General features: G+C 38.3%; 1 protein-coding gene across 3 annotated transcripts; it reads left to right on the forward strand.

The window, feature by feature from the left end:
- Positions 1–15297: 15297 nt before the first annotated feature.
- smarca2 (SWI/SNF related BAF chromatin remodeling complex subunit ATPase 2) lies at positions 15298–59218 on the forward strand. 3 transcript variants are annotated; one of them, XM_083905336.1, is made up of 34 exons: positions 15298–15400; positions 19273–19536; positions 19811–19940; positions 20168–20557; positions 21476–21577; positions 22608–22860; positions 24419–24545; positions 25504–25677; positions 26288–26461; positions 26758–26928; positions 28086–28136; positions 30121–30251; positions 31121–31178; positions 31437–31534; positions 33181–33328; positions 35145–35308; positions 36238–36304; positions 36442–36552; positions 38270–38512; positions 39557–39670; positions 40018–40122; positions 41845–41931; positions 42303–42349; positions 42838–43004; positions 44616–44779; positions 45834–46061; positions 46380–46457; positions 47300–47518; positions 48825–49048; positions 50643–50748; positions 50922–51023; positions 52890–53016; positions 54235–54368; positions 56477–59218. In XM_083905336.1, exons 2-34 carry the CDS (start codon positions 19303–19305, stop codon positions 56504–56506), a joined length of 4758 nt encoding a protein of 1585 aa, XP_083761462.1. In that variant the 5' UTR covers positions 15298–15400; positions 19273–19302; the 3' UTR covers positions 56507–59218. The 3 variants fall into 3 exon arrangements, 2 of the variants coding, with proteins under 2 accessions (XP_083761462.1, XP_083761461.1); XM_083905335.1 differs by lacking the exons at positions 15298–15400; positions 19273–19536 and having other exon boundaries at positions 19815–19940; XR_014593071.1 differs by lacking the exons at positions 15298–15400; positions 19273–19536; positions 52890–53016; positions 54235–54368; positions 56477–59218 and having other exon boundaries at positions 19815–19940; positions 50648–50748; positions 50922–50970.
- Positions 59219–72089: the final 12871 nt, after the last annotated feature.

The following is a 72089-nucleotide window of genomic DNA, read 5'->3' on the forward strand; positions in this document are numbered from 1 at the left end:
GCACTACCAGTACAGTTCTAAGATGTGCTTGAAAATAGAAAATACAAAGACAGTAGAGACTTTTTTTCAAGTTTATCTCATTGATTTGTTGTCTTTGCTTCATAATCTGAAATAATTAGCAGAGCTGACCAATATGACAATCATTTCACATTTCTGATGGACCACATTTACCATGTGACATGTGTTTGTGCTTGCCAACAGAAATCCAAATGTTTTATCCGCGCAATCTCCCTGTGGCTTATACACATCCAACATGTACATACAGTAGATGATCTTCAAAATTACTTTTCCTTTGTTTGTTTTTCTCATGTGGTCCAGTGAAATCTATAAAACCTCGCTACGCCTCAGATATGAAGGCATTTCTATGGCATTTCATTGCAGGGATTACAAAGTCAACTCTGAAGATTGTGTTACAGGACACTGCAATTATGCACATCTTTCACGCCACAGGCTGCAGCCACGCAAATATTGACTTGGTGCCTCCAAAGGACTTGAAGATTCCATGAGAACAGAAACGGTGAGGTTGCTCCCTTGCACTAATCTGCAAGTAATTCATCCGGACAATATCTGTCACTGTCAAATAAAGGCATTTCATAAATCCATAATATCGCTGATGCCACACAGATCCACATTCAGCTGCGTGACTGATGCGTTGTTTGTGCAGCAAAGTACACTAAACCCTGCTCGCCCCGTGAAACAACAAGAAATACATTCAACATCACTGTTGACATGACAGCTTATTCTTTTGGCAGGCGGAATGAAAAGGGCCTGTTACATGCCTCTCTGACACTTTTCATTATCACCTGCACAAAAGCAACAGTGAAAGGAGGGGGTGGGGTGGGGGAAGGGGTCCGTGGGGCGAGGGCCGGGGGGGCAGAGCTGACAGTATCCCCACGCTCATTCATCATAGCCAAAGGTATCTGCATCACGCATTAGAGTCAATAAAACCTGGTGAAATTGGAGCTGATTTCTTGCTAAATTCCGCCATTAGTCACAGGCCCATATTTCAGGATTAGCCAATCCTAAAAGGGTAATTGCTCCTCAATGGGGGACACTTAAGGCTGTCTGAAGCCCTGTGCACTCTACTTTTTAAGAGTGTTTGTTTGGGTAAAAGTCTCTCCCCCCCCTTTAGTTTGTGGCCCTTTGAGGTTTTTGAGTGATCTTTCTTCTGAACACAAAAGACGGATATCAGAGAGTCACCGCGCGGATAGGTTACTGTATGTTTTAAAAAGTCTAATGGTTACATCCTAAATGTATTCAACTGTCGCATGTACGCTTGCACTTTTTGTTCCCCCGGCAGCGTTGAGCGTGGCGTGATCACGTTTCTTCGCCGAGGTGAGTCTCGCAGAAGACAATATGACGCCGCAGAGCCACTTAAGAGCCCCGCTGATATTTGATAGAAGCCTTAATCGTTATTTTGGGGCAAAGTGGGACAACGGCGCCTGCATTAGTGTGGACTGATACGGATCCTTTTTTTTTTCTTTCGCAATTAAAAGTCCAATATGTGCCATGCATGTTAAATCGTTTGGGGACATTTTCAGCAGAGGGCTTTACCTGCTAAAGAACCTTCTGAGAAATGAGCTATCATTTGCAACTCTATCCTGTTTGATTTCTCTCCACAGTGACAGGGAGTAGTTCCCATTGAGCCCCGTGAAACAAGTAAACCATAACATTTGGACATTCAAACCAAAATATCCCATTGAGAACAGGCTTCCACAGGCTCACAGTGGACGTTGAACTCCTGCTGAACTGGTTGTTAATGATTATAACCCTGATATATGCGGGTATATATGGTAAATGAGGGCACACTTAGGAAACCACAGGGGCCTTGTTATGCTTTCGCTATTTTCTTACAGCTTAAGGAGGTCCACCTGTTCCCCGTTAAGTCACACCATGTCACTGTTCACTTGGATTATTTTAAAAATAAAATGTAAAAACGCTGAATCTGTGCTGTCAGTGGTTGCTTTTAGTCAAAATTCCAATTGTGAAATTAAAAAAAGACACTATACTGTGGATTAAAGACTCCACGCAGACACTCAATGTACAGGATTTGTTCAATTATTCAACAAACTGCAAGTTTTACCACATTCATTGATTTTCGGTGAATGCGTGTGAAGATCTGGTGATAAAAAGACAGCGACTCCGTACAGAAAGTCAAACAGCCTCAGTGCTTTGACTGGGAGGAGGAACGGTACATAACCATGTTGTTGCAGCAAGTCAAAAGCTTTCATCGTGTCTGAAAGGAGAAAATATGAAAACTAAAAACACCGTATTCACGCTCACTTAGAGCTGTATTGAGCATCTGGTCCACACTTCCTTGCGCTGCAGCCTGTTTGAGCGTGTTCACATCAGATTGCCCTCTGTTTAACATTCTGCTAAACTGTGTGTTAAGATTCAAAGGTGCTACTTGAACAAAGATTCATTTATTGATAGACATAAATGACTATGATTTGTCATCAGAGCTTAAGGGAACATGTTAAACTGAAATACTGGCTTGACTATATTCACAAAATTAATTCGTGGGACACAAACTCAAAGAGCTCTAAGAAACCAAGCAGAAGTGTTGCCAGCAGAGTTAGCATAGAGCAGCTTCTCGCCCTAAAAAGCCTCAGGACCTCTCTCTCAGGGTGTGCAGTGGTGATGTGTTAAAATAGAGAAACATATGAGAGTGAAGCGGAAGCTGACAAGACCACAGCAGAATGCCAGTGTGGATACTTTAGCCAAGGATAACCTAAAAAGATCTAGACAAGACGAAAAACTAAAAAAAAAAATAGACGCATTTAAATATAGACAGCTGAAAAAGGAGAGGAAGTTGATGACAGACATCTACAGATTATTTGGAAGCAAAGTGGAGCGTCAGTCAACGCTCTCTCTATCATTCCCTTTGTTGGTGGATATTTAATCTCGTTGTCTCCTCTCATTATTGTGATAATTCTACACTAAAACAGTCACACTTTCACTGGCATGCAAAAAGTAACCCTATAGATTCAGTGTTTTCAAGCGTAACCCCAGGTAATAAGTGCAGCGTGCATGTTATTTCCCACGATTTGTCACATCTTGCATCCGACTTGAACCCTGCACATGCAATGCGACATGCAATGCTAAAGGTCACCGTTGTTTCACATACATCACCTTTAACTTACAGTTTTCTGTACTGACGTGAGCTTGTCAGTGCAGATATGTTTTTTTCTTGTCAATGAAAACAATGAAAACAATGAAACGCGACAATGTGTTACTTTTGCAGACATATACTGTAGCTGCAGCTGTAGCAAACGCCTGGCGGACAATTTTTTACGTAACACAGGTGCAGATGTGGAGTTGAAATAGGTTCTGCTCTCATATAAGTCAGTGACACAACGTAATGATTTGAAAGTTGTTAATTTGAATTTTCCAAAGAAGTTCTATAGTGTTATTTTAAACCAAAGCCTAGTAATCTATTATAAACCTTGTTAAATAAAAACCAACCTCCACTCTCAAAAGCTGTCTGAAGTTAAATATCACACTCAGTTTATCCACTATCAGAGCCACGTATCTTAAGTCTACACAATCTAGTTTACTTCCAAAAGACTCGCGTCCCAGATTCAGATGATGCCACGTTGGTGATGTGCTTGCACTGAAGGCATGACAGTTTTGCTCTGTCGGCTGCTAAATTATGGTGAGAATCAACTATTTTAAAGTTACCATTTCCACCGAATTCCACAAATCTAACACCGTTCAGGGCAAAGTATACACAGACACAGTTGGATATATTGCATTTGAAAAAAAATGACACCAGGCTATGGATTAGCAAATATTTTAATTGTTGTGCATAAATCCTGTGACGCGTGAGTTTCTGGGAGAGTTGCCCATTCCTGCCTGACGTGTCAGCGCCCAAGGATAAACACAAATGATACAAAAACCCGTCCAGGTGTGACATTCATGACGGAAATGAATCGCATGTGTTTGGTGTTCAAATGGACGTGGACAGTGTTCACGCATTTCAGTTTCCTCCCATCTACAGGCTTCTACTGATCACGTCGTTTTTTTTCCCCTTCCCTCACTGCTTTGACTGCAGAGTAAATTCCTCGTGATGACTGCAGTGGGTCTGCTATGCTCTGGCCCGGTGCCAACTCTGTCTACATTTCACTGATGGACTCACACAGCAATTTGCCTGAACAAACTTATCCCAGCTGTACGACTAAACCTCTGGAAAACGCATCACTGTGACAGTGTCGGCCATGTTTGGATGACATTTTCAGAGAGGCGCCTTCCTGTGACCAGCACTATTTTGAGTCCGGATAGAGAAAGAGAATTTAAAGCGATCAGCGCACCGTTCAAAGATATCATTGGGTTCATGTGCAAAGCCTTTTCTTTTCAGACGAGAAACACTGAGTTCAGCGGAAACATGTCAGGAGATGAATAGCAGGGTAATACAGGCTTTGAATGTATTACAAATGACACCATCATAAATAACTTCCCCGTAAGATGAAACAGACGGCTCTGCTTTGAAAGTTTCTGGAGAATTTGACATTACGGTCCTCTGGATATATAGTTAAAAATAATAAAAAAAAGAAATGTCCAGCTCTGTTGGACAGTCCATAACCTTCTGGCATTGCAGGATGTAAGGCAGAGAGATCAGAACAATTCCGGCTTAGCTCATAAATACTACTTCATTGAGTATTTATCGTCTATATTGAAAAATAATTCTGACTTTGTGTTTGGCAGCGAAATACAGGATCAGAGGGTTCAAATGTTTGGTCTTATTTACTTCGTGGTTAATTAATAATTAATAAAGCGTGTGACAATGAGGCAGACTGACAGCAGGAGCAGCCAGAGTGGAAACTGACTTCCACAATGATTTTCTTGGAAATAAATTGAGGAATTTTGATGCCAAGTCTTGTAATACGAGACTGCATCCTGATATATAAATAGGACAGGCATTTTTTATTGTATTGCTATTATTACTTCATGTAAAAGACATTATTAGATTAATTACTTTGAATTCTCATTCATATAATTCCCACTTTAGTTAACATGGGTCTCTGCATTTATAATATAAACGAAACACGTGAATTCATACATTTTAAATATTGATTTTTACATAGATTAAACATTTAGGATAAATTAAATTGTTGTTGTAGTCATTGTCGTCTATTGTTATATTTAAATTAATATGTAAATGATCTACTGTCACACTGCACTTTGAGAAACACAAAAGATTGTTTTTCTTTGTTGTTGTTTTGTTGTTGGATAAATGTCATGGTAGTTGTAATACTACTGCATTGTGATATAAATATAGAACAGGCATTTTTTTTTTGCCTTTATTGGGAGAGCGAGCATAGTTAGTGAGTTATATAGTACATACATTATGTTTTTTTATATTGTGCAAAGCTGCTATGCCAAAAAATTTTCATTAGTACTAATTTTTTTTTTTACAAAAAAAACCCATTGTACATCCCTTTCCATAACCTTTTTCCATTGTTGTTGTTGTCGTCTGGTCTCAGGGAGCTTATAAAAAAACAAGTAGTTTGACTGTGACCCAGTGCTGAACATCTGCCACTCTTCTCAGATTATCCTGTGAATGTTCTCTCTGTTAATACGCTGTTAATACCATAATAAAACATGAGCCTGACAAATATGACAAGGCCAGTGTGTTTGTGTGCAACAAGTCATCACAAGATTCCTGTGCAGGGTGAAAAAGTTACACATACACACACAAACCTGTGCTGCAAACGGGGGGTGGTGGTGGTGGTGGTGGGGGACGACGCTCTGAATGTGTGGCAGAGGCCTTTCTCTGCAGCCGGGAGAATAGCGAGGGGATTTGCATTGTGAAAGACCTGAGAGGAGAGTAGGTGGGGCACTTTGACAAGGTTTTTGTAAGCAGAGGAATCCCCTATTAATTGCAATGCAGGGCGGCTGCCATCGCTGTCAGTGGGCTTTCGTCTGCAGTGCCAGGTGAAATACCACAGACTTGAATTCAACAAATACTTATCTCCTGTATTGTTCTTTCAAAGTGAGTGCTGAGTCTCCAGAGAAAAGATGAAGGCTGATGTATCTGAGTGCAGCGCCTGATCCCCGTTTGTCAAAAACATGTCTGTCGTTACCTTGGTAATGGGTTAAGGCCCAAAAACCTGTCAAGTGGTACAGGGCTGACAAAACATACATCATCGTCTACTTACACACTTTTAACTCCGCTGAATGGTGTGTCTTACAGCAAGTGATAACCTGTACAAATACCAAATGCCAACTCAAGGTAAGTGTGTGTTGGTTCACTTCTTTAATCCATTTCCAACAATGAACAATAAAAACAAGAAAATACATGAAATTAAAATGAGATCATTTTTTTTTGTTGAAAAGGGAAAGAAAATCTGGCAACCATAATTATTAACAATTATAAGGCAGTGGCTGCAAAGTGAATGTAATTTTAGATTGTGAGTTTTTTTCTTTATATTTGTTCAGTATAATTGATATATTTCTCACTTTAGTTAACGTAGATTATTTGCATTTATAGTATGAATGAATGTCGTGGAACAAACTGCTGTAAATTCATACATTTTAAAAAGAACTAATTTAAATTTATATTTATTAAACCAAATTACTTTTAAGATTATTAAAACCCTTTAACACCAAGCGTATTGCGGACGATACTTTGCATTACCGTAATTATGCAGCGATTTGTGGAAAATTTGCAACGCTTTCTGAAAGCTGAGAAGTTGCACGTCAACACCAACATGTGGTAATTACGGTAATTTAATTTGCGCTGCTGCAGGAAGCCAGCGAATCAGCGTATTTGCCACCAGAAAGGAGAGAGTTGGAAAATGTAAGTAGTTTAAATGTTTTGGCCTGGACATTGAGACAAAAACTCAAACAAATGTTATTTTGAATATGTTTTATATTGTTCAAATTTAAAATTTAACACGCACAATCTGGTGTGTTTATGTACTACAGTGTTTTTTTGCTGTTGTTTTTTTTTTTAAATAAAACTTTTGTTTTTCTTAATTTTAAATTGTTAATATAAATTGTTAACATGCTGTACATTGTAAATAACTGCCAGATATTGAAAGTTCTTCCTGAAAAAAGTACTTACTCTGGGCCTTTTATGGTTAAAATAAGCACAAAACAAAGACAGACATGTTGAGGCTTAGGTGTTAACAGGTTAAAGTTGTAATGTTTTGTATTGATATTTTTTAAATCAATATGTAAATAAAGCCTCTGTGTTTGTGACACTGTGAGGAACGCAAAGGATAAACAAACAAATAGTTGTTGGAGAAATGTCACGGGAGGCAGAAGAAGTAGTGCTAAAGTGAGCCAGAAGGCAACGACACATCAATAAGGGTCTTTGGCTTTTGACATGTATTTCCAAACCACTTACTTAGGTCAAGAGAGCATGAAAACATTTTGACCTCACAAGTTACACGTGAACAGAAACAGCTGCATGTCCACATTCTAAAGTTATCTATTTGAATAGATACTATACTTTTATTATGAAATTCCTCAGTAAGGGGTCAGCGATTGCGAGAGTTAGAGATTTAAAAAAATATAGAAAATAAATCCAATGTCCATTGTTTGGACTCCATAAAAAAAAAAAAAAAGAAATTGCGAGTGGAAACAAGTAATCAGCCTGAGCATGCCAAGCATACCATAGTATACCATTCATCAGCTTCTTGTGTCATCTGTCTGCACCAATTCAAAGAGGAACTGCTAAACAAAACCCATTCACACGTTATCTTCTTCTTCAGCACTGAATGTTCGTGCAGCAGCACACACAGACAGACATGTTGTGCACTTTCTTTACACCTTGCCACCAGTAATCTTGCACCTTTGGATGTGGTGAAGATGAAGTGGTCTTTAACAGCTCACAGATGCTCACCGTGCGCTGATGGTGGGCAGGTACTAACTCCTCCCTCCCTCCCTCCCTCCCTCCCCACAACCCCATGCTCACCCTAAACCTCTCGGCCCTCAGCGATTCACTGTGACAAGTTCAAAACACATGCTGGCCCTGCACGTTCAGCTTCACCCCTGCTACAAGTTGAAAGAGCTGGAAACTACGTTTGAGTAAAAGGAGCCAAACTAACCATGCTGCCCCATTTCATCTAATCCCAAACAGAGGACACAACTCAATTACATACATCATTAAGACCTTTTCTGTAGTCAAAGTAAAATGTTAAATGTTTTACTGAGAGTGATATTTCTTTAACATGTCAATCAAAAACATTCAGGGTGTGCGATAATGCCGGCAGCTGCAATATACATTTTAGAGAGAAAGACTTTATATAGTTAAAGGGCTACTTGACCCAAAGATATTTTATTTATTGTTAATTTCCAGTGATAAACGTGTTATTTGATCATCAGAAAGTGGATGTTGTCCTGTTCCCACAACAACAGACGGAATTGGGATTAAGAAAATAAAAATAACACTGACAAAACTTGATGTCAAAGAAAAACATGGCTCTGTGTTTCTGTAAATTATAACACATTTTATGAGTAAAATAATTAAAAAAAATAAATAAAACTGGGTCAAATTTAATCCAACTCTGTAATAGAATGTGAATTAAACAAACAGTCCTTTTTACACTTTTTTATATATCTTTTTATATCATTGCCTATGGTTAAACGTGCAATTGCATTGTGGTACAACATACAAGTGATTGTTAGTGTTTATGAACAGTGTTGTTGTCAAATGACAAAGTGCTTTGGAGGCAAAATTAAAAAAAAGTGGCATAAGGAGAAAATAAGGTGTTGTTGCTGCAGAAAACATAATACAAAGAGATCTGATTTTTGGTGCCTTCTGAATCGTGAAAATTACCTCAGTTTAGCATCATTGCTGGGTCTGAATCTGACACTCTGGTTTGCTGACTGTCATTAAGATGTGCTTGATTTATATCTTATATTATATATATATATGTATATATATATATACATATATATATATTTACATATGTAAGATATTATTGATTGCATGTTAACAAATAAAAATTAAACATGTTATCAGTTAGCCTTCCATAATACAATGGTTAAATATAATTGAAATATGTACAATGGAACAAATGATGTACATTTGTCAGCAAATGGGAGAAATGGGCGACACTTGCATGTACACATGCAAGAAAAATTTAAATTATTATTATTATTAAATATTATTATTTTGAGTTGAAAATCTTAATAGAAAAGTGTTGTTAAAAAAAAAATCCTACTATGTGCATCAAATGTTCATAAAGCGAGATCAGGTTTTCAGGTAAAGCATGGTAAAGATGGCCATTACAAATCTGCGATCCAACAAAAATACATTCAAAAACCTTTATTTTATGCTAATGAAGTCCCTCACTGTTGCCTTCGCTGTAATTCCAGTCTGTCAAGGTACTAAAGAATGCGCGCAAAAATGCTTCCTCACTATCTGCTGATACTAACAATATCTGTGCTAATCTGTCAGCGGCAATCATCAGACGGAGTCATCGCTGATCATCGTGCTGCTGCTGCTGCTCTGTAGTCCAGTCCCAGCCGACAGATGTCAGGCAGGTTGTAATATTATGTAGAGCGTGCTTTAACAATGAATGGCAGAACACCTGCAAGAAAGGCAACTACAAAGAGGCTTCTTCTGACAGCGTTTCCTCTATTCTCAGTGTCCCACATGACCCCGGCACCATCTTGGAAAAAGATCTCAGCGCCGCTGCTCTGGACCAGACACTGGTCCCTCGAGAGCGGTCAAAAGCAGCACTCTCAAAATTGAGCATTGGCAGGCAAAAATTGAGGATGGAGTAATGGAGGAGGGTTCACTGCACCTGCCCATAAATCTTGTCGAAGTTTTCCTTTCATGGGAAGTACTTGAAGAGAGAAATAACAAACACTGGTCAGAGGGCCAGGGGATAAAGCACAGAGAGAGAGAGAGAAAGAGAAAGAGCAGCCAGCTGGTCAAGAATGATGTTGAGGAAATCATTTACTGAGACGACACAACAGCTGGAGCCAAACTGGACACCTCAGTGATACTTAAGACAGAACCCCGTTTTTCTTTTTTTTTTCACCAACATTTTTCCAGTCTTTGTGTGAATTGTTCCTGTAATAAAAAACCCAATAACTTCTGCGGATGAAGAGCAAACGCACCTCAAACACCAATAAGTGGAGAATCAACAGAAACAGCAACAATTGTTATTATCACTTCAACGGTGAAACATAGACAGTGAAAACACAAATGATAAATGACCAAAAAAAGTGAAAATGAACAATAGGAAGTGCCCTAAAAATAAAAACGAAAGAACGGGGGAGAGTTAGACTGACTCATGGATGCTCACAGCATTTCCTCAAATTATATAGATTATTTATTTATTTATTTATTTAGATGAGAGGGGAAAAGTAATTCAAGGATGAAAGCAAATGTTCTTCCAGCTGCTTACTGTGAAACTGTAACACACCAGACATGGCCTCTGATATTCTAACACCGCCTCACTTTCACTGTTCAAACAATCGCTCCATCATCTGCCGTAGAAAAAACAATAAGTTCACCACAATATAGTTTAAGCATTGGTTATTCAAATGGGGCTTTTCACATGACACAGAGCTAAAACAAACAGCTCACTGCCAAATGTGGCTCATGTAAAACTAATTATAACACATCTTTTGTTTGCTCACACCTGTGGATAAAAACACAATGTGTGTGTGTATGTGTGTATATCTTACCTTATAGTACCTTTTCTGCCATAGGACTAAGGGTCCTCATGCAGACCAAAACCTGGTCCAAATGAGGAAGAATCCCATTTTTCAGGAACTGGTTAAGTTTAGAGCTAATATTAAAATTGTGGTGAGAATAAGTTTGTGGTCAGGCATTAATTGGACATGGTTAAGGTTGGGATGATGCATTGTTTAGGATCCAGAGGGTTAGGGTTAGGATAGCTGTGCAAACCTGTGTGTGTGTGTGTGTGTGTGTGTGTGTGTGTGTGTGTGTGTGTGTGTGTGTGTGTGTGTGTGTGTGTGTGTGTGTGTGTGTGTGTGTGTGTGTGTGTGTGTGTGTGTGTGTGTGTGTGTGTGTGTGTGTGTGTGTGTGTGTATGCGTGCGTGTGTATAATTTCGACATTTTGTATCTGCGTCCCTAAACTCTGTCTAAAATGACAAATTAAGGGTTTTTACATACATTTGTGAGGTTTTCATTCTTTGACAAAACTGTACTTGGGAAAAAAATAAGGACTGTATCTCATGTCCTGTATATATATATATATATATATATATATATATGTATAGACATTTGTTTTACAGGTATATGAAAGAATATTAAATATTTAATTAACCTATGGTACAAAACAATTTTGATACAATGTTTTGATTATTGAGGAGGACATTCAATTGTTTCAAAGTAACTCTTATTTTATTCTGTTTTGCCTTGTTGTTCTCTACATAATTTGGGCTTGGGACCGGCACAAGGAGTACACTGGATGTGCCCCCTCTGAGGCTTTAGAGCAGGGGTTTCAAACTGGCGGCCCGGGGGCCACATGCGGCCCCCCAATCGATTACATGCGGCCCCCCCCCCCACTTAATATCATGTTATAACGAAAACATGGCCCACGACCTCACCGTCTTTTAAACACAGTGTGTAGCTGAGGCACAGCTGCCAGTGAGGTGATAGAATATAATATATGTTTGCTAGCAATGTTTTTATAACAGTAATAATAAGACATTTGGTCATAATTATCCCATTATCAAATATATCATATACAACATTCACTTACATATATAAATACACTTGTTGGGGCCCGAATCACGAATGGCAGTGGCCGAAACAGCTCCTGGTGCAAATTTTAATTACAATTGTCCACACTATTATACATGTAATTTAAAATAAATGTCTGTTTTTGATATTAATACATTCATTTTTTATCATAGATAGTATTATTAAGTAAATGTGTGATATCATGATGCAATATTGTGAACATTTTTGTTTTTTCCCCCCACTTTTTTGTTCTCTAGGCCGGCCCCCTCTTGACCACAATAGATGCACATTTGTGTTTGAGACCCCTGCTTTAGAGTGTCCAATTAACAGTGAGCGGTGGGGATTGAGCACCTTGCTCAGGGATTCCCCACAGCCCTTGACCTGGCGGGGACTCAAACCATTAATAAAACATTAATTAAGGAAATTTCGCTGAGATCAATGTCTCTTTTTTTTTAACAACGGTCTGAGAACAAATGATGTTCAGTTCAATAAAAACAAGAAAAGCCAGACACACAGATATGGTGTTACAAAAATGTATGTGTTTATTGTCCTTCAGAGGAATGTGAGTCTCTATCCTCAGATGGTGCTTGCGATCAGTTTGTATGACTGTAACTCATTTACTTTGTATTGTTAAAATAATAATAAAAAATTGACAGGTTATTTCAGCTCATATAATATTATCATAGAAATAAATGGTGTAAATAATAATAATAATAATAATAATACAAGTAAAATATATGTCGATACATGTTTAAGGTATATTATTTTTCAGATTCAGTTAAAGTTTTTTTATTTTGTCTCTGAACTTTGGTCCACAAAGCAAAGTGGATTCATCAAAGAAATGGTCGGTGGAAGTATGAATTCGGGGGACCTTCTTTGCATGAGAGAGAAATGAGTTTCTTATTGTTCGCACTGAGCTATCTAGGAACCTGCAGTCTTTTAAGGAAATGTCATGATACTGATTCCCCTGAGCCTTTAACAGAGGGTTTCAAGGTGAATGGAAGCCACAACCACTTGTCCTTTCACTGCCAAATGACTGCGGCCGAGCCCTTTCCTGGATCGGTGAATCTGAAGGGGGCCGGTGGTTTTCACCACAAAGTTAATCAGGTTTGCCTTTTGGGTAAAATTTACATTCAGGAACCCTGTGTACATCCTTTATGGAGACATATAAGAAAGGGCAGATTTGTTGAAAAGGGGAAGTTAAGATCAGAATTTAAATGTGTGGCTTTGTTAATTGATCTTTGAGGTATTCAAATGCTGGACGAGTGCTTTCAATGTCTCTGAAGGTCATCAAAGTGTCATCAGCCAGACAGATAGCATGCACCAAATGAAATTAAGAGCTAAAACTAAATATATCTGTTAAGGTTTAAAATATTATGTGTTGTTTTATATACAGTATGATACATTAAAATAACCTCATAACTTGGTGCACACCTTGCATTTAACGTTGAATTTACAATATTATTAGTGTTCCATAAAGCTAAAGTCTGCCAGTACAACTCAACAACTGTAATTGCGGAGGATGTAGCCGAACCAAATCATTTATTGCCATGTGTGAATTTATAAATCGTGACATTATAAGAGAAATAAGAAAAAATAAATAACTGATAAAATATCGCAGTCCTAAAACAAGTATATTTATATAGGATAAGCTACACTACAGTAGATGCAAATGCAGACAAATAATGAGTTGAACCCAACAGAAAATAAACAGGATTGAAAAAAATAATAATTATCCCCATTATGTTTAGGCAAACAAATGTCCAGTAAAAACAGCTTTATCTTTTCATACTGAAAACAAAACAAATAGTGATATCAGAAAGATGCAAATGGAGCTTGACAAAACCTGTGTCTGATTTGCATGGCCTCCCTTTGAAACTCCACAATGCTATGATCAGACTCACAAAGTTAGTGTATGTAAATAAGGGACAGCAGTCAATCACTTTGGACTTGACATGTTTGCTTAGAGCTCACATGTCTGTGGTTATTTCACGAGATGTTGTTCCAGTTCTCCAGCACAAGGCTCTGCCAGTTCACTGCGGCAACCGCTGGTCACTACTGCCATCTAGTGCTCAAAGTAAAGACTGCACCCAATCGCCATGTAGATTTGTTACACATTTGTTTAGTATTTCAAGTTTTAACACTTATATATATATATATATATGTATTAACCATGAAGTTAAGAATGACCTTATTATGTTTTGGGTTTTTTCTGTTTATATGTGTGCATTTAGATTGTGTATTGTTCTCAAGAGTTTGAATTTGAATTTGAAAATAATGAGTCTTGCACTTCACACAAGTCTTTCTTCTCACACAATTTTTTTTTTCATACACAAGCTAAAATTGTTTATCTTGGGACCCCGAGAGTTTAGACTATTAGTCACCATTAAGTGCTGCGAGTATATCGTGATTGTGTTCTTGTTGTATTCATACCCATGTCACAAAGAAAATAAAAAACAACTTCTCACCTATTACAAACTCATCTTACAGATGCAGATGTGTTTAAATGGGAGTTCAGGGACTCCATCGAAAAGGAACATGGGCCCCACAAAACCAGACTAACACCCACCCCCAAACTAAAAGTTATATAGCCTATACTATGTACAGATGCATTATTAGTTTACAGTGTAGTTTGAACATTTTTAAGCATCTCACTCTCATGGGTTTTTCACAAAATTGTATTCGCTGTGGACTATGGTAGTGAGCAGTTCTTGAGTTTTGCCTCGCCTGTTGCAACACATGGAAGCTGAGGATTTGTGCTTTTAACATTTCCTGGCTGGATTCATACTACTATGTTTATGCACATTAGCCATTTACTGACCAGAATAGTATAGTTTCAAAAGCAATAGAGTGTTCCATGATAAGACCTCTAGAAGCTGCACCAAGCACATTTAAAAAAAAGGTGACCTCTTTAAAAATGTTGTTGCGTGTATGTGTAGTTGACCTTGTGACATTCTGGCTGGTTCTTAGATATTTAAAGGACTTTTTGAGGGGTAAGGCTTAAGGTCAGGAGCTATGGGATGTATTTCAACGATGAGAGTCCTCACTAAGAATACTGTACATGTGTGTGTGTATGAGTTTGTTGTAAATACAAAGTCTTGATTTTAAATATAGATATATATAATATATATAGATAACGTGCAAGGAAAAAAAGCCTAAATTTACCAAGGAAGAGGCATCCTGCACAAGGAGAAAACCTTTATTTTCAAAGATGATGAGGCCATGGGAAGGCTATAGTACATGTATCTATATACTGTGAGAGATAATAAGTGAAACCAGGAAAAAATTCCCAAGAATTGAAAACAGAAGAAAAAGAACACTGCAGAATACTGAAGAGAACATAGTGGAAACTAATAATCTAACAGAAAGCCTGTGTAAACACACCTAGATCAACCCCGTCAACTTTTAAACATTACATAAACAGTTAGTGTATCATAGTTTGTACTTGACATGGGTTTAGTCATTTTGTTTGCAGTGTTTTCAGTTAAAAACTGACAGTAACACGCCCGACACAAAATAGTATGATTAACGTGTGATTCAACCAATCACCACAAAGGTAGGCGGGACTTCCTGTAAGTCTGACAAATCAGTAATGGCGACCACAGAAACCTCAGCGTGTCAGCAAAACAACACGGAGGGGGAGTGAATTTATTGATACCAGTCATATTTTGAAGGAACATTATAATAATTCCATCTAATTGTGAGCAGTTTCTGTTCAGCCGAAAGGTAAAACAATAAACGGCGCTTTATATTCGATGAATAATGGCATGTAATTACTCGGTGTTCTGCTAACTGTCCAAACTTTTTGACAGGACACAGTTCGGTAGTTGGGGTGTCTATAACCAGTGCTAGCAAGCTAGTTGCTAAGCTAGCTTTCGACAGCTAGCCACCAGCCAAGTTCTCAGACAAACGAGTGCAACAGACCGTCTAAAATGTCCTTTCGCTTTGGTCTGCGCAACCAGGAACCAGCGAATGTAAAACTAAAGTATATTTTAGTCTTTCGACATTTCACTAAGGGCATGACAGCCGCTTGACTTTCACTCGTAGTTTGATTTTTTTTTCACAGCATATCCGTGATGGCCACCAGTTTTTGGGGAAGCCATCATCCAGAGTTAGGTGCACATAACTGTGCTGTTCTGACACTGGCACTGTGTCGCTATGTGCAAACTAGCATACTTATGTACTCCTAATCTCACTGTAAATTCTGTGTATTACAGGTTATCAGACTTCTGTGTTGACATTGGAAGTTTATCAATAGGATTTTATTTTACTTACATGTAAACAGTTGCAAACGGACTGTCAGCATTGACAGTCGCCCACATCGCCTGGCGAAAGCGAATCGCAGATATGTCAATCGATGTGTTTAACATGTACTAGAACATAGGATACGTATTTTATTTGCATGTTGTCACCAGTCCTGTGCAGGGTAAGGTATAATGTCTTATGTATTATGTTTAGACAGACATACCGATAGATCGTCATAAGTTATTGACCACAATAACATTTTATGTAAGTTACAGCAGCATAGTATCACGCACATGATTAACATATGACATTCAAAATGTAAATAAAATATTAAAAAAGTATCAAATAATTCATAGCTGCAAAAAAAGTTAAAACAAAAAACAGAAATAAAAAAATATAATGAAAAATAAAATAAGAGGACATACTCAGCGAATAAGGTATATTAGCATGTAAAATGGATCATCTAATCAACAATAATGAATATGTGCTGAATAAGTTAAATTCTGCAAAGTCATGCAGGTGCAAATGTGCAGGCAAACAGTTGTTGAGATAAATGTATGCAGTTTCTAGTTTTGCAATGCTGAGTGGTCAGCCTGGCTAATATTAAAGTGAATTGACAGGATCTCTTGTTGGCACATTCGCCAGTGGCAACCATAGGGTTAAAGAACTGTAGTTTTGAATTGCAGCACCAGTTCTCCTCTGTTCTTTTGTGCAGTTTTAAAGTATCTGGCTGGTATCTTTTTCAAAGCATCTTTAAGAAACTCATTAATTATGGTTGTACAACTCAATACTTTTTTGCTAATAAACGTAAACATGTATCACACAATCTCTGCCGAAATGAAGCAATTTTTTAGTTTTACATGGGCATTTTTGCCTTTATTGACAGTGGGCAGTAAAGAGGGGAGATAAATGTCCACTTAGGCCACAAAGATGATTCATATATTGAATTAATGAAGAAATACACATATTTTTGCGGTTGAAACTTATTTATTTAATTGAAACCACTAAAAAGCAAATACAGAGATTATCCTCTCCACACATTGTATATGTCAGACTATAGTGGATAAAAAACATGAAACCTAACTTAAAAAGCATAACTCAAAACTTAAAAAATATGAAAACCACTTATTCAACATTTATTCATGGGTAAATGCAACTGCTCCTACTATATTGTCATTGGTTTCTAGCTAGTTTAGATATATTTATCTTGAACATGTGTCTTCTCTGGTTTCCAAAACACATATAATAGCTTTTTCAGAAGAGAAGAAGTAAGATAGTGCTGCTGCTGTGAGGCTGCAGGTAGTTGTAGCTATACCAGCTCTGTTTGTGTACAGTATGTGGGTAAATTGAAACCAAAATGGTGAAAATTATAATTTTTTGCGCACACACTAAATAGTGATAGTGAATGACCTCCACATTTAACCCATCCTTATTACACACCATTATTGTATACACACTAGATGGGTGCAGGATCAGTGGCCAGCACTTATCTGCGCCTGGGGAGCAATGGGGGTTGGGTGTCTTGCTCAGGGGCACTACACTTGGCCCTACAGGATTTTATTCAATATTTCAAAGTTGGCAGGGTGGTTAGTAACACAGTTTTCTGTGTGGTGACAAAGTCAGATCACTTTACTGGGAGTGGGACTTAAGTTGTTATATGTATGTATGTATTTATTTAAGCATGCCTGCAATTAATATTTATTGTCACTTAACTGGATGGTTGTGTTCTTGACCAATAGATTTGTTCTGTTGTCCATGAAATGCAGATCAATGTGTTAAATGACGCCATCCTCAAATGTTTTGTGCGCATACAATAAGATATGATGTTTAATATCATAGAGGAGTAACAAAACCAAGCTGAGATGACACTTGTTTTTATTTTGTAAAAAAATCTTGCTAAAACTAACAGTTAACAAAAATGGAGATCGATGAATTAGTCAATTAAATAATTGATTAGCTGTTGCAGCCCTGTATTTAACAAGCTGAGACAATTTGACCACAAGTTTTTACCTCATGGGTTTTCTTCTCAGGAATAATGGCATAAATTTTCAATTAAATTCTATTACATTTTATTTGTTGGGTTAGTGAAGGAGAGGTAGGCAAAAAGAAGAATAGAATGGAGAGATAGAGACCAGGAATGGTTGTGTAATGAGAATCATTTACATTAATAACAATTATCATCATCACTATTCTCTTCATCAACTCGTCCAGGGTGTGATATGACCCTTGCCCCCCCCCCTCTATGTGGGATTGGTTGCAGAAAAGGACAAGCCATTGATGAAGGATAGATGACAATAATAACCTTAGCAGTAATAAGTAGCTCTAGAATATATAGTTATATGAGTTACAGTAATTGAGCTGTGGTGTTGAAGCTCTGGAATCAGGGATAATATGAATAAAGGAAGAGGAACAGAGAGGGAGGGAAACTTATTGTCATGATAAAGTTGAGAATAAAGTGCTGAGAATGGGTGGATGGTGGTAAAGAGAGAGAGAGTACTTGCTGCATAATGGCTCTTTCCCCAGCACCCCTGTAAATTGAACTGGAGATGTTCTGTAAAGAAGAATGGTCAAAAATACCTTCTGCCAGAATCCAGACTCTAATTGGAAGCTATAGGAAGCGTTTAGATGCTGTTATTTCTGCAAAAGGAGGATGCACAAAATATTGAGTTATTTTTTTCTTTTGTGGTGCCTAAATTTATGCACATGCCTTATTTTGTTAAAATAATTCTAGCACACTTTCTGTAAATCATATAAACTTTATTTCACTTCTCAAATATCACTGTGACTGTCTCCTATATGATATATTTAACTGAAATTTCTTATTCAAACAACCAAGGAAAATCATGAACATTTACAGGGGTACCCAAACTTTTACACTTCAGTTCACTTCAACCAGCCCGAAATATCAGCTTTATTTAAGAGAAAAGTTTGAAGTTTAACTTTAAATGTAAGGAGTGTGTCTGCCTCCCACACCCAAAGTGGGAGCTGATTCCACAGGAGAGGAGTTTGGTAGCTGAAAGCCCTGAAAGTTATAAGGAATAATCAGCTCTCTGAGATATGACCGGGCATAATCATCCATCCATCTTTTACCGTTTAACCTCCTCATCAGAGTCGCAGGAGGAGCTGTGCCAATCTCAGCTGACATAGGGCGAAAGGCAGATAAACCCTGGACAGGGCAGGGCGTAATCACTGGATTTTAAATTATATTTTGAGTTTTTATTTATTCTTATTTTAGAGGTCTAAGCTAGTGTTAGTCTGAACATTTAAAATCTTCTGTAAGATCTACAATCTTATATTGGACTTTTTAATTTGCAAAATATTACACTAATTGTTCTTTCTTTTTTCCCTTGAAGCTGTCTGGTTTTCTTCCAGCAGCACAGTAGATGTCCACCCCCTCAGATACATCAGGTGGTATGTCCCATCCTGGCCCTTCTCCGGGAGCTGGTCTCTCCCCAGGGCCAATCTTGGGCCCCAGCCCTGGACCGGATCCCTCACCAGGCTCTGTTCACAGTATGATGGGACCTAGTCCAGGCCCTGGAACACCCAATGCACCTCATGGCATGCAGGGCCAGGGGCAAAGTGATTACTCTCAGGACAGCATGTATCCTATGCACAAGGTACAGTGTGTCTATTGCTCTGGCAAAAACAGCTTCTACAGGTTTAAGTGTCAAGTATTTAGTATTTAGTTTACACTTGAACAATAGCATGACTCTGGCTCTCTTAAACCTGGAGTGGAACCCACATTAATGTTACTGTAACTATTTCATATTAAATTATTATCTTCTGTGAACAATATATATTATGCAAGGTTAATTGAAAGGCATGCTTGAGCAGTACAGTATATATATATATATGTATATATTTACTACTAATTTGATTTTCTGTTTCCAGCCCATGGAGGGTATGAATGACAAGGTAATGGCAGATGCGATGCACTTTGGCCACATGAAAGGTGTGGGGATGAGATCTCTGCACAGTGGGATGGGCCCTCCACAGAGTCCCATGGACCAGCACAGCCAAGGTAACATTGCTTTTGAAACTTAGGGTGCTTTCACACCTACAGCATTTGGTACGCACCAAACGTGTTTGGTCCCCTGGTTTGGTTCGTTTGCGTAGGTGTGAATGTAATCTTGGTACTTTGGTGCGCACCAAATCAACCGGTCAGAGACCTGCCTGACGGGGTGGTCTCAGACCGCTTTATCTTCCCTACTTTGGGGTCAAATGAAAAATCCCTTCTGTCTGTTAAAGGTTACATGTCACCACATCCATCCCCAATGGGTGTGCATGAGCATGCTCCTAGCCCAATGTCAGGAGGTGCAGGAGGTGGGGGACCCACACCTCCCCACATGCCACCCTCACAATCAGGCCCGATGATGTCCATGGATCCCCAGGGAGGCATGGCCAATATATCCAACATGGGCCAACAGGGGCGGGGACCCTCTGCTTTTAGCCCAGCCCAGCTGCAGCAGCTCAGAGCTCAGATCCTGGCCTCCAAGATCCTTGGCCGTGGGCAACCTCTGCCTGAAAACCTACAGCTGGCTGTTCAGGGCAAGAGGAGTTTACCCACAATGCAACAGCAGCAGCAACAACAGCAGCCGCAGCCAGCACCTGGTGGTAGTCCTTACAACAGGCCCCCAGGTAAGAAGACAGTTTAATTATAATAATTTAATTATTATGAGAAAAATGGGTTGCTTTTTGTTCATCCTGACCATGTAAATAACTTTAGAATTAGTACAATAGTTGAAGGCCAATTTTACATATTTAGAATAATTGTTCATTCATTTCCTTTTAAATGATGTGAAACAAATGCAGGCAATCCAAACAAACACACTGGAGGAGTAAACCTTGAGTTGATGCATGATGACACAAATTAACAAACAAATAAGACGAGCTGTTAGCAGTGAAGCGACAATCATGATTAATTAATGTCAGACCTTGATGCTTTGAAACAGCTAATGAGCAGTGCACCACATTGTTCGGAGTGTGTGTGGAACTGTTGTTCTGATCTGCTGTGATAGACACAGGGAGAGATACGGAGTCTGTCGATGTCACAATTATTCAGGAAGTTAAATAAGTGAAGCTGCAGCTCTGCTGAGTGATTGTAAGAGATAACTCTGCTGCTTCTCTGTGTCACACAATCATGCATCATTTTAGACTGTTTGAATGTTTTAATCCTGCAGTCTGGGTTTGTTCATCTGCCCAATACTAATACATAGCTTGTTTGAGACAGAGAAGATGACTAGACTGGAACTCCAGTAAAGTGGAGTTTGAATTAAGATTTTTAATGAAGACGATGTGTTACATCAGGCTTATGTTTTATATTTGAAATATTCAAATTAATCTAAAAGTAATTCATAAAGTAACTATCTGCATTTATTTGATTCCCAAACAAGATACACAGATACAATTCACTCTACACTGTTTATATGTACTTTAAATTGTGTTAATTACACAATTATAGCCAATTATATAAATGGCCTGCTGATCACTTGGTCACTCAACACTTACACATAGAGATACAGAAGAAAGAAAAAAAAACTATTATTTTGTTGAAAGGTATGACAATGGCACCTATTGGTGGACCCCAGTCAAGTCCCTGTCCAACCCCAGCTATGCAAGGACACAATCAAAGCACAGGACCTAAGCCTTGGCCTGATGGTAAGTAGTATATTAAACTAAATCCATTGTAATTAATTAGTTAGAATGCTAAGACTAGCATTTGCAGCTTTTGTTTTCCTATTTTTATCACATTGATCTCTGGCTAAACAAACACATTAAATGCATTTCAACGACTATTCACCTACATTGGGCATGTGATTAATTAATTAATACATTCTTAACAGCAATTCATTGATGAACCATGAATCAGAGACATCCCTAGATATTAAATTCAAGTCCAGTAGGCAGAGGAAAAGAGTTTCAAAGTCAAAAAAGAAGCAGCTCTGTCCATTCCTTTATTCTCTTGGTGGCATTAAAATAAATTCTTAGATATCCAAGGTTTTGAAGCAAGTTTTATTTTTTTCCGTTTCATTTCAAACATTAGATCTTATGCCAGGTGTCCCCGGTGGGAAGATCAGAGCTGTCATTCATATTAATGGATTGATCCAACTCTCAATTTATTCAATGAGTAACATCCAAGTTGTCCATAGCTGTTTTTTACATCAGTCACAACATGAAAGATGAGGCTGGGACGTGAGCAGAAAGATGATAGTGTATTGTTTGTGTTGTCCCATGTATGATAAGATATGATATATACTTAGATTGATATATAATTTTTTAGATATTGACAACAAAGCATATCAACTTGTGTGAATATGCAACTGATAGGAAAAAAACGTATATGTTAACACAGATCCATTTCACACAATACACAATAACCAAAAAAGTAACTTACTATTACTAACTAATTATGCCTCTTCCATGGTATTGATATAGTATATATATGATATACATGGTTTCCTACTGTGGTGTATGTCCGCAATATTCACTTAAATTCAGATAGAGAAACTTTCCTCAAGCAGAGCTCTAGATTATCAGAATACAGTATCTGACTAGTGTTATCATTCAATACTGCAATATATATTTGAATATTTGTATCTGTGACTCCCCTTGTCCCTCTCACCTAGGACTTTATCAATCAGCCTCACTGAACATGAATCCAGTAACAGCCTAAGAATTTGTTCTCCAGGTCAGGGGAGTGAAAATCAAGCCAATTCTCAGAAGCACCTAACTCCTGCTTCCAGTGGACGCCCGTCCCCTGTGCCACCTCAGACCACTGCTGTGCCCGCTGGGCCCTTGCCAGGCAGTTCAGTGACCCCTCAGCCTCCCGGCCAGCAGGTGTCCCCCATGCTTCAGATGCAGCAGAAGCAGAACCGGGTCACACCAATTCAGAAACCTCAAGGCTTGGACCCAGTTAGGATCCTCCAGGAGCGGGAGTACAGGTATTAATCATCACCCATGTATCATACAGTTAGGTCCATAAATATTTGGACATCGACACAGTTCTCTTTATTTTGCAAATGTCACTCCTGGAATCAACTCCAGAACTTTTACCTGTGTCATTGAAGATGAAATAATGAGGGAATAGCCCACAATTGTCCATGAAATAGCTTTTCAGTCAATTGTCCAATTAATTTTGGTCCCCTAAAAAGTGGGAGGCACATATAAAGTGTTGTAATTCCTACACCGTTCACTTAATTTGGATGTAAATGCCCTCAAATTAAAGCTGAAAGTGTACTATTAGAGCACATCTTGTTCGTTTCATTTCAAATCCATTGTAGTGGTGTATAGAGCCAAAATAAATAGAACTGTGTCAATGTCCACACAGAACTAACTGTAGGTCACACCGTTGTGCATGAAAACACGTACTGCACATGATTTCAAAGGCTTTCTTGCAGTCAAACAGTCAGATTCTCACTTTTTTTCTTTTTGTCTGTTTTCGCTTTTAATTTCTAGGGTTACCTCAGACAATACTTCTCTTCTAAACACAAACTCTCTGTTACCCTTCACCTTTTTGGAGCTCAGTAGAAAACATAATTTTAAAGTTTTTTTCAAAATTTGAAAAGACCATTTGACAGGCATAATGGAAATAAAATTGACATAGAAACAGAATCATGGCCAATGCTTTTATGTTGCAATAAGTCATTGAAAAAGACAACTGTGCAGTTGTGTATCAAAAGTAATAACATAAAATGTTATGCACCGCTCTCTTGGGCTGAAATAAAGTGACTATAGATTGGTCACACTTGGTCACACTTTGTAAAGTGCTACTCCTCCAGTTACAGTAGATAGGTTATGACACTCAGCACAGAAAATAACCTTGGTAAGAGAAGTTCTTATGAAATGGTTTCTGAATCTGTGCGTCATGCACGACCATTACCACGATGAACTCTTGACAGGTGACAACATGTGATGTTCTCTCAAGACACATGAAGGTAGTACTCTAGTACAATGTTCAGTTCATATCTAATACTATAGCTGAGATGTGTTTCTGCACTGTAGTCCTTATGATTAATAACTTTATGATCTAATTCTGCTCATCTTCAACTGTTTCATGTAGGTTTTCTCTGATTAAGGGCAAGAGAACATAGTGCATTCTATCAAGTTTGCTGTTTTTTTTTTTATTATTTTATATCTGTGCAGGTCATTAATACTGCACATGCCTGGGGAAATGAGCAGTGAGAACAGTGATGTTACAGTGATGTTTCAGTGATTGACTGTATGGCTGTAGTGTGTATATTGCAGCATTACAAATGGTTTGACATAATTACATGCTTAAAAATAAATAAATCAGCCCGATCATTATACAGCACATTTATTTGGGGAATGTAAAATCTGCATGCAGTGACAATACAGGTTACAACATACATTTTGAATTTCTGTTCTATTCTGACTGTTTAAGCATTTTAAATAAACACTATTAATATAGAATGAAAACAAGAATTATTTGCACCCATAATAGAACATTTACACATGATTTCATATCCTCATAATCTTCAGGTTGCAGGCTCGGATTGCACATCGAATCCAGGAGCTGGAGAGTCTGCCAGGCTCCCTGCCTCCTGATCTGAGGACCAAAGCCACAGTGGAACTCAAGGCACTGCGTCTACTCAACTTCCAGCGGCAGGTACATGACCATGTTTTATGTTCACAGTGATGCCTTGTTGACTTATGTTTGAAGGAAAGAAATTTGTGTTTATCATCAGACACTGTCAACACATCTGCAACTGAAATATGAGTGCAGTGCTACTGTTTACTCGTTCCAGACTATTGTTGATTTATTATTTTCAGACAGTTGGTTCTGTTGTTCCTTCATAATTACGACATTTCAACAATTTCTCATTCCTGTTACACAAACATATAGTTAAAATGGAGAAACGTTTACATTATTGAAGGTAACAATATCAGTTTATTTTCAATCAGGGGTTGTTGATTAAAATCTGGAGTGGTCCGTTACCTCCAGCCAAGGTCCAGAACATCACAATGTCTAACAAGTGTAGTTGGTTAAGTGGTTAATTAGAATATACTGCTGCACCATTTCTGTGTAGTAAACCATTCAAATTATTTTTTAAATGTTCAGTTGATGGGTTATAAGAAATTTATTTTCTAATGTCAGGTGAAAAATAAAAAAAAGTAAAGTAGACTAAAATAAAAACTGTAAATCACACTACCTTAAGTTCACTTTAAAAAAAATAAAATACTTATTTACAATTTATTCTTTTTTGATATATCCAGTTATTTATGATGTTTTAATGAAATGCTATGTAGACTGTCAACTACATTTAAGCTATATACAACATTTTTCAAAGGCAACTTTTCTACATCCAAATAACAACCATTTTGATGGGATAATGAATTGTTAAACGAGCAGAATCAAGTTCTGTAAGGTCAAAAGTTATACTGAACACTGTGTTAGTTAATAAGACGTAGAAGTATCCAAAATCTGATCTCATCATATCGTGCTGCGTTAAATATTGTTTAAATGTTGGGTAGGTCATATGGAAAGTTTTATGACGTCTGAAAAGTTATTTTCAGTTCTATTTACTGTTTACTGAATTTGATGTGAAACCTGTGTGTTTCTCCAGCTGAGGCAGGATGTGGTGGCATGTATGAGGCGAGACACGACCCTGGAGACGGCCCTCAACTCCAAGGCGTACAGACGCAGCAAGCGGCAGACGCTGAGGGAGGCTCGCATGACCGAGAAGCTGGAGAAGCAGCAAAAGCTTGAGCAGGAAAAGAAGCGCAGACAAAAACATCAGGTAGACACACAAGAGCATTTGTATTCAAACTTAGAGAATAACACTGTCGGAGCAGGTTTTATGTTTAGAATGAAAGTCCAATGTACTCTGCACTGGTGATTTCTTCAGCCACAACAAAGCTAGCTTTCACTGCCGCATGGTTTTTAGGTTATGGCTTTTGTGAAGACATTCTGTTGCGATCGCAGTTTGCCTTTTAATTATTTGACAATTTATTGTTTTTCTTGAAGGCTAACTTTGGCATACTTGGCTCCTTTATTTGGTGTCAAAAATGCCGACGTAGATCCTCCTTTTTGACCACCGACACCGCCTCATACACAAAAGACATACAGGTTTTTCTCCTTGAAGCAAAAACATGTATTCGCCTTCCATCTTTCTTTCGCAGCCTTCCGTCTGCATCAATCTTTCTCTTCCTGAACATTTTGGGATCTATATATTTCAATCTCAATTTCATTCATCGCATGATGCATATACAATGATACACAGGATGCCGTCACTTCACGGGTAACACAATCACCATGCATTGTGGGAAATGTAGTTTATGGTCAACACACGCCTTAAAGCAACATTTTTTTTCTTAATTTTTATACAACTTCTATGATGTGTTTTTCAGGAATATCTCAACAGTATACTTCAGCATGCCAAGGACTTCAAAGAGTATCATCGTTCTGTGTCTGGTAAAATGCAGAAACTCACACGGGCTATTGCCAACTGGCATACCAACACAGAGCGCGAACAGAAGAAGGAGACTGAGAGGATTGAAAAGGAGAGGATGAGAAGGCTTATGGTAAGAACCAGAAAATAAAAAATAAAAAGTTATCACCACTTTTATTAATTCTAGATGTTTGACACGAGCAAGTAGAGGAGTGGATCATAACTAGGTACATTATTAAAATATGACCAATTAGGTATTGATAAGGTTGGTGTAACATTGATTTGGTGTATTGTACAGATGCATTAACACACCAGAGCTAACCATGTAAAGTGCAGAATGAAAATGAATAGGCTGTAGAACATGTTCCTGTAATTGTCAAGCTTTACTGGTAATCAGCCTTCAACCTCCTGTCAACCTCCCCCTCTCAGGCAGAAGATGAAGAAGGCTACCGAAAACTAATTGACCAAAAGAAAGACAAGCGTTTGGCCTACTTGCTGCAGCAGACGGATGAATATGTGGCCAACCTCACCACCCTGGTGTATGAACACAAAGCTGCCCAAGCTGCTAAGGAGAAGAAGAAGAAGAAGAAGAAAAAGAAGGTCAGGAGAAAAATGTTCAAGTGGTGGTTTTATCTATTCAGTCAAAAGCATGTATTTTGGTAAAAAAAAAAAAAAAGAGTCCAAAGTGTTGTTTGTATTGATATACTGTGACCTGAATTATTCTTAATTATTGTTTTAATGTCATGGTTTATTATCACTTATCGTATTTAAGCATCTTCCATTAGAAAGGAGTAGAACGAGGTCGCTAGGGATGGGAATTACACGACATTATGAGAGTCGATTGCCGAGGTCCTGGTGTCGAAGTTTATTTTAATTTTTTTACAGCAGCAATGCGGGGGTGGAAAATATTCTACACTGTACTGCTTCATTTTAGGCTCAAAAACATGGCTGTAATGTCCAATATTGACCATCGAAGCAGCAGTAATAAAAATGAGGGGCAAAAAATTTAAAAAAAAAGTGTAGAGAAAACTCACTGGCCACGCACTCATCCTGCAAACCAGCCTTTGAGCACCACGGATAGCAGCCGAAGCTCCATAGTTACCTTACCCGCCCCCAGCTATTCCATTCACAAAAACGGCCAGTGACTCGTCCTCCTCAACGCACGCACCATCATCTGAGACTGTAGGGACTGCAGTCTGGACAAGAGGCTCACCTTTTCGTGCATAGCTTCTTTAACCTTGTTGGTCTTGAACTTTAGGTGTTTGTGATATTTCAATTATTATTTATTTATTTTAATTTTTTTTTGAGGTGCACATGTGATGATTGTCAATCGGGTTTGTTGTAAAAAAAAAAAAAATCCCACCCCTAGAGGTCGCACACTCATTGGCCTGGCGTTATACATGGCACCAAATCATTTCATAGACGAGAACTAATCAGGAATGAACACCTGCTGACTCTCAGACTTTATCTACTCTCAGTATTTCTTTTTTGGAAAAAAAGGCTTTTTCTGTAACCACATTCTGTGTTCTGTGGCGCTACCTTGATTATATACAATGATGATTCTGGGAACATTATCAGAGAAAATTATCAAAATTGCAACATGGAAGGTAAACACAGCTGTTTACCTCTTAACAATCCTGTTTTAGAGCCTTTCTAACCAGTGTGCAAGGAGGAATGGATCAAAATGATTTCATTAAAAGCATCCCAATATTTTCCCAATATTAAATGTGCCAAATGGTTTTATGTGTTTGATCTAGAAGGAGGATGGAGATGGTGAAGGTACTAGTGCCATTGGACCTGATGGAGAGGTAAGCTTTATTACCATTATTGCTGTAGTCTGTATTTCTGATTTTTAGAATGACGTGTGTATGATTTTTGTAGCATTGAGCCGTCAGATTTCAAATTGCAACCAACACTGTATTGCTGCCCTCACCTATCTATGGAGCAGGTCTTTGCAGGAGTTCTACTGTTGAAACATGGCAGTGCAACATGTGGGACCCTGTGGAGAAAAACTTGATTCCTATTCAGATATAAAATGGTCAGTTGATGCTTACAAAAAGCTAAGAAGTAATAGTTTCAGATGACTCTACAAAATTTAACACAATTCTATTACATTTCTGCCAATAAATTCCTCCAAATCTAGTCTGTATAAGCGTTGGACACTGATTCTGGTTCAAATATAATCGCTATTTATTAGTCCAGATCACGCAAAATTTGGTGCCTCATTTCTGTGCCTCAGCTGTTTCCATGATGTAGAACATACATCAGCATCACCTTGTCTGCTTTTCACATCCACTGCTCAGCAAACTGAAGCAACGTCGACTGCACCAATATTTTAAAACACACAACCTACTGTGGCCTTCATCACCTCTCATGCAAGTCCATGTATGTGCTTTCCATCTATACAAGAGACCTTTTTTTTTCCAAAGAGATAAACGTCAGATTTGAGATGAAGGACACATTCTCTGTCCACCAAACCTGATTTTACCAAAGTCTGATGACAGTGTGCCTGTACATGCATGTGTGTGTGGTGGCAAAAATCAGAGAGAAAGCAGAATAAAGAGCAACTATTGTGTGCATTTTTTTATTTCATCTTTAGTTGCATAGGCTGTTTTTTTTTTAACATTAGAAATACAACTGGCATTAACATTTGTGTTGTACTTGTAAAGGCAAGTAAAGGCACTGGTATTGGATGGAAAAAAATGGATGACCAACCCAACACTATAAATAATAGTGTGTCAAAGGGCAGCATTTGTAGTGTAGTATATTTTTACAGGATTGTTACCTGAATCAATAGCTTCCCTTGGCCCCTTAGAGCTTTTTACCAGGTTTCAGTACCAAAATGTCACTGCCCACTACCTGCTCAACTCATCTACATTACACTGTGAGACACCAGTCAGTGAAATATGGCTTCACCAAATCTTGTTCCCATCTTGTTTATATTGTCAATCATTCATTTTATTCTTATAATATAATAATTAAATGAAACATTTTTTTACCAGGAGATTCAACTTTCCAAATAAAATGTGTTAAAATGACATTCATTGCTTTTCTATTTACTCTCATACTTGTATTTGAAACCAAACCTGCAATCTCTCTCATGCCTCGGAATGTGCTCTGACAGAAATGAGAAACATACCAGACTGGGTAAACGTTAATTATTCTGTCAAAGTGGACCTTGGGTAATTGTTGAACTAGAGCAAATCAAAAGTGTTATAAATAATGTTACAAAAACAAACAGACATTTTCAGTGTCTGATTAAGATCTCTCTTGTCAAAATATGATATCCTTGGAAGGCAGAAGCTGTGGAGGACATAATATTATAGTATTTGTTAATATTTAAAAGAGGCTCTCAAAATTCTCAATTGTTGGATTTTAATGATGGGGTTTGATTATTGGTTCAGAACTGGGATTTGTTGCCCTTACTTTATTTTATTGTATCATTATTTATTTTTTTACTTTATCATTTGGATTAATTACTGAAGCAAGGATAACATTTATATTAAGGTCCAGTAATGTTTCCCACACAACTGTTTTTTGTCTTTTGTATATATTTTTTATGTCTTACTCAACTGACCTGCACTTTGTATTGATGGTATCATTCAAATGGAAATGTGACCTACTCCCAACCTGGTACCCACATTATTTAATGACTTAAGATTTAGTGACTTTGCCTTAATATTGTGCAGACTCGAGGACAAGAACACAATCTGTGATCACTGATGATATACGTTGTTGTGGTTCACTTTTATTAATGCACACATTTCTGGCTATGCTTTGCTTACATTTCAGCCTATGGATGAGAGCAGCCAGATGAGTGAGCTGCCAGTCAAAGTGATTCAGACTGAGACTGGAAAAGTTTTGCAGGGAACGGATGCTCCCAAATCCAGTCAGCTGGAGGCCTGGCTTGAGATGAACCCTGGGTGAGGCTTCGCACCATAATATGTTTGATATAGTGTATGTGATTGAGGGAGCAGTGTTTTAATGTACTCTCCAGGACACTTCTTTCGAATTTTGACCATGGAGGGAAAAACAATTTTATTTCAAACATGTGGTATATTTACAATGACAACACATACATTTACATCTCGTCACATATTTGAAAAGGAGTAGAAAGTATAAACTTATATGTAGTTACCCCATTCCTATTACACGCAACTCAATTTATACGCTACTTACAGCACTTCATACAATGTTCTGAATATTCTCCGTACAAAACAAGAATACGTCTGGCTTTAAAAACAGACATTTCCATTACCGTGCTGGATTAAAGGTGTTCTTCATCCTTATATTTATTTAAAATTGGTATTTTGTATATGCTTTTATACTGATTTATGTTTTTACTTTGCTTTAATTAATAATTTCCATAATTTAACGCTCAAGATTGAAACACATACTTTTTAAAGTTGTCCTGGCACACTGCAACTTTTCCAACAGTTCTCACGGTGCACAAAGAGTATACATTGACAAATTCATATTGAAGTAAAAAAGCATCAGATTATCTAAGAATTGCTCCTGCAGGTTCGAACATACATCCCTGCAGTGTTCATCCAAACACTTCCTGTTATATCAGTTGATTGTTTGCTGCGTTGAAAACCACCTTGCATTCCATCCCCTCGTGACTATTGCGGGTTTAGATTGAGCAGCGCTTTCAGATTTTCATTTAGGTTCAATTAATTGTTACCAACTGCAGAACCCAGTATACTAAAAGTTATGGGTGCTTTTGTAAATCCCCATCCCCATGCTTCTGATGTCTATTTTAAATTTGCTTTACTTTCCCCTTGATTTCCAGATACGAAGTGGCTCCACGGTCAGACAGTGAGGAGAGTGGTTCTGAGTTTGAGGAGGAGGTCAGTGACTTTATCATCAAATAACTCTCAGCACGAGGGGATTTGAAATCATCCTCTCGCTCTCTTGCAATTTCTCAAATATTGCAAATGTGCAAGATGGAATTTAGATTCTCTGTCCAAATCTACCCATACACAGACTGAAATCCACCAGGGGCTGTAGCTGTGTTGAATTCATTAATACTATTTCTGATGATTGTGCTGGTAGTGTTGCATTCAGTATGCTCATAGTCATGTCTTCCCAACTTTGCCCTTTTTAAGGAGGAAGAGGAGGTTGCGAAGACAGAAACAGAGGAGAAGAAGATAATTGATCCAGCTGGAGCAGGAGGAGCTACGAATGATGACAAGCACATCATTGAGTATTTAATTTTTTCCCACTATTTCTCTGTCTTACGTTTACTTGACCTGAAATTCATGAGTTAGAAAAAAACCTACTCAGTTAGTTAAAGATTACTGATTCCTTGATGGAGTATTTTACTTCCATAAGGGGGTGATGTTTTGTGTCTATTTGCTTACAAGAAATAATGCACATTTAAAAATAATTTATACGTTATACGAAAAAACTTACAGTGCATGAAAATCTTTGTTATCTTCCGAATGTCAGCTGGCAAATTTGATGAACTTCTACACAGTGTGCTATCTCATATTAATCATCAGGGCACCCACCGCATGCCCGCCGATGCCGCCTAGAGACTGACATAATTTTATTCTGTCCTGACTGGCTGAGGACCGATCGCAGCCCTTGCTGTCTTCATTGTCCCTTGACAGAGTGACGGACACTTAAAAATGTTTAGTGCACCCGGAGACGACGGAGAGGCTCTCCGGCGACGTAAAGGGCTCTCCATAACCCAGCGGTCCCCAACCACTGTACCGTTCCGTGGGTCGTTTGGTACCGGGCCGCACAGAAAGAATAAATAACTTTAATAAAATAACATTATTTCCGTTTTATTTATTATCGGGGTCTGAACAATGTTTTATTTTGATGATCGGATTCCCACCGTTACATCTGTCTATGACTCACTCTTGACACATCCCGAGGGAGATCGCTGGCCAGAGTGTATGCAGCGAGAGCCGCTGCAGAGATTTCTCTCAGAAAAAAAGTCACCGCTGGCAGCACATTTCAGTGACAAGGAGTGAGTCGCAAAACTCGCTTACTTGTGCGACGTATTCAGCCTACACACCTACAGAAACATAAGTAAATGAACTAATGGCCAAGACCACAGACCTCACTCACTCGCAGCGCGGGCGGGCATACTGATTTTGATGAACAACAAACAAATGCTCAGTGTTGATCAATAGTTTTGTGCAAGCAATTTGAGTTCCCGACTCTTGATCCAAATATGACAGGCTTCATTCAGCGATTGAAACAAATATATCAACATTAATGAAACGTTTACAGCTGTTTTGTGTATCTTATTTTGAAGGCACGTTTAAGCATTACCATAGAGACCAGAGAGCGTTAGGGGGCCGGTCCGTGAAAATATTTCCTGACATTAAACTGGTCCGTGGAGCAAAAAAGGTTGGGGAACGCTGCCATAACCGACGTAGAGCATAAATTTGGAGTATAAATTGCTCTAAATTTGTGCAGGTGCATCTTTCACAGTTGTGATGGTATTGCACTGATAGTCAAAACTGCCACTGTGTTACTTCTTGCACTACATGCAGCTCTTTTAATGAGAAAATATATGGAAATTAATAACATGACATAACGTTTGCTATTATTGTTGAATGCCTAAATTCCTCCTCACAGAACTGTAAAAATGTGATACTCGTTGCTAATCTAGGTAAGCTTCGAAAGTTAGTGTGTGGTTTTATTTTTTTGTTTGTTGAGCCCAAAGGGGCTATTAGTGAGAAGCTTGGGTTGTCTTCAGGCTGTGTTCCCAGCTAAGGCATGAGACTGATCATTAAAATCAATTCTGAAGTGTACAGCACAGTACTGGGGCTGACAAGGGTTTCAAAGCCACTCTTCTTCTTCTTTTTTTTTTAACCCCAAACACACATTCAGGTCTGCTAAGCAGGATGTGGATGATGAATACAGTGTTCCCACTGGACAAACCAGCTCCCAGTCTTACTATGGGGTGGCCCACGCTGTCATTGAAAGGGTGGATAAGCAGTCGTCACTGCTGATCAATGGCATGCTTAAACATTACCAGGTACGCACACGTTCACATAATTTAGCTGCAGTACTCTTTTTTGTTTGAGATTTCTTTGTGATTTTTGTTTTTGTCCATTTGTATTTTTACTTCTTTTGATTGAGATATATCTCCTATTTTTTTATATATGGTTTTATGTTTGAATATGTATTGAGTTTCTTCTAAAGTGCATGTTGCAGCCACCTTCATGTTTTCATTTCACTTTTTATTATTTTGTATTGTTGTTTTTTTTGTGGCTTAGATATTTCCTTGCGGAGGACGTAAGAACACAAATCTTGTTTTTGTTTTCTTTTATAAAATCTTGTATAAGGAATATTGTTTGATTAGCACACAGAACTGAGGCGACTATAATAGGAAAAAAAAACAGAAATCAGTCTAGTCTACAGTCATATGCATGTGAACCTTTTTAGTCATCTATTTTCCATGTTAAAGAGTCATGTTGCTGTTGTAAATCAGGATTTCATTCTTTACAACTTCTTGTAGGTATAATAGATAGCAAAGTCTAAGGAGTTACAGCTAAAATTATTAGCTTATTAAATAGGAAACAGTATAGAGAAGCCATCATTTCTTCAAAGTTTTCAGCAAAAGTTGCGGAATGTGCTCACCTTTAATTAGACTGATAGAGACTGTGTTGGTGGATGTGGTAGTGTTGTGTTTGAGGTCTAAGTGAGATAATGATGAGCAATTGGTAGAAGGCACAACAGACACTAAAACACTACTCAGTGCTTTACCTTGCACCCTTTTAAAAATGTAACAGCAGCTTTATTTCCCAAATCTTCAATTAAAGAAAAATCACCCTGAGATATCAAGATTCATATAAGAAATGTCTCCACCAGGAATGTGCAGTTACAGGTTTTTGCTCAGCCAGTGCCATGCTTTGATGAAATGTGTCACTCATATGGGCTGTAGTAATTGGGGTTGGTAGTGGAAGATTATAAGAGATCTGGGGACTGGCAATTGGGTGCCGTTCATCTTTTCGTTCTTCCAATCAGATTGCAGTCCGAGCACATCTCTGATTTATGGTGTGCCAGACACTAAATAAGATATGGTTGCTGCTCCTTGGGGAAATTGTAGAGATTTCAGCTGTGCAATAATTGGGTCAACTGCAGTAACAACAGCAGTCAAACCTGAATTGTCCACAAGAAGTTACAGAAGCTTTGAATTTTCTTTTGTCACTTCAGAGGTTTCCATTTTTAGTCTCTTATTGCCTTGACTCACAGCCAGCTTTTTCCTCCTGCATCAGTTCTGTTGGCTGTCAGGCATTTCGTTAACCATGCAGTTAACTAATTGGTTGGCAGCCGCCTTTTCTACTGCCTGTGCCCCTCTGCCCTTTTCCGTTTCCCTGTTGTGTCCTACATTGATTGTCTTAGACACAGGCAAGCTACTTGGTAAAACAGTTCATATTTTCCTGCTGCACTTGAGTCAGTAGGATTTAAAATATCACATTACCAGTAAACACAGTCTGCTTTTGCATGCATTTTACACGTCTACCTTTTTTTTTTTTTTACACCATTTACCGATTTATACACCACAAAGCAAGAGGAGATGGTTAATCAAAAAATCAAGGCTTGGCATATACCATACTTTTTTTTACTTATACTGAATTGTGCATGCTATCTGAGCCATTAGTGCAAACTTTTGTCTCTTGAAATGTTTTGTCTCTGATATGCAAAATGTTATTTTCCTTGATGTGGCTCATCACCAGTGAAAATGCTTTATATGTGTGGTGCAAAGGAATACATAAAAGTGCAGAAATGATTTGAGGAGTGACATTATCTCTGCAAACATAATTTTATTCTGTCCAATTTCTGTACAGGTCCAGGGGCTGGAGTGGATGGTGTCCCTGTACAACAATAATCTAAATGGCATTCTGGCTGATGAGATGGGCCTCGGCAAAACTATACAAACCATCGCCCTCATCACCTACCTGATGGAGCACAAGCGAATAAATGGTCCCTTTCTCATCATCGTTCCTCTCTCGTCAGTACTATTCAGTTGGCAATCACCCTGGCCTTATAACTCACTGTCAAGTCGCCCTTAAATGTGCTCTGCAAGGACCCCATGCCCACAATAATAGCCATCAGTTAGATTAAAATATGCATATATTTTCAGCCTGGTTCATAAAATAGGTCTGTAATAGTGGACAAGGAAGTGAGGATATCTTAATATCTAATCTGATCACTGCCTTAGTAGATATGTATTCTTAGTAGCTAATAGCTGCTTTTAATATAACCCCACACTGACCTTCTCACTTACTTGTCACTTAATATTAATGAATCTGTACTTTAAAATATATTTTAATAATGCTTATTCATAGTGATGCCATATGATGACAAATTATTGCTTCATCCAAATTTACTGTAAATGTATGTATTATTATTATTTCTTCCAAGCACATTCAATCATTAACAGTAGTAGGTTTGTTGGGTTATGGGTTCATTTTGGGTTATACAAACATGGCAGGTGAAAGCAATCTTTGTACTCATCAAATGTTTCTGGCGTCAAAGGAATAGATCGCACATTTTTCATCACTACTGTGGTGAAGCACACCAAGCTCATATTTTACTCCAGTTTTACTGTGTTAAATGTGTTTTTAATGAGAGAAGTCTCCATGCACTTGCAGTTGTGTGTTAAGAAATAACAATTAATGAGCTGAGTGACTGGCCTCTTCAGGGGGTCTCAATATTGTATAAAAACACCAAGAACATTTTCTAATTGTGAGCTGTAATTCCTATTCACTGGAAAGCTAATATTTGTAATTGCTTAATTGTTTTTTCTCCTCATGTTCATTCAGCAACTTGTTTCTGAACCTTTATCATAGATAGTATTTCAAGTTGTACTTGACCTATTAATGCACAGTTATTTAAGCTGGTTTTGTGTCTCTTCTTTGTCATTGTAATTTTTTTCAGGACTTTGTCTAACTGGGTTTACGAACTTGACAAGTGGTCACCCTCAATCGTGAAAATTGCCTACAAGGTAAAAATTTCCTCTCTCTCTCTCTCTTCTATATTCAAAGACACTGATTGCCTCTGGCAACACAGTGTAATTTTAAATTATGCAGTAATTGTATAACATCGTCTTTTCTTTTTATTTTCTCTTTCACCCCATCGAAGGGCACCCCTGCATTGCGCCGTGGGCTTGTACCTCAGCTCCGCAGCGGTAAATTCAATGTCTTGCTGACCACCTATGAATACATCATCAAGGACAAGCAAATACTGGCCAAGGTGAGAGACACCGATACACACCGATATATTACAACATTATATATTTCCTAATTTTTTTTCTCAATGTTTTGAGGAAGTTCCAAAATATTGACCGTTGCCTCCAAAATCGGCGAATTTGTCTTCAGATAATTGTAATTCATAACTGCTTTTGTTGCTTTATCTACAAGAGGTAAATCAGTGATTAATAAATTATGTCACACAAGTACCAGAAAGAGTTGAAAAGTTACTTTTTATAATAGAATTTATGTTATTCAGCTGCTCGTATTGGAGATTTTAATGAGGTAGAAATCTAGGACTTGGTCAAAATCTTGTTTGAGGCTGTCATAGCTAAAACTAGAATTACTTTTATGTTCTTTCTGTTGCTGGATGTCTTTCATCATTACTACATCAGTTGCATTGTTGTTCCAGTTGTGATTTGTACATTTTGCAATGGTAACAACTTGTAGAGTTTGCAAGGAGTCAAGAAGCACAAATGCCTTTAAAAAAGTCTCTAACTTCAGATCACTTAAACAGCCAATGTTTTGGTCGATTGAAATAAATTGCACTCTATTAAGCTGTTTTCTTGTCTGGTATGAATAATTATGCTCACTCTCAGGGCTACAGACACTTTGACTCAAAAAAACACATTTTCACGATGTAACCAACTAATAACTAATATAACAAAAATACAAATAAATATTTTAAGTGAATAAACAAAGAAAGGAATTAGAAAATGGCATTTGTATGGAGTACAAGCCACTTTTAAATTACAACTGGCTTTTCATACTGTTGAGCAGAACCTTTATTCATTTAAAACTGGTGCAAACAAAACTAAAGTCATGCTCTTTTCAAATACCAAGGTGAAAGCCACGGAACCTGCCCCCAATTGTCAATTCTCAGGGTTCACAGATTGAGTCTACATCATCATACAGATGCACTCTTTTAATCTATATGCCAATCAAGCTGCTAAAAAGGTTGAAACTGAAACTGTTTTTTTCTTTAAGGATTAAATCCTGCCTTTTGTTTCTATCTAAAAAAATGTCGGTCTTGGACTATGGAGATGTTCTGTACACGCCTTATCTCAGAGTCTACATGCCCTCAATAATGTGTATCACAGAGCCCTGAGGTTTATCACCAACGTACAATCTCTTACTCATCACTGTTTGCTATCCTGGAATTATTTGTCTACACATAGGCTAAAACATTGGCGGATTTATTTATTTACAGAGCTATTCTCTGTCTTCTTCTCTCCTACCTGTTGACTTTTGTCAGTCAGAGGAGCTCTGGATTGACTTTGTTCCCAGGATATTCTCTCACTGTCTGTCCAAAAGTCAGAACTGAATTATGTTTATTGCTTCCTTAGCCTGGAATGAACTACAGAAATATTTGATTCTTAAAGGCTTGGTCTCACTGGATGTTTTTAGGAGAATGCTGGACGACTTGCAGACACCTCTGTCTGTAGATGTTCTCTCTAATTTATGGGGTTTTTATGGTTATGATTGTGATCCTAAAAACTGCTTATTTGATTATGTTACATGTTTATTTGTCTGTAACTTTGTCCTGTCTTGGCCATGGTATGCTTGAAAAAAAGAGATTATTTAATCTCAATTTAGTTTTTATACTGGTTCAATCAAGGTTAAATAAGATAAATTAAGGTACATTTGGTCAAGGCACCTGTGTGTTGTGTTTTTAACAATGTGTAGAGAAACAGGCCCAATAAGTCTTCTACTGCATACAGATTCGTTGGAAATATATGATTGTGGATGAGGGTCACCGGATGAAGAACCACCATTGCAAGTTGACTCAGGTCCTGAACACCCACTATGTGGCTCCTCGCCGTCTCCTCCTCACTGGTACACCACTGCAGAACAAACTGCCCGAGCTGTGGGCCTTGCTCAACTTCCTCCTGCCCACTATCTTCAAGAGCTGCAGCACCTTCGAGCAGTGGTTCAATGCGCCATTCGCTATGACTGGAGAGAGGGTTAGTAATGAGAAAATGTGCCTGTCTTTGCAAGCGCTGGGCTACAATGAATGTCTGCAGTGTTTGGGGGCTGCCTTGCTCTTCTGCTCTTCATCCCACACACCGATGTTGTTTGCACAGCGTCTGCTTCACACGCGTTGTTGTGTTTAATATAGCGCTATCTTTGAAAAGTGGGACCCATTCTTGCTAAATGTGAATAAAAAGCATATTTTAAAGCAGTTTCATTTTAAGAAATTGATTAATTATTTCATTAATTGTTATTTCATTGCCCTATTAAAAGTGCCATGTGAAAGAGACGAAAATGAATCTGTAGCTGAGGAATTCAGACACTCAGCTGGACACTTATCTTCTGTTGTTTCTTCATTTTCTTTCATGTATGCTTCAGCCCAAGGCAATGTTTTGCAATTTCCCCCTGGAAAAACATACCCCAAATCAAGCCGTAATTGCGCCTGAATTGTAAGGCCAAATGAATAACCGTGGTTAGATTTGGTGTTTTGAAATTCAGGAATTCTCTCCGTCCTGAGCATTTTTCCCTTCTGCCTAGGGCTGGGCTATATTGCGATGCGATATGTGTTATGTCTGATATGTGTCGAATGCAGTTATTTATTTTTGTGTGAGACTGAGAGAAGAAACATTTACATTTACACCGCGCTCTGTAAGCCAGAGGTCTCCTCTCTGCTCTGCTCTGACTGCCTGTGAGTGCTATGGGAGCCGCTTGTTGAGCACAGTAACTGCAGAGGGATACATGCATCAGTGGGTCATTGGGAAAATAACAGCAGGACTGTGGACTGCACAAGTCACACATGCATGATACAGAGATTAACTCATTAAAAGGAATCGCTGCTAGCTCAGAAATTTCACAGGGTAAACTTAATGACAAAATCATTATTAGCTTAACTGAAAAATCCACCCTAAAGTCATCGATCTTAAAAAGGGACTTTACAGAAAATGTTGCTGCTTATCACTCGTCGAAATTTGGCTGCCTTGTGTGGGAAATGCAGAGTTCTGTCTTGTTTCATTACACAAATTGTCTGATTTGTTCAGGTGGACCTAAATGAGGAAGAAACCATCCTGATAATTCGGCGTTTGCATAAGGTGCTCCGTCCCTTCCTTCTACGCAGACTGAAGAAAGAGGTGGAGTCTCAGCTGCCAGAGAAGGTGAAATGGAAACCAAGTTTTGTGTTCTTTGATTTGATGGGGCAGTATTATACTTGTTGTATAGTCAGCATTGGAGAAATCCTGTTTTGTTGTTTGTTTGAAGAATAAATGGCTTTGAATATATCTCCTATGGCAAAAGTGGACAAATATAAAGTTTGTAAAGTTAATGTCCTACGCAGCCTGATCGTCAGCTACTTTCTTTGAATGTGTTTCACTGCAGGATTTACCTCTCTCACTAGTTTCCTTAAATTCAACACTTGAAGAAAAAGAAGTTTTCAGTTCAACAACCTCACTGTTCAAAAGAGACAACTTTTACTGAAGCTTTGTTTGCATTGTTATTCACACAGGTGGAGTATGTCATAAAATGCGACATGTCTGCCATACAGAAGGTTCTGTATCGCCACATGCAGAAAGGCATCCTTCTCACTGACGGCTCAGAGAAAGACAAGAAGGTAAATTTGCACATGACACTCCCATGTCCTCACTGTACTCATCCCTCTGATTTATCAATGATGAGATGAGCAGCATGCCTCAGAGCTCAGTGATATTCAGTTCCCTGCTGTTTGAGATCAAAATCTCACTAAACTTTTTTGTGAAGTTACAGTTGCCCTGTGTTTTTAATTTTAGAAAGTGCTGCGAAAGACAAAAGTTGCTAAAAGGCGCATCATTTATAATATTCACCTTCTGAAGCTGCATTGTTGCTTTCTTTGTGCAGGGAAGTGACTTTTTAAAAACTTAGGTCTTGCGTAACCCTGGTTCTCTGAGTGAGTCTCACATTATGGAACGCCTTCGGCGTGACCGCATAAGTTCCTATTGTATTCGACTAGCTAGGATTGGCTGGAGCAAATGATGATGAGCCCAGAAAGTCTAAAAGTTTCTATGACAAATGAACTGCCAACAATTACATGGGTACATAGCTACAATACAAAGATAATTTATGTGGGACGAGCTTGTGTGAGGATCCCAGGTCCAGTTTACTGCTATCCATTCATACACGCCTCCCCACACTGAGAGAAACTGACTCTTCTCTGGGATCCATGGGATTAGTGCAGGCCACAGAGACTCACACTCTGTGGGAGCCATCGTGATGTGGGTCCAGTCTGTGAGACGCCAACCATCTCTGTATTCCTCTCATGTGCAGGCGCCCCATTGGTGCCACCACCACAGCTGAAGCCATCAGGCTCAACAGCCACTGGCAAAGTCTGATTGAAACCAGACTCACGCCTATAAACTACTAACTATAAAGCTAACAGAGCTAACCTGATGATGGCAACAGCTAAATGGAAGTTTTGCTACTCCGTAGTGTTGCGCTACTGTTAATTTGTTTAGCATTTCTTATGCGATGTAGTATCGGTACCGTGGTGCCACTCTTTTGGTTAACTGGGCTTTGTCTTGCTATTTTCCACAATTATTATCTGTTTATTAGCTGAAACTGCTGACGGAGGTTTTTGCTTGTGTCGGTTGTCTGTTGAGCTAAGTTTCTGATAAGCAGTTGGCACAAGAACAGTTTGAAATTTCTGATCATAGCGAGTTGAGGTTTTTGAATAACGAGCAGCGCATTGTCAGATGCCTATATAAGGGGAGGCTCTCCACCCTCTGTGACACGTTCTTTGCTCCAGCCGGTACTAGCTGGTGGAACTCAGTCAGAGCTTGAGCTCATGCCAAAGTTGTTCCCCAGTGTGAAATATGAAACAAATGCTATTAAAGAGAACAGGTTGGCGAAGTAGGCTGCACAGATTTTGTGAAAAATGTGTTCACTTCAAAGGAGTGATCAAAGTGTTGTCACCTGATTCAGCAACTCCTCCTGAATTAACACAACTTTGAAGAGATTTTTTCTGTTTACTAGCTGTGAAAACACCCCAAGAGACAATCATGTGTGCAGCAAACAAAATGCAGACAGGGTAGTGGTGAAGAAAAAAAAAGAGTATTAAGCTGGAAATGAGCTCTTAGGGGTGAATGAGCAAAACAAGAGTGATTATTGTACTTAAATTACCCAGGTGGACAACTCCAAAGATAGGTTTTTGTGGAACTGCTAACATTTTTAAATTAGCAGTTATTTGCTCATTTGTGTTCAAAGCATATCCTTTATTGCAGATTTACACCGACATGTGGCAAGAGTCATTGTTATAATCTGAAATTCAATCTCTTTTTAATCATAAAATTATTTCCTCCAGGGCAAAGGAGGAGCGAAGACCCTGATGAACACCATCATGCAGCTCAAGAAAATCTGCAACCATCCGTACATGTTCCAGCACATTGAGGTGAGCTCTGCATAGCCAAGACCAGTGGTACTGGCTGTTAAGAATGCACTAATAGAACATGTTTAAATGTATACTCTTTACTATAGCACTTGTACAAGTTAAATTTCAGTTTGAAATCATCAATCAGATGGATCATCTGGTTAAAATGTGATATTTACTCAATAATACTCTTTATTATGAACAGATAATGTTATCAACAGGTTTGGAACTTCAACATAATTTAACTTAATAATAGCATACCGATTTACAGTCTACCTTAACAAAACAATTTTTTTTATTATTCAGGAAATACAGATCCTTGGTTTGAAGTCTAAGTAAAGGGGTTATTTTAAACATCTCCTCCTTTAAACCAGTTATGTTCTCTGTTGTAGGAATCTTTTGCAGAGCACCTGGGCTTTCCAAATGCCATAATCAGTGGGTAAGACAGAAATGTGTTTTCAAGATGTTTTATGAATATTATTCATTGAAATGTTGCTTTTATTTTATTTTTTACTAAAAAGTATTTTTTATTCAAAATGAACGTAGTACGAAGTAGTTACTAGACTAAAATTAAACATTATTGGTGGTGTTGACGGAGCACGTTCTGAAGGTAAAGCTGCTGCAAAAAACTTAAATAGCTGATTAAAATCATGAGAAGTGGTGTTTTTAATGTATTGTATTACATATGTAAACAGTTAACAAATAATAAACAAGTGATTACATCAATTTTTTTTTTTTCATAAAGCACAAAAATTATCTCTTGCTTCAGAAATATTATCATTAAAGTTGAGTTAGTAATGACTGATTTTAATTTTGTTGAAACCATTCATCCAGGAATGATAAATTGGCCTTGGCTACAACAAACAAAATTAATGATCAAGTCAGTGATCATCCAAGGTAATGTTTGGTTTCCTCATTTCCTCTCAGGCCAGAACTGTATCGAGCCTCTGGGAAATTTGAGCTTCTAGATCGCATCCTGCCAAAGCTTCATGCCACCTCACACAGAGTCCTGCTGTTCTGCCAGATGACCACTCTCATGACAATCATGGAAGACTACTTCAGCTACCGCAACTTTCAGTATTTACGACTCGATGGTGAGCTTTATCCCTCTATAGATTATCATAAGTATAATATATAGTATAGAATGATTAAACATGTAAAGCTGTTTGCGATATAGTAGTCTTTATTTGTCCCAATGCAGTTTCATAATTATCCAAAATTGGGGCCACATTGTAATGTACTCCTGAAACATAATATGGTTTGTACTAAAAGACTGCACTTGGATACAACTGCAGACTGCCTCCTGCTGAAATATGTGTTGATAGCAGATGGTAAACATTTGGAGAGAATGGGTAAGAGTAATTTTAGCAAATAAGCTGACATGAATTTCTGATTTCTATTTCTGGAAGGTGATGATTCCATGCTAGTTAAAGGGAGTTCTACTCAAAGCACACATTTTTTCAATCCAAACCAGACTTTGGACAAAACTTGATGCACCGCTGTCCCCAACAAGCACCATTTTTCCATGGTTACTGCTTGTGTTATTTACTGTTATTTACAGTTATATTTATATTTTTATTTAATTTTTTACATTTTTTTTTTGTGACCAGGGAGATGTGCAAAGTAAGAATTTCATTGTGCAGTGTGACGTCTGTCTTTACTGAACATATGACAATAAACCTCTTGAATCTAGAATCTGTTACATGCAGTCTAAATGACAATACACACACAAATTTGGTGCTACCCACATAGTTAAGCTGGCCCAGTCAGTGTGGCTGTAATCTACCCGAAAACAATTTCAATATATTTGTACAGTCTCAGCCAGGTTTACATTTTTGCACCAAAAACGAGACAGAAGGTGGATTTTCCCTTTGATAGCTTGGGACCGATCAAAGGGATGTATTCAGTAAAATAAATCAGGATGTTCCCATTACAGCACTGTTTAGATATTCAACCTCAGCAGAGCTGCAGTGATAACCTGGTGCAGGAACTTTAAAATAATCAAACTATTTACATGAAAGCAGTGGACTTGGACAATTATCTTTTTTCAAGTTTTTGTTGGGGGGTTGGGGGGGGAGTCCTTGTCCCCCCCCAACCCCCCCCCTAAATATCACACCCTGATCATTTGATACATTCTGAATGGCTTCTGGTGAAGATAGCAGACTGTGACCAGAAGGCCTTTCACACACCTTCACTTTTTTTGGACTGCACACATTCACTTTTTATTAACGCTTCACACACACACACACACACACACACACACACACACACACACACACACACACACACACACACACACAGATGTATGTAAGAGGTGTGTTTTGTGTATGTGCAAATTAAAAGAGAGTATGTGAGAGGTAAAAAAAAATAGTATGAGAGGAAATTGTGTATGTGAGAGCCAAAAATAGTGAATGTGAAAGGCAAAATTGTGTATGTGAGAGGTAAAATTGTGTATGTGAGAGGTAAAAAAAAAAGGAATTATGGCCTACATGGCCCCCCATACATATGAGGCATTTGGCCCTTGTTATCAATCAATCTTTTAGTTGTAAAATGGTGCCATCACATTTTAAACCCTGCCTAATTAAAGCTACTACATGCCCTTTTCTGACACCTTTGAAGCAGCACATTTTGCAACACAGTATACACATGGCATTTGTGCTTTCTTCAATTTGTTTCCCTCAAAATAATTATTTTCAATGTTTAAGGAACCACCAAGGCTGACGACCGAGCGTTACTGTTGAAGAAATTTAATGAGGAAGGATCTCAGTATTTCATCTTCCTGCTAAGCACAAGAGCTGGTGGCCTTGGCCTCAACCTGCAGGCTGCTGACACTGTCGTCATCTTTGACAGTGACTGGAATCCCCACCAGGTCTCTCCACTGTTTAATGTTAACATTATACACTGCCAGGACTTTACTGTTTACAATAATTATAAAGGATGTTTCAATTTTTACAGTGATATGACCAGTTAGGATTACTGTCCCTTAGTTGTCTGTTGTGGTATGATTGAAGCCACCCTTGATTCTATTCGAGGATGCTGTTTCACTGAATCAGTATTGCAGAAGTAATTTAGTCAAAGGAGTTTTGAGTGGTTTTCCTTCTGATTTTAGTCAGTCTACTAACAATGACAAAATCAACCTATTTAATGTTTCTCTGCTGGGATGAATGCACATTTTCACTTCCTAAAGTGTCCACTTTAGTAGTGTTTTTTTATGATCAGGCTCAATAACACTTATCTGTTCCTTTGCTCAACAGCTATCCATTATGCTGAACAGACAAACTGTGGCAGGGCTCATTTGCATCTAAGTAAATAACCTACTAGACTGAAAAGTTGCAGTGACAAAACATTGACAGGCTTTGTGAATATCTGCCTTGAAGTGTTTTGGAAAGATTTAATTGCCTCATTTTTATAACAAGTGAAAGTTTGAAGTGGAATGCACAAAGTTTTATTTTTATATCGTAATGTGACTTGGTCTGTAGTTACATGTCTTTGGCTCTCTTACTGTTTGTTTCTGCAATATGGTATTGGCCAGATCCATTATGAGGCTAATCACTATGATTGTAATTGTTATCTAAAAGAAGAAAAGTAAATCTAGGTTTAATTCTTTCCACAGCAACCTTTTTTTCCAGATATCTTTTGTTTGTTCTAAGTGGGCAGATACACTTCAGTGTGAAGGTGCTTAGTTGTGTTTGTCTTGTCTAATGTATATTTGAATTAGAAAAAGGCACATGTACAGCCCTGTTTTACATACCATAAGCAATACAGTGTTAAATCAAGATAAACTGTCTAAAACCAGGCTCCCCTGAATCAGTCATTTTATTTTTCGACTGGATACTAGTAAAATAGTCTAATTTTTATTTTATTTACTTTGAGATAATCTCAAATTGTTTCACAGTCAGTTCTTCTTGATATGCTAATTCCAGGACCTTCAGGCTCAGGACCGGGCTCACCGCATTGGTCAGCAGAATGAAGTGCGTGTGCTTCGCCTCTGCACTGTCAACAGTGTGGAAGAGAAAATCCTTGCAGCTGCCAAGTACAAATTGAATGTGGACCAGAAGGTCATCCAGGCTGGCATGTTTGACCAGAAGTCCTCGGGCCAGGAGCGCCGTGTCTTCCTGCAAGCCATTTTAGAACACGAGGAGCAGAATGAGGTAAAATCTGAGTTTGATAGTGTTTTTACTGTATTTGTAAAACATCTTACGACCACGTGCAAGTGTTTGTGCATGAGTTTGCATTTTTATGTAAGGAGTGTAGGAGACCTTGAATACCCATATAATAAATTATGCATAGAAGTTTTGATTGAATTATCTCAGGCTTAGAGACAGCTCCATGGATAGGATCAGTGATTACCCTTCATTTGAAAACTGATTTGTTTCAAAAGGAGTGTGACAAACTTCTGAAACTGAAAAGTGTATTTATATATGTTTCCTGTGGAAAATATTGATGCGTTTCTCCTTTTGTTGTTTCAGGAAGAAGACGAGGTACCAGATGATGAAACCCTTAACCAGATGATAGCCCGCATTGAAGATGAATTTGAGCTTTTTATGGTAAGAAAAGTCCATATTTTTGTATGATCTCATTTAATTTAAAAAATTTAAATAGATTTTATGAAGATATCAATTTGGCCAAAAAGGAGTAGCTGACAGCTTGTTGTCTCCTCAAAATAATTGTAGGTTGTCCACCATATGTGGAATATTGTTTTCTGCCAGAAGCTACTTCTAACAAAAAATGACTAAATTGCTATGGATATGAGTCACAGTCACTATGTCATCAACAGTATACTACATAACCATCTTAGACTTCATAACTGTGTGTATGAAATGTTTTGTCGAGCTATTTTGCTAGCAGCACCCAGCACGTTTAAAATAGTGCATCATTTGTATTTATTAATTTGATTCTACAACACCTTAAGCCTTAACCTTTGCTGGTTTCTCTACAACTACTTTTAAAAAACCTTGATTTTACTGACCCAAACCAACCCATCAAAGTTTTCACTCATTGGGTGATTATGTTTCACAAGAATTTACAAAAAAGCAAAAGGACATTGTAGGAATCAAAACTGTTACTTTTAAGTAAAGAGCTTCATTTGAAGGTACCTTTACTTTTACTGCATCTAATGAGTTTATAGTTGTAAGACTTTACGTGCACAGGAGCAACTGAAGTTGTCAGTTTGGCTCTATAGTCTTCTCTCCATTTATTAGTTAAACACATCAACCCAAACATTCCCCACCACATCCCTATGCAATTGTGACATTGTCTAACTGTTACTGTTACTCAGGAATCTTAGTTATTATTAATAGCCCACTGTCACTTTATATCAAAACAGTAAAATCAATAACTGTGTCATCTGCTGCTTCACTGATGCTATTCTCCTGCTATTCTCCTCCAGCGCATGGACATGGACAGACGCAGAGAGGACGCCAGAAACCCAAAGCGCAAGCCTCGTCTAATGGAGGAGGACGAGTTGCCGTCTTGGATCATCAAAGACGACGCTGAGGTGGAAAGGCTTACGTATGAAGATGAGGAAGAAAAGCTGTTCGGCCGAGGCTCACGCTGTCGTCGTGATGTAGACTACAGTGACACCCTGACTGAAAAACAGTGGCTACGGGTAATTCTGAGCATACAACAAGCCAAATATGCCTAAAAACATAACTTAAAAACAATTTAAAAATAATGAAAATACACTTTTCCTCATTTATATAGCTGCAGTATGTCTTGCTGATCACAGTTAATTGATCCATATAATAATTGAAGAGCAATGGATATTGATTAAAAAATACAAACAAAATAAAACACCTACTCCACTTTCTCACGCTATAATTGCAGTTTATGACAGGAATGGATAGACATCGATAGATGGATAGATCGATCTCTGGAGCAAAATACGTCAAGACAGGGTTTTCTTGATTTAAAAAAAAATTATATTATGATGAATAAATTATAGTATGACAATTATCATCTGATGTTATTGTTTTAGAATTTGCTGCATGTTGTTGCTAAACAACAACGTGTAGAAGATGCATACACAAATGTTGAAGGTGTAAAACAGTTGCATATATTTATATTCGCTGTTAGAGAAACAGCTCTAACCATTACTGGGTGGCAGTGTTTTTGTTTATTTGTTTTTTTCTTTGTGATGCTGACGGCTCCAATTCAACTGCACCAAATATGTTGTGACTTATTCCCTGTGAGACACAGCTCAGGCTGTCAGATCTATTTAAATGGCAGCTGCTCAGGTGTACCACAGAATACTAGAGTAGAACAAAGATACTTCAAGCCCAAGGTGACAGCATGTTGGAAGTGTTAACTGCATTTCAGTGAGGCTTTGATTAAAAGAAGACACCTAGAAACTTACAGGCTGTCTATTTCCTATAGGGGAAGAGAAACCGCAAGTTGTCTGTATGATACCTTGTTTTGACTGGCTTCCAAAAGGAAGTAAACACGTAAACAGCTTGTAATTTATGGGATTGCAGTAAAATCAGAAATACATAAAAGAGACTTTGCAATCATAGTTAATTTCATCATTGCATGTGACAGAGAAATTATGGAGCCCTGCTCAATTGGAAAATCCTATTGGAAGAGACAGGCTGTTTATTTTGTGCGTTATTCATCCGGTGTAAAAAAAAATAAATAATAATAATTGAAGTTTTGTTGTTGAGGCTTTGTGAATGCAAAACTTCTTTTTTTTGTGTAAATAAACAGAATAAAAAAAAAACAATAACTATATATAAAAAAATCAGGTTAAACAAACAAAACCAAGAAACTCATGTTATTCAGTGTACAATGACGATCATTAGGAGATAATGATTATGAAAATATACTGTGTAAATCTGAATTGTTCATTGACAATGTGGATATTTAGAAGTATTTGTAGGATTAACCATGTTGCTGTACTGGCTCATTTCAAACTCCAGGCGATTGAGGATGGAAACCTGGAGGAGATAGAGGAGGAGATCCGGCTCAAGAAGCGCAAACGTAAGAGACGTCAGGACAAGGACTCCTCAAGCCGAGACGATGGAGGCAGCAAGGCGAAGAAGCGACGTGGAAGGCCACCAGCGGAGAAACTCTCCCCCAACCCTCCTAAACTCACCAAGCAAATGAACGTCATCATCGATACAGTAATCAACTACAGAGATGGGTAAGGAGACTGGTTTTCAGACTAAATTATCAGTTTTATCACTTCTTGATGTATTTGACATATTTACAACATTACTGTTTACAAGGGTTGGAAAATGCCCCTTACTTTTAGGAATGTGGAAGAACCATATGTTCTCTTATGCTCGGAGGGTGGTCCGAATGCTTTTCTGGCTGAAAACATCTTGTGTAAATGCTGATTAAAGTGTTTTGCTGGTGACATGTTTTTAGTCTTTAAATGGCTGGGCAGTCATTTATCAAAACAGTCTATGTTGCATTTAAGAATTAGGATTAATGAAAACATCTTTATATTCATCAACTGAACTGAAAACAGATATTGAATCAAATTGTTACCTTATGATCCACAATGAAATTGATTCAGGAAATCAGCAGCGATACCTGGTGTGTCACTGTCTTTGTTATTTACACCCATGCATGGAGGAACATGTTAATTTGTGTTCCATTACTCATTATGCTCTGGCTGATTACTTTGCCAAAGCTTTTCCAGGCAATGGGAACCCATTTTTTTTCTCGATTCAAATTCTTTCATTTCCCACTTGGTGAATTTCATCATCTCTTATCTCCTGTGGAGTGTGGAGCCAGGCAGCAGACAAGGCTCCATAAACCATGTTAAGTGACAAAATTTAATGTGAAGACATCCCTAGTCAACACAGCAACATAAATTACTGTGATGTCAAACACAGTATGTCATACAAACACACACACTGTTGATTACTGTGTATTGTAGTCATTATAATTAGCCCTCCCAAGTTGAAAGCCTCCAGGATCACGTTTCCCTTAATTCTAGTGTCTCACAAACATCAACAGTTGAGTCTATTTCCAGAGGTTCCCTTGCAAACAAACACATCAACAATACAAAACCCCGTTTTGAACACACCATTATAGTGGATTCAGCAGAGTTAACACATTGGGTCTAAGCTCACATTCAGACCTCAGTGGGTGATTGAACAACATCCAAGTGATCTATTATCTACAGCCTTGACATCTGCTGCTCTGCTGCTGCACTGTCAAAATGGAAACCTCTACATAGGTCTATTTTTTTGCTTTGATTTATTTATTTTGTTTTACAGATAAAACTGTTCATTTGATATTTTGATCATTAAAAAACAGACATAGTTGTACAATTTGCATAATTAAAAAAGTGTACACAAGTAGCTCCTCTTTCTCTTTAGCTTGCTGTAATGATTCCCTGAGATGAGCTCAGATAAGCTGCTTCTTAATATAATGAGTATTAGATTTAAATAGGATAAGAATTCTCTAGTGCTGTAGTGTTGTGAAGTGATGTGCCTTTACAGTAATTGTTGGTTTTGGTCTTTTCGTTGGATTTGCTGCTAATAATTATATTAAGTATAACAACTTACCAAGAATGTGCATGTGAATGTCTAAACTTTAGTGGATAGCTATGATTGTTTTAGACTAGAAATATGTTATTGAGCCAGAGCAAGAACCATTATCTGTGACTTTATGAGTTACACTTTTCTTAGACATGCTGTATTTGTAATAGCTGTATGATGATGTTATTTGCAAATGACACAGCTCAGGTTTCAAATGATGAGTTACTTTGTGTTCCTTTTCAGGTCAGGGAGACAACTAAGTGAGGTATTTGTCCAGCTGCCATCCCGAAAGGAGCTCCCAGAATATTATGAGCTGATCAGAAAACCGGTGGACTTCAAAAAGATCAAAGTATGATTGATGTGATAATCCCAAATTTACTATAATTAAGCATATTAGATTATTTATTTAATTGATATTAATAGAATCCTTTAGGACAATGTTAAGAATGTGAATCCCTTAAATATCACCTTTTCTTCTGCAGAGCAGCAGATGTGAATCATGGTGTTGTTTTCTGTCAACAGGAACGTGTTAGAAATCATAAATACAGAAGTGTGGGTGACCTGGAGAAGGATGTGATGCTGCTCTGTCACAACGCTCAGACTTTCAACTTGGAGGGATCCCAGGTAAGAGTCTCTCCCTTTCTAATGATCATGTCTTCGAGCAGATCTGCAGAGGTTTACTTTCTCTAATTTACCTTGCTTACCGTAAATAAACATAAAGACTGGATGTCTGGGTGTTTCTCCCGTTAAGCGCTTATGAGTGAGTTTTGCATGATGTCATCAGTTTCAAGTCGCATGAAGGTCATTCTACCAGGAAGCCAAAATGCATTATGGGGAGGGTAGTTTACTTTGGTTTTGATAGTTCTATACAGAGCTGCAAAGAATGGCTATTGAAGTGATCAAGGGGAGCAACAGACACGGGTTTAAGTAGTTTATTGGATGTGAATAACAACACAAATAGGCACTTTTGTGAACTGTTTTCAATCAAAAATGTTAAAAGTGGAGGGTAAATGTAAGTTATTATAATAAAAGCCAAGGTTTTAAACTCTCTCATTTTTTATTACATGTTTCTATTTGCTTCAGAGGCTGATAAATAAAGGTTTAAGTGAACTGTGCCAAATGGGGTGGTTTTCCAGCAAATAAAGAGGTTTTAGAGAGCTTATATTAATGAATTAATCTTTCTTTCATTGTTCAATTTTGTGTTTAACCATGTAAAACAGAGGATTAGAGCACTTTGCTGTTTTTACGCAAACCTCTCATGTTCACAAGGAAAATTAAAGAGAAAATTATCTTTTGCCAGTTTCAATATTGCCTATCACAATGTGGCAATTTGTCACCCATGCCACTAATCTAGCACTACCTGTTTGTATTTCAAACTAAAAGTACTGTTTAACTTTCCTGAATCATTTGTTCACAGAGCAGTATTTGAAAGTATATTATGGCATTATCAAAGGCAGGAACCCTGATAAAACATGGCACCAGCTCCACGTTTGAACAAGAGATGAGCAGCGAGGACAAATAGACTGATAATCAAGAAAAGTAACTTCATGTGGTGTGATCTGAGAACAGAAATGTTGGCCACTCAGTTTTAATCAAAACAAGAATAAGCATCAACTGCACAAGTGAAATATGGATGCTTTTTTTCTGGTTGTCAAGGAAATTTTGCTTGTGCCTGTAAAGACATGCAGATGCCCTGCAGAGTGTGCGCACACTCCACCAGATGCAATGCTGCATCTTGGGCTCTTTTTAAAACGGATTTCAGTGAATGATGTCTGTCATACAGCAAGCTGGACCTCATCGTACAATCATGAAATTTCCTTGTCTGGATCTGACAGCATAGGACATTATTCGGCCTCTGCTCTCAGCAAGAATGTCATTGCTGAACCCGTTCCTTCTCAGCCGAGCTGCAGGGGCGTCCTGGGGCATGTTGCTCGATCCCCATACTGATGTGTTCCACCGAGTGTACTGACCAAACGTGAGCTGGAAGTTGTCTGAGGGAGGAAAATTTGGTACAACAAGTGTAGCCCTTCACCAACTTTTAGAACTCGGTGAAGTGTATTTAAGATTGAGGAGATGAGATTGTGCATTTATTCCCCTCGGGGGATGGTGGGTCTTCCCCCTGCCTGTAACAGTTTCATTGGCCTTGAGAGAGTTAAAAATACTTTTTTCAGCTTGGATTTGTGAGGACATAATCTTCATTTTGATGTGTTGTGCTTCATATCCCTCCTCAGGAAACATTGGCTATATGCATCACATCCAGTTATTTGGGTTCCTTTAACTTATACTCTATGTTTTATTTAGATTTACTGTATTTGTATCAAATAGTCTAACTCTTATCCCTTTTTTCTAACGTTGCTGTTTCCACTCCTTACAGCCTCATCCTCCCTGTTCTGCTAACTGTTCTTTCCCATATTCAGTGTACAAAGGTTGTGAAATTCATGCTGTTTGAGGAAAGGTCAATACCATCCCCTCCCCTGTTTTTGCCTGCAGATATATGAAGACTCCATTGTCCTTCAGTCTGTTTTCAAGAGTGCCAGGCAGAAGATAGCCAAAGAGGAAGAGAGTGATGATGACAGCGACGAGGACGATGATGATGAGGACGAGTCAGAGGCTGAAGGTAAAATATATCCTGTGTTTTACATGCATGTGAAAACACTACTGTAAATAGAGTTGAGTTTTTTCTTGTTTCTGTTGCTTTTAATCTGTATACAGGGAAAAATGCATATTCTAGTAACTGCCGTTTTTTTGTGTCGTCTTTATGTTATATTGTGTTTTCTCATGCACCAACATACCAAATTCCTCATCTGTTTATTTCTTACATGGCAATGTTTCTGATTCTGATTTGTTCAAGAAAACTTTACTTTAAATTATCTTTCAAACAGAGAGACTTTAGGCTCCCACAACATTTCTTGAGTCATTAAAATTATATAAAAGTCTTGTACAAAGCAGTCAAACTGTAGCTTTGGTATGAAAAGGAAAGATTATCTGGCCTGATAAGACAAAACATTTTAAGGTCCATTGTGTAACACCTCAAACTTGTTGTTGAAAGACTTCAACCAATTATAAACCAACTGCATTCATAACCAGAGAATAACACTTTTGTGTATATTGAAGCTATCTTGTGTGTCCGTGTTTCTACAGTAACCCTACAGTGAGTGTGCTTTTCACATTTTGAAGTCAAAGCTTACCAAACAGAAGAAAAGCAACTTCATTTTTGATTTGTGAAGGCCACAGTCACTCTCTGACAGGTGACAAAGTTCATTTACTACCCTGCAGTCTGGAGTTCTTTGAAAGTTTCTAAGGAGAAAACTGTGTCAGCTCCAGACCAGTTTTTTTGTCACGTTTACACAGGGCACACACTTGATAACCCGAACCAGGAAGTCATGAACAGAACAACTGTTTACATAAACACTGACCGGCATAATCCAACATCTCAATCTTAACAAAATGTATTTCTAAATGGTCTGCACTGATCCGGAGTATTTGGATTAGTGTGGTTACAAGAAGCGTTTTAGTTGGATTATTTGTATCTATTTGCTACCGATATACAAAACATACCGAGGTTTTCACAAGAACCTCTAACTGCTGTGTGATTAGGGCCTGTATGTGATTTGGGCTGTGCAAAAGAAAAGTACTCTGAATGACAGGATATCAAAGAAAAACAGACACAGATTATAGTTTTTATGGCTGTGGGTCCAAAACATAAATCAGTGATTCCATTTGTCTTCAGAGCTCAGATGTGCGATGTGTCATTTATGTGTCTTCATTAAACAAACTGAGACAAAACCTTGTTTTCTATGATCTTACTTTGTCTTTGTCCTTGTCCTTCATACAGCCAAGTCGGTACGAGTTAAGATCAAGCTGAATAAGGAGGCGAGGAGCCAGGACAAAGGCAAGAAGAGGCAAAGCCGAGGGAAGGCCAAGCCGGTGGTCAGCGACGATGACAGTGACGACGACCAGGATGATAATGTAAGTCATCGCACATCACACAGTGTGTGTCAAATTTCCCCCTTCAGAACATAAGCTTCACTGTCATGAGGAGTGACTTTCAAAGTTAGTGGATTTGGATGGTTTTGATGCTGACGAAAGGAAAACTGTCTAAAAAATCTGAATAATATTACCAACCACAGCTTGGGGTAAACACCATTTGCTGCTCATTGTGTGTCAGTGTTGCTGTTTCCTCCCAGCTGTCGAATCAAACGCACCTGTAATGTCAGTTGAGTACCTTTATATCATATTATATTAAAGAAGGGTGAAAACATCACTATGTCAGGTCACCAAAAGGACTGAGTTTGCTGCAGTGTACAATATAATATGTCATTTGTTTCTTTTAATTAACTCCCATAAAAGTAACAGTTTAGAGGACAATTGCCTTTAACATGTGCCATTGTATTAGCACAATAACCTCTCAGATACACATGAACCTCTCTGTGAGCCAATGCAGAGGCAGGTGTTAAGGGTAATTGCAGGTTACACAAGCTCTAATCGGGTTAATGGGAGACTTGTATAAACGTGCAACGAAGGTCTTTATTTGTCGTCTAATTTCACTCAGTGCTCCTTTAAACAGGCGTGTCACACAACAGCAGGCCATACTGTGTGTGTTTATAGTCATTTACTCACAGGAGATAATTCACCCTGTTTTATTAGTGAATTTTAAAAAAAAAAAAAACCTTGTGGCTTTGCTTCGTCCCTGACATAGGCAGAGAGTGTTTACAGTGAGGATGTGTTGTTGGATAAAAACCTTACGTGTTGTGTGTTATTATTAAGCCTTTATTTAACAAGGTTATTCCCATTGAGATCAAGGATCTCTTTTACCAGGGTGACCTCTCATCCGGTAATTACAGCCACTTGCCTCTGCTCATGTCAGAAACGTCCAGGAGGAAATAAACAACTCGATCTGACCCATTTATTCTATTTTCATCCTTCAGTTTGAGTAAACATGTCCATGTGTATGCAGCAGTTAAGTTAATTTTGCACAGTGTTTAAAATGTTAGCTTTGTGTTTAATTTTTAGGGATTCATCAGTCTATCTCATATAAAGTTTTATGATGCATTAGTGTTTTTTTTTTTTTATTCAGATTGATCATTTTGTCAAAACACATGAATAGAAACATATGCCGTCTTTCCACTACATGGTGCCAGCTCGTCTCTACATGATTTAGTTGTTTTTTTCCATTACCATATAGTACCTCCTCAACGTGGGAGGAGTCATCACAGCACGGCTGCATGAAACTGCCGTGACTTCGTTTTACACGCGACCAACACAAACTAGTGTCTAGTAAAGCAGTTGTTTTTCGATGTACTGAATCATTAGAATCAGTTTATTAAAAAGATGAGTTGAGTACTTCCTCCATGACCAGTGCACAGGCTCCGTCTGACACAGTCACTGAACTGAAATACAGCGGCAGGGTCTGTGATGCTGCTCGCCACTCGCGAACGCAGGCTTTCAGCAGTGCTTTCGCTAACTACATCAGACTCCTCTCTCAAATGATGAGATTGCACACATTTCCTTGGTAATTGTTGGAGATTAACCCACCTTTTTAGGGTTGCTTTTTAACTGATCTACAGTTTGCCATTGTTCGCTTTGGTTCTTGTGTCGGACGTCGCGCTTGTTTCTCTTCCTGTGATGGCCAATCAGTGCACAGCAGTCTGGCGAAGCCACGTATAGTATCTGCTAAGCTCGCTTGGAACCTCGTCAGAGCAGGTACTCAAAAAGTATCAGGTACCAGGTACTATCGCTATTGGAAAAATAACCGAGGCGAGGCGTGCCACGCCAGTGGAAAAAGGGGCTATGAATGAGTGTCTCCGCCCTCTTTCCTTCATGGTGCTCATGTGCAGTGTGTTCAAAGGACACAAACTGACAACACCACAGTCTTTCAAAGGTCATCATCCTTCTTACCTTTACATTCCTAGAAACAGACACTTAAGTGGAAGAGAGTGTTGATATATTCAGCTCTTGACCTCTCGACCTATACTTCCTCTAGATGATGCGCTCCTCAAACAGTAACGGTAAACTTTTGCCACACTGCAATATCTCTCTCCTTAGGCTCAATGATTCTCATCTCTTTCTATCTACAGGATCAGTCGGATAAGAGCGATGATGAATGAGAAGAGGATGCACAGACATGTAGCACTTATAAAGCAACAGAACAGTATCTTCCATTGTTGTTCTTGTGCATTTTTTTTTTACTTCCTCTTTGTCCGTAGTGTTTTGTCATCCTCTCTCCCCCATTATTAAAATGTATTACTCATAACCAATAAGCTACAGCAATACCAATCTGCTTATATAGATACATTTTTAAGGCAATTTGTAGTATATTTTTAAACGCTGAGATTTGACTAAGATTGAAATCGTGTATAAAAACTAAAAGAATAATAGATTTAGTTATGCTTCACGCGCTTTTGCTTAATTTGTACTTGCTTGCTTGCACTTAAAGAAAATGAAATGTTAACATCCAATTTTTTTTTTGAATTTTTTTTAAAGGTGTATTAAAGACAAATATATACTGTATATGTATAGCCAAGGACATCCAAGTCAGTTTGGAGAACTGGTGTTAAAAATGGCAATCAAGTTTTAAATGTGATGATTTATTCTTTTACCTTGTGCAGTGCCAAATGTTGAAAAACAAGACAAAATAGTTCATTTGATAAAGCTCTGCCCCCCCTATTGGAAGATTGACTGATCATAACTCAGCTGCCATTACTTTGTTAACAGATAAGTAAACAAACAGCTGGTAAACTGCGTTTGTTGCTTACCAGAAAACCTACTAAGAGCGATCAGAATAGATCACACACTCTGATGCTGCTTAGTTCATTATTTTGCCCTGGAAAATGTGGAAAAAATTTGACTTATTTTTTTGCTGATCAATTTCTGAACCCATCGGCTATTGTCCTATAGTGAATTAACCTTGGTGATCAGTGGCCAATATATTAGGGATTCTAATGTAGACGGAGAATACTTTTTATAGTTTTTTATTGTTGTTACCTTTTACAACCAGCAAAGTTCTGGCCAATGTTTATTAACAGCTATCTGCACATGAATGCAAATTTAAAATAATAATAATAATCAACCTATAGTTGATACATTTCCTTTAGTTCAGGGGTGTCAAATACAGTGCAATCTGATCTCAAGTGGGCCAGACCAGTAAAATAGAATAATAATATAGAAACAACCCCCAAGTACCCCACATTTTTACGAAACATATTATGAACAACCTGAAATTTGAAATTATTTCAACATTATCATTAAACTCATTACTAAGTTTACTAGGGATGTGAATCTTTGGGTGTCTCACGATTCGGTTTGAAATTGATTCTCGATTCAAACAATTCTCAATTCAAAAATGTATACAATCCATAGTGTGTTAAGGCAAATTATGGCATAAAAACAATACAGTTTGTATATGATAATGTGATCACGCAAAGGCAAACTTAAGAGAAAAAGTTAACATTTATTATTTCAAAACAAATAAAAACGTACTTACTGTACAATAAAAATAACTTGCATAAATAGACTAGCTGCCTTTTTCTCCCAGAAGTTACAATAATAAACTGTACGTCAAGTCACACAAACTGGGGACTTGTGTTTTTTCAAAATAGAAACTTAAAATATATATAAATATATATATATGAATCGAATCTCAATCGTGGATGATTAGAATCGTGATTCTTATGTGAATCAATTTTATCCCCTAAAGTTTACCATTTACTCATGTACATTATAACTCACAGACCACAGTGGATTCACAAAGGCACAAAACAGAAAAATATAGTATTATCACATCCCACAGGCTATATTGGACCCTCCGGTGGGCCCACACGGGCCCTACGTTTGACACCCCTACTTTAGTGTGTTCTGCCTCTTTTGCTCTCCACACAGTGTTAACCTGCGAGAAATCAAAGCCTGGACAAAGCTGATTGTCCACACTACAGTAACCAACCACAAAACCAGAATATGTTCCCTAATCAGTATGTGGTGATCGATCAAAAATAAATATGCAGCATCTGTAACTCGGCAATGTTCAGTCATGAAATGACAGCATTGAAAGAGTTCAGACAAAATCTCCTAATCAGCCACTTGGACAAAATGTCTGTTGTTGCCTAATGAATTGCAGATTATTTTGAGGTGGCCATAAATGCCAAATGCTTTTTTTAAAAGCAAACATTTTTATGTAGACAAATGTAACCTTACATTATAGAGGCACATGGTTTATGTAAGTCAGCACGTTTCATGTATCTTTTCCTCGAATGCTTTTGAAGTTTCGATCTTTGTTGTAACGTTTAGTATTAGCGCCGATGTTGAAATGTGCCTCTCTGGTCTCATCGTGTGATTGTAAGTAGCAGGTTCACGTTCTGAAACCCTTTGATTGTTTATTATTGGACAACATCGATTGTTCCTGTTTGTGTACGAATGTGTTCGTCCGTGCACTTCTTTTGCAGCATATTCATTTTTTTTACCGGACTCAGTCTCAGATGGATTTTTTGCAGTTATCACATTGATAGACAGTTAAAAAAGGAAATAAATCAGATTAGAATGTCATTCAATGACAGTATATTTTAAACCATGTACTGATTTCTACTTTTGGAACAATGTGTTTGTTGTTGTCATTTGTGTATCGGAGCCCTCGTTTTATCGGTTTATGTGTTTTGAAAGCATGAATATACTGTGTACATGCATATATATCATATATGTTTATGTAATATGTGCTTGCCGACTCTCCATAAGTGTGACTTAATCTTTTCTTTTTTTTTTGCTTTCTTTGCACACCGTCTTTGTGGTTGTATATCATAGCCCGGGGCAAATAAAACCACAGCAATTTGCAGCACAATACAACTTCTGGTTTGTTTATTTACTGCTAATTTGTTGATGGATTGAGATGGTCATCATCACTTTGATCAATAATAACAATAAGAAGAAATAATTGCTTGATGTAATATACAATACCTTCTGTCTCGCATCAATCTCATCACAAAATCCAACTTTTAATACCTTAAAAATTCTAGAGCTGCAACTAACAGTTAGTTCTGTAATCCATTAATCGTTTGGTCCAGAATTTTTTTTTTTTTTTTTTTAAACTGGAAATGACGATGTTCTTTAATGTCTTGTTTTGTCCACAAACCAAAACTATAATGATTTCTTTATGTGGAGCAAAGAGACAAAGAAAACGTTCACATTTGAGAAGCTAAAATAATCAGGAGTCTTGTTTTAATCGTGAAAAAAGCTTCAAATCGATCAAAATAGTTGAAGATTAATTTAGTAATCGATTAATTGTTTCAGCTCGAAACAATTCTGATTCAACACTTTCACACCTTGTTCCGTTATCATGGCTCCATCGACCTGCACCAGTCACTACAGACAGAGAGGAGTAGTTCAGCCAAAACATGGTACATCTGTTATTGTTTGATACTGCAATAATATTTTATTGTGCACTGCCCTTTACATATTGATAACATTACAAATGTCTCTCATTACGACCGAGTCTCGCTTCGTTTACTGCAGCACAGTCCTGTCTGAAGAGCCTGGACAGACTCCAGTGTATGTGCACAACCCACCTGCCAGTTTTCTCACCCAAACCAGCTCCTGGCAGCACATCACCTGCACACTCATTCATCTTCAGTGGCTTTCAGTCAAGTTCAGCATCGCATCCAAGATCCTCCTCAACAAATCCCCCTCTCTGCTCGTCTGACCTCCTCCACCAACGCACTTTGTTCCAGAACTTACAGTCCACACAAATGGGTCTGCTCAACATTCCTCGCACGGATATGAAAACCTATGTTGAAAGTGTTGCAGCCCCCACACTCTGGAACTAATGTTTTGTCTTTTCCCCAAATCTCCAAAGCATGAAGTTTATGTCTGTCCCAGATAACTGCAACTACAAAAGTCTGATTGAAAACATTCCAAATCACCATCTGGCTGGATGCAGTAGGTAAGAAGTTTTAACAAAAATAATATTCTACTTTGTAAAAGTCCATATTTACTAATCTGTAAATATTGAATTCTTGGCCAGAATGAGTTTTGTCAAACTGACTGTGTTGGTGGCAGAGGAGTTGAGTTCTCTCAGAAACTTTTCCGTTCCAGCTCTGATTGATCTGCAGGCTCTGCAACCTTTCCTCCCCCAAGTAAATCAAATATAATCTAACTGTCACACACAACTAGATTATATATAGTGAGAGTGTATGAATCCGGTGCAGAGATACATTTACATCACCCCTTTCCTGCAAGTCAGTTGACGTATTTAAAGAATATTGCAAGAGCTTTCATGATGTTTTTATTCACGAAGATTCAACTTGTTGACCAAATTGGCTACAAAATTAAAAAATATAATACGTTTAATGAATTAATGAATTAAATAAATACCACTTCCTTTGTTCTCCAATGTTTCAACGAGGATCATTTACAGCTGAATCCAAACACCCAAATTTGCTTCAAATCATCTCACTGTAATGAAACAAAGATTTCTGACCATTTTAATCGTTACATTTGCTCATTTGTTTTCCATTTTCATTTAAATCAACACTTTTTGTTAAATGCCACTGAAACTGTTGGACCCGACTACATTTTGAATTCAAAAGTCCAAGCCCCTTTCTGCAGACTTCCCTCTCCGAACCTACGCCTCCAGAACACAGGAGCGCACAACGAACACGGATTCACAAACACTGCAACATCTGGAACTTTTCAGTACTATCTGGTGATGCTGAAGTTTTATGGATACTTTTTAATTTGGCAACTTGATGATGAAAAAAAACAAATACTCAAAGACATAAAGTTAATCTACTGTTCCAGTAGAAACGGGGCCACGATGTCATCACTTTGCAGCACTTTCTGTGCTGCCGATGTTCAGCCTTTTTCTTGGCAGTAGCTTTCCCATCTTTCGTTTGCGACCGACACCTGTTGTTGGCAAATTCTCCGCTGTAACATTGCTGCGAGCTCTGCCGTTGTCTTCTGAGCATGCAATTACAGCACAAAGAGGGTTACGTGCCCTTGATGGCAGTTTGATTGATGCATCATGATCTAATTAATTTCTTTAGGCCCTTCAATATGATTGGCTGGTCTTTTTACAGGCCTGTCTGCTCTACAGCTGACTGAGATTTTAAATTTTTATGACAATGCTTTAATTAATTGGTTATAATTGGGTTGTGAAGAGGATTTTAAACAATACAGTAAAATAATTATCCAGAATCTCCCACCCTACCTTTAAAGGTCCCATATTATACCCTATTTCTCCAAGTTAACCTAGTTCCCTGGTGTCCTAATGAACATGTCTGTGACATGAAGCACCACAGCAGTTCAATCACCCTGCCAAAACAGCCCTGTTCAGAATGCTCTGTTTAGCAGTATCTCTTTAGGTCCACCTTAAAAAAAGTAAAATGAATCTTAAGGGACAGGAAATGACATCAGCCACAGAGGCTACTGGGAGCTAACAGCAGTTAGCATTTGGAAAAGTGATCATTTGCAGGCTCTAGCAGGCACATTGCCATCATATATAACGTATTCACTGGACAGTTTGTGTAGGACTCTGTGCTGTACTGTGGAGCCAAGAATAGAACTTTTCGCAGACTTCCGCTTTTCAGATGCCGTTGCCGTCGCCAGCACTCTCGCCTGTTTTACAACAATTCCAGGAATTTAGCGCATTGTGACGTCCCAATGAGCGCGGATGTCAACATCATGTGTTTTATCTCCTGTACATAGATTGAGAAGGACCACAAAAACATGAGTGAGTCATCTTTTTTGACACGTTGCCCACTGATAGGACCTCCAGAGGATTTAAATGATTAAAAAGTTGATTTTGCATAATATGTCCCCTTTAAGGCTCAGGAGCAGCTACAACAGACCACATTTTTGAAAATGGCATCACATTCTCATCCCACGGAAGAGTGGTGGTGATCTTGCTGTTGTCCTGCTGTCCAATTTTTTTGACTCGTATGGACTCTCACAGTATTGAGTCAAGCACAGCTGTTTAGAGATAGTATGTACTTTGGATTCTACCTTATTCCAATATTATTTCACTGATGTGCGACTGTCTTTTTGAACATGACAATATTTAGATGAAATCTTCCCATGTATCTCGTTAGAAATCCATTTGTCTGCATCGTTGCACGTACTTTGACATCGCAGAGGGTTTTAAAGGCTCCACTTCAGTCAAAGTGTCAATTATCAAAAGCTATCGTTGCCGATCTTGACAGTCCGGGGTCTGAGTGACGCCTCACGCCGACCACTATCTGTCACATTTCTTGCTTTTCAAGGTGTGAATTTTCACACTTTATAGACTTAAAGAACACGATGCAAATACATTTCTTAATTTATTTCTTATTATTTAATATTTTATATATATTAATATATATATATATATATTTTTTTTATCTGATCTTAAATCTCATCTTAACTTTTTAAGATGAGATAATCCTTTATTTGTGCCACATGGGGAAATGTGCAGTGTTAAAGAATATTTGTTCTCTTCTGTAATTTTCCCTCTGTCTCAGCCATGCTTGCCCGCTGACTTGCTGCTTGGTTCTTACTGTAAAGGCTCAGACACAGAGAGGCAGGCTGTCATACTGTACAGCTGGCTGGACTCTCACACTCCGCGGAACATCAAAACAGCTTTCCTTTTTGTATTCCTGTCATTTTAAACAGAGCTTCACTAAGCCAATTCCCCCTGAAGAATGACCATCCATCGCCCCCTTTTTTTATCTGCCTCTTTGAAGTGCCGAGCTGTTGGGATAGACTTGAGCCCAGGAAGGGAGAAACAAATTGGAAGTTAATCCTTGTCTGACTGCCAGAGACGTCAGCTGGAAAAAGTCAGGTGCTGGTGCGATTTCTGCTATTCCTCTGTAGCTTTTGTCTGTGGCTTCACCATCATCACATTCTCCGAAGAGCAGATGTAGATCCCGAGGTCCCACCAACCCCAAACTGATTCAGGGAATTTTCATTCCTCCTGACTCATGGATGGTGATCTGAAAGGACCAGGTGTCCTCTATTATCAAACAGTTTGTCTGGTGTTCTGCGTTCAAAGCGGTGAGCGGGACCTTCCCATGCCGCTAACCGCTTGCACAACTTAAAAGGTAGAGCGGGAAAAGGCTTTGTTTCCCTTTGGATTCCGAGGTTCACTATCAGTTTCACGCTTGATCGAGGAAAAGGCGGATTGTCCTTTGCCACCTGGTTAGCAGGAAGGCTTCGTCTCACACACACAAGGACAATAGGCGTTTCATCTGCAATTCGTGCACATTAGAGCTGCGAAATTCAAATCATTGATAAAGTGTCATGTCACAAAATTCATAAAATTGTCCATCACAAGCTCCCAGAGCCCAAGATGAAACTGTAAAAGAGCTTGTTTTGTGTCACTACAATCATTTACAGTTCATGTGAAACAAAAGCAGGAACATCTCATATTAAATTGGAAAATGTCACATGGAGTTTGCATGTTCTCGTTCGGGGTTTAGGCAAATTGGACACTCTAAATTGTCCCCCACTTTTCGCCCCTTTGTCAGCTAGGACTGGTACCAGTGCCCCCTGCTACTCTCATGTGGAGGATAAAGCGGTAGAAGATAGATGGAGCGGAAACTGTTTCTTTCCTCAGTTGACAGATATACACAACATTATCAGTGGATAATTTTCTGAACACTGACTTCATTGACATGAGGTGTGTCAGAACACCACCATGGTGGCATTGTGGTTAGTAGTAGAGTTGTACGTCTCAAGACCATTTATACATGGTCTCGGTCTTGTCACAGCCTCGACGGTCTTTGGTCTCGGTCTTGTCTTGGTCTCGCTGTTTCAGATCGACATGGTGGTCAGGGGATTTGTAGCCCACAATATCTAGGACACACAACATAACGTTCTATATTTTGTTGTGATTTAGCCGTTGGCGCTCATCCATTCAATAGGCTATACCTCAGTGTATCGCTCACGTTAACTGTTAAGAACACAGATCCAGCATAGTAGTCAGTAGTAGTAGGTTAGCACTGTTGCTTCACAGCAAGAAGGTGATGGGATCGATTCCCGGTCTGGGACCTTTACATCAAAAAAGGTTAGAATGTTGATCACATTCGGTCAGTTTGGTCCCTTGTAGGGCTGGGCGATAGGGACCAAAAGTAATATCCCGATATATTCAGGCTGAATATTGATATATAGCCCAATATTTTTTCCGCAAAGTGAGAGCTGTGAAATTAAATGTTCAGTTAAAGTCAAAGCCAAATATGACATGTCACAAGTAGTTTTATTGAAACCGGCTATTTCAGTGAACAGTTGGAAAATCATGTGAATAAATAATAAACACAGGTTTCTTTACCTGGTTCATGAATAAATCCTCAGCTGTTCAAATAATAAAAAGTAAACTGTATAACAACAGGAGTACCTTTTTTAAAAATCAAAGCTCTGTACTATATCGAGGAACAAGGAACTATATCGATATACAGTATGTGATATGGTCTAATTCCATATCCCAGCTCTAGTCCCTTGTGGCGCTCAGTCAACCCTGCATCTGACCTCGACATTTTGTTGTGCAATTTCAATTGTATAATGACAATAAAAAATTATTTCCTTTCCTGGCTAAGACAGTGGACTACATATAAACAGCATCTTCTAAAAATGATTTCATTTGTCCCCTCATTAGGTAGAAACAGACACTTACAGTAAGGTACAATGTGTCAAATTTACCAAGATCTGTCAGAGAAGTTTCGTGTTGTTGCTGAATATCCCTCATCCCTCAGCCTTCCCTGTGTGCTGGAGTGTGTTGGAGAGCTGATGTAGCCTTCACTCATCATCCAAAATCAATAGATATTAGTTTGTCTCCATAGGGCTGACCTAGTTCCTCATATAAATATAAATGACTTATCCTGGGGTGATGGAAAAACAGCAGGAACCAATTGTCACCTGAGATCCAATCATTTTCACGAGATGTGAAACTTTAGAAGTGGTAAGAAGAATAAAAACAACTTATAAAATGACCTGGTTGGCATATTGTGTTGTTTTGCTGCAGGGTATTTTATGGCATGTGTCTTTGCTCGCTCACTGTACATATACATGTTTTAATTGGCTTTGTTTCAAATGTGGTGCTGGACTGTCAAAGTCTGCGCTGGTCTTAAATCGATGTGTTGTCCTGAGGACAGGCTGGATTTCTGTCCAGGTCTTAACCTTCTGCCACCTGCATTGGATCAATGTACATGACTGTGGCCCCTGAAAGACAGACTGCCAATACTGGATTGTTCACAAAACCACCTGCAGCCTTCAAAACCTTTAACTATCTTATGAGGTGGTGGAGATTTGGAATTGAATGCTGGTTTTCCTACGTGTTCCCAGCCTCTTCCCCATCGAGGATGGACGGACAGATGGATGTTGTTATCCATTCAGTTTACCAACTATAATTGCTAATTGAATTGACAAATTTAATCATATTTTTCATGATGTTATTATGCACTCAACAAAAATATAAACCCACAAAAAAAAACTTACGTAACGTACTTACTAACGTAGTTATTGTTATGTGACAAAACAGAGTAACTGTCAAAAAACAACAGTCCAACTTACTATCAATTAAGTGGCGTTAATTTGCGAGCATTAGGATCAATTTCAAAACAAAAGTCCTGGAGTAATGGCAGGAAGAACACAATGGGGGTCGATGATCCAAGTTCACAAATTTCAATAACGTGTGTGTCCACCATTAGCCTCACGCAGAGCGGTACACCGGCGACCATCACTCCTTCAAGGGACAACGGAGACGGCAAGGGCTGCGATTGGTCCTCAGGACAGGCCGTGATAACGATGCTCTGTGCCGGCCACTGTGCGCACCGAGCGTCCACAGAGGCGGAGCTGATCGCTGACGACAGCATCGCTAAAATGGCCAATTCTCGCCTCTAATTATCTTAAAACTGCGTTCCGTGACACAGAAAAGTGAGAAACGGCCACTGTTTCATTTTACTCTTTGGAAGCCTCCATTTTCTTGTCTTTGAAGCAGCGGGAAAATCTATTCAGTGTATGAACTTACGGTGTGCGATGAATGCATTTAAAGGAAAACAAATCAATGCTCTCACGGGGGATAAAGACTGCTGAACGTCTTTCATATTATGAGACAGCATATGTGGAGACTGTGATCGCTCCAGAGACGCTGAAAAGATGTGGAAATTGATGCTGTTTTGTGGTGGTTCAGTGTGTGAATACGCTGTATGTCAGCTGATGATCTGTATGTGTGATCTGAATATGAAGGCTTGAAAGCATAGCTACTGGCAAATATTCAGGGTCCTATGTGCCATCATGCAGCAAGGTCATTTTTTTCTTCTGTTCTTTTTTCTTTTTTTTTTTACAAAAAAAAAGAGCATGTTCATTCAAATCATTGTACTGTAGGAGCTCAGTGGCAAAACTTTGCTGCAGATGACCTCTATTACACCCCCATTCTTTATCCTACTATCTTTGCATTGTGTTTGTTACCTTCAAGCAACACTAAAAAGCAGCACACTGCAGATGACATGACAGCTTGATAATAATAAATATGACAACTGAGCTACAGTGCTGGAGTTATAGCTGGTCCCACTCTAAAAAGCCTTGTCTCCGAGAAAACTTTTCTGCAAATCATGAACGATGTTGTATTTGGACCTCACACTGTGTGATGTCTGTCAGGTCTCCAAATGTAATGTAATGCTCCATATGTGTCAACTCTCTTTCTTTTCTTTCTTTTTTAATTGCCATAGTTCACAGGTACTTGAGGCAATATTCTGAAGGAAACAGCGGTGGCCTGTAATCTGAGAGAGATGGTTACCAAGTTGCAAACAACAGTTCAAGACCAGGTTAAGCACAAACAGTGTGTTTTTACAGTTTTTTTTGACGAAAATACTGACATGAGACTGAGAAACACACTCTGTCTATCAATGTCTGCACACTCACTCGGCTCCTTCTCTCCTTCTCTTCTTTACCTCTCTAGTTCGCTTCTTCCTCTGGCAGTTAAACAATATAACGTTCATGTGCCATTCAAACTGTGTAGTCGATCTTTTGCTAAAACAAGTGCACTAAGAAATACAGTCACACCAAGATACGTATTTATATGTTGTGTCTGTGGAAAAACATGTATAATTTAATTTTATACTCAGGTGACAAGATGACACAAATCAAATTTAACACTAACCGACTGACGCACATGAAATCATAGAGTCCTTCAGTTCCCTGGGAGGATCTTTTTTTTTTTTCTTTTTTTTATCCAATAATTTGATTTAGTAGTTTCCAGATTAGTCGTGGTTCGGATTCTTGCTTTTGCAGCAAGAAGACCGGGGTTTAAGACCCACTCGGAACAAGAGTCTTTCTGCATGGAGTTTGCATGTTCTCCCCGTGTGTGCGTGGCTTTTCTCCGGGTTCTCCAGTTTCCTCCAACAGTCCAAAAACATGCAGATTTCGGGATTAGGCAAATTGGACACTCTAAACTGACTGTAGGCTTGAATGTGAGAATGAAAGGTTGTTTGTCTCTCTATAACAAAAAAAAAGTGAAATATCTAAATGTCTTCTTAAAATGTGCATGTTTTATGTGGTTTGGTATATTGCTAAAAGCAAAATGTGACAAACTGAAACAGAAATACTGATAAAAACGCTACAGAACTGTTCTCATTTTAAGGTGGAAAGCTTTCCCTGATTCCCCTTAATAATTAATAATATAAGCATTCCATGTTCCACTGTTATCTTTTATTTTGTGTGTATGAGTGTCCTTGACATCCGACAGAACAAGTATTCTTCACCTCTTGTATAATCGGGAGAGGACTGACGCCACCTTTTGACCTGTATTGATTTTGCATGACCTTATAATCGAACAGTAAAGGCAGAGGTGCCTTAAGGTCTGTGGAACGTAATGAGTTCCTCCCCAAGAAGCTGTGAGAGTTTTCCCGAAAAGAAAATGAACGGTGAAACAGCGGAGATGAAGCTAAAGGTTAAATGTTTTTAAGTGATTAGTTAGAGGCATTCTTTGAGTGCAGTCTTGGAAAAAAAAAAAGACAGTAAAAAAGAGGCTTAGCTCTGAGTCACACTCTCACTGTGCCAAAAGCAGATAAGCAGCTCGCTGTATGCAAATTAGTTTGTTTTTATTGCTAATGATCACTAATTAATTGATCTGACATGTCTGAACTTGTGCATTAGTCACATATTTCAATTATTATGTAGTTCGAAAATTAAAAAGGAACAAGGAAGTAGTAGAAATAGAATTTTCATTGGACGTTTAAATGAGGCCCTGAACACATTAACCCTCAAAGTAACATCATGTGACTATTTTTTTCAGAATTAGAATCATTTGCGATTGTTCACTGACATCTGCTACAGCAGAGAGACGTATCCTGGACGTCTGCTCTTACACAGTGTAGCTGGAGTTTAGGTGCAGTAATTGTTACAGACTCCCTTTCCCTTGTCTTTAACCTAAAGTGTCTCTCTGGGACTGTTCTCAATTACGCGTCGCTCATTTTGTCAGCGAGTGTGTGTGAAAGTGGATACTTGCTGAAATGGTCTAATTAAATAGAAGAGAGTTTGACAGTTTGTCAAGCACCGCTCTCATTTGTGGAACACAGCGTCTCTCTCTCCCTCTCTCTTTCAGCCCACAAATATTTGTGCTGCATGACTATGAACATTTTATACATATATATATATGTGTGTGTGTATATATGTAAATGTATATATATATATATACAGTGGTATGCAAATATTTGGGCACCCCTGTAAATTTTCATGATTTTCTTTTATAAATCATTGGTTGTTTGGATAAGAAATTTCCGTTAAAAATATCATATAAGAGACAAACAGTGATATTTGACAAGTAAAGTTTATATGATTTACAGAAAGTGTGCAAGGATTATTTAAAAAGGCTATTTAAGGAGGCCAATTGTAAGTGTTTCTCCTCTTTGCATCTTCTCTGAAGAGTGGCAACATGGGAGCCTCAAAACAACTCCCACAGGCACAGTTCAAGTTAAGGGCCGAAGTGGCAGACCAAGAAATATCTCAGATAAGCAGAGGCAAAGATGGTGAGAACAGTCACAGTCAACCCACAGACCAGCTCCAAAGACCTACAACATCATCTTGCTGCAGATGGTGTCACTGTGCAACGTTTAACTATTCAGCACACTTTACACAAGGAGATGCTGCATGGAAGAGTAATGCAGAAAAAGCCCTTTCTCTGCACCCGCCACAAACAGAGTCGCTTGAGGTATGCTAAAGCACATTTGGACAAGCCAGCTTCATTTTGGAATAAGGTGCTGTGGAAACTGCACTGATGAAACTAAAATAGAATTATTTGGGCAAAGCAAGGGGCGTTATGCATGGCGGAAAAAGAACACAGCATTCCAAGAAAAACACTTGCTACCTACAGTAAAATGTGGTGGTGGTTCCATCATGCTGTGTGGCTGTGTGGCCAGTGCAGGGACTGGGAATCTTGTAAAAGTTAGGGTCACATGGATTCCACTCAATATCAGCAGATTCTGGAGAACAATGTCCAGGAATCGGTGACTGAACTGGAGATGTTTTGTAAAGAAGAATGGTCCAAAATACCTTCCGCCAGAATCCAGACTCTAATTGGAAGCTACAGGACGCGTTAAGAGGCTGTTATTTCTGCCTAAATTTATGCACATGCCTAATTTTGTTCAAATAATTCTTGAAGACTTTCTGTAAATCATTTAAACTTTATTTCACTTCTCAAATATCACTGTGTTTGTCTCCTCTATGATATATTTAACTGAACTGTTTTATCCAAACAACCAAAGGAAAATCATGAAAATGTGCAGGGGTGCCCAAACCTTTGCAAACCACTGTTTTTCACCTATACAATTTTCTGTTTTTTTCCATTAAACGTCACACTTTTCATCAAAAGAGTTGCAAAATGAATAGAAAATATAGTCAGGACATTGACAAGATTACAAATAATGATTTTTATTCAAAATAATAATTGTGCCCTTCAAACTTTGCTTTCGTCGAAGAACCAGAAAAAGCAGTGTTTTTCAGCTGTGCTCAAATAATTGCAAGTGTTTTCCAATCATCCAATAGCCTTCTAACGCGATTAACAAACACAATGTACCATTAGAACACTGGAGAGATGGTTGCTGGAAATGGGTTTGTTTGCCACATTAGAGGTTATTTCTGATTCATTTAATGTTATACTCATTGAAAATAAGTGATTTTCCTTATAGTTATAGGTGTTCCAACTACCAGGCGCCATGATGAAGTGAAATTTAAATTTTGAAGTTGGACTGGAAGTGTTTAAAGTAAGAAAAGTACATTGTGCTTTGTTGTTGTTTTTTTGTTTGTCCTATGCAGCATCCTTCATTTATGACATTGTGAGTATCTGTGCCAGACGCTGCGGAGGATGATGCTGATGAGCACACTCCTCCGGAGGGCAATATACTGTATATATATATATATATATATTCTATGCATTGTTGAGATGAAGCAGGACTTGTTGGGTTGCACTGGGACATATGGAGAGTGGAAATGACGGGGGGAGGAGAAGAGAGATTTGAAGGAAATAGAACAAAAAACCAGCAACATCATGAGAGCAATAGAATTGACAACAATATTGTGAACTGTGTGTGTGTGCGTGCGTGCGTGCGTGTGTGTGTGCTGTTATTAAACCATAACAGACACTGTCTATACTACAGCTATTTGTGGCCCGTGCTATATTGCTTTTTCTAATTTATTGTTGTCACGTCTTTAGTTCAGTGTTGCATGGCTTGTGTGTTAATAGTATAAACAATTTTTTAGCAGGCCATAACATAACATCACATTTTTGTTTTTGTTTATCAAATATGTTGTTGCCCTGGGGCCACTGCATATTTAATGTAGGTCTGTGTTATGTCCACCACTTTCTATTATTTCATTCAGGCAGAGCAGAAATACATTCACCAGTGATTGACCTCGAATTTAATTGATTTCAGCCGGAGTTTGTTTTTTTGGGGTTGTTATTTTTTTTTTTGTTGGTAACTTGACTTTTTATTGAAGATGCACATGGGAAAAATGTACAGAACATAACACAAAATAATATTCTCTATGCATCATATTTATAAATAGAAGAAAAAGACAAAAACAAAGTTGTAATAAAAAATAAATAATAATAGTAATAAAAAAACTCACACACACAAAAAAAGGCCTATGAAGAGAAGAGTACATTTTATATTGGCTCCCTGATGTCCCTGCTGATGGGACACTGGGTGGTTCTCATGCAGCACTGAAGACAGGGCTGAGATCCCAGAAACAACTCATGACCTGATAGTACAAAGGACAATCTTTGGTTTTGAGTTAAACGTGACCAAAAAATACACTAAATGGACCAAAGTATTTGGACGCCTGACCATTACACCACCAGGGACTGTCATGACATATTTAAATACATACAGGTTCCCCTTTTTGCAGCTATAACAGTTTCCACTCCTCTTGGAAGACTTTCCTCTGGAAGATTTTTTAGGTGTTTCTCTGAGAATGTGTCTATTCATTCTTCAGAGCATTGATGAGGATAGACACTGATGTTGGACGAGAAGGTCTGGCTCACAATCTCTGTTCCAGTTCATCCCAAAGGTGCTCAATGGGGTTGAGGTTAGGGTTCTGTGCCAGTTAAGTTCTTCCAAATTCAGCCTCTAACGCAAAGTCTAACCATGTCTTTATAGACATTAAGATTGTCCTTCATTGGAGATAAGGGTGTGACCAAAACTCACACACACAAAAAAGGCCTATGAAGAGAAGAATACATTT

The sequence above is a fragment of the Microchirus variegatus genome (genome assembly GCF_963457635.1).
Source record: "Microchirus variegatus genome assembly, chromosome: 18".
In the NCBI taxonomy this organism is placed as follows: domain Eukaryota; kingdom Metazoa; phylum Chordata; class Actinopteri; order Pleuronectiformes; family Soleidae; genus Microchirus; species Microchirus variegatus.

Excerpts from the sequence above, each read along its gene's own strand:
- smarca2 (XM_083905336.1), top strand. The coding sequence starts at position 19,303 with ATGTCCACCCCCTCAGATACATCAGGTGGTATGTCCCATCCTGGCCCT. Across the intron at positions 40,123-41,844 it reads GCTCAGAGAAAGACAAGAAG|GGCAAAGGAGGAGCGAAGAC; the intron begins GTAAATTTGCAC and ends TATTTCCTCCAG. Across the intron at positions 51,024-52,889 it reads TCAACTTGGAGGGATCCCAG|ATATATGAAGACTCCATTGT; the intron begins GTAAGAGTCTCT and ends TTTTGCCTGCAG.